Source organism: Ovis canadensis, chromosome 12 (genome assembly GCF_042477335.2).
Source record: "Ovis canadensis isolate MfBH-ARS-UI-01 breed Bighorn chromosome 12, ARS-UI_OviCan_v2, whole genome shotgun sequence".
NCBI classification, from domain to species: domain Eukaryota; kingdom Metazoa; phylum Chordata; class Mammalia; order Artiodactyla; family Bovidae; genus Ovis; species Ovis canadensis.
Genome location: NC_091256.1, coordinates 27,382,709 through 27,454,797, shown reverse-complemented (window position 1 = coordinate 27,454,797; position 72,089 = coordinate 27,382,709). Strand labels below are relative to the sequence as shown.

General features: G+C 36.1%; 2 pseudogenes; both read left to right on the top strand.

The window, feature by feature from the left end:
- Positions 1 to 42,093: 42,093 nt before the first annotated feature.
- LOC138416293 (poly(A) polymerase type 3-like) lies at positions 42,094 to 47,217 on the top strand (annotated as a pseudogene).
- An 11,913-nt stretch (positions 47,218 to 59,130) lies between these two features.
- LOC138416292 (metalloreductase STEAP2-like) lies at positions 59,131 to 62,316 on the top strand (annotated as a pseudogene).
- The last annotated feature ends 9,773 nt before the right edge of the window (positions 62,317 to 72,089 follow it).

The following is a 72,089-nucleotide window of genomic DNA, read 5'->3' as shown; positions in this document are numbered from 1 at the left end:
AATAAATTTTGATTCATTAACCTCACATAGCAGTATATATGTTTTTATAATTGGGAAGCCCACCATTAAGCTTCCCAGTACAAATTATACTTACAATATGTATACTTAATGAATAATGTATACTATGGGTCTAGATGCAAACTCAAGAAGGTCATGCATTTCATCTTTGGGGCAGGTGCCCATATTTGTCCTAGATACATTTTAGTGGTTCTGGTGCCATTTCATTTTCTCCAGATCATTCTGAAGAGAAAGCAATATTTCATTCACATTCTTCTCAGTGCACTCTAACCCCACCTTGGATCTTATTTTCTGGCCCCAGAAGCCTAATTCCCACTCCACCAAGGTCTAAAGTACCATGGAAAGCATAGTAATAGAAGGTAATAATACAAGCTCTGCCTGTCTTTTCCACACAAGTAAACATAGTTTACATCCTGTTCTAAAAGGAAAAGTATATTATTTACTTTTAGGTTTATGACTCAATATCAGCCTTATAAATAAATGTGATGTTTCAGTGGGTTTAGAGAAAAGGTAACATTATCAAAGAAAAATATGAACTCCAGTAGTGGTTAATATTTCACCATAAAGACCACAGAATATGATATTAAAAATGAGTACTTTGAAGTAAATATTAATACATATATATATATTTAAAAATACAGGGATACAATTTACATAGTCTTAAATTTATTTTCTAGCCAGACTTTTTTCAGTGTGTACATATATTTATATGTGCACGCATACATATTATACTGGGTGGCTCAGACAGAAAAGAATCTACCTGCAATGCAGAAAACCCAATTTGATCCCTAGGTTGGAAAGATCTCCTAGAGGAGGAAATGGCAGCCCACTCCAGCGTTCTTGCCTGGAGAATCCCATGAACAAAGGAGCCTGGCAGGTTACAGTTTATAGGGTTGCAAAGAGTTGGATATAACTGAGTGACTAAGTGTGTATACACACATTATATTGAATCAATAAGTATTATTCTTAATGTTAAGAATAGTAAAATAGTAAATTTGTAAAATACATTTATTATCAGGATAAGTATGCTTATGAGAGCATTTGAAAAACACATTCTCATAATTAATCTCATATTAGTCAATCTAAGTTAGAAATAAGAGTCATAGTTTTCCCTATCTTGAAATTTAAAAATGCCCTGCAAATATAATTTTCTTCCAAATGAAGACAGGTCTGCGTTTTCCTGGAGAAAACTCCGTGTGTGTGTGTGTGTGTGTGTGTGTGTGTGTGTGTGTGTGCTTCCTCTTTGCACTCTATTTGAGGGGAGAAAGCATGTGCCCAAACTTTGGCCTCTTTGGAAACCTTAAAACTCTTCTGCCTCACTAAGGGCAAAACATACTGTAAGTAAAGGAAAAATGCTGCCATTAATGAGAGTGAGGCATCATATTAATAAAAGAAAAAAAAAACAATAACCAGATGACAATGTAACTTTTGCTTCTTTTTGTCTTATATGTCAAATTAGATAAGCTGAGTCTGTAGGCATAGCCCACTTCAGTGGTGTCTTTGACACAGAAGAACCAAGTGAAGGCCAGAATATGATCCAAATGAGAAGATATGTTACAGGCTTTTGCTCACACCTAGGTCCGAGGATATTAGGATACCACCAAGATTCGCAGCCAACTCTGTACAGCTGACCAGAATAAAATAGTATTTGGTGTTTCTGAAACACCTGGACTGCATATCTTTTAAAACTAAACCACCAGTGATAGTGACCATGATGGATGCCTTGTAAAGAATTCAGTGATCTTAACATATTACTGAATAATCAAGTAATTTAACTAATTAATATAACATATTGGTTATTCTCTCACACACATGTAAGTAACAGTAGCTTTTATGCCATAATGTTGTGATACTTTAACCTTAATCTCAATACTTGAAAAGGCCATCAAATTCTCTATTTTGAGCTAATTACTTAAAAATTTCAGTAGATCCATTAGCACATGTAACGGTGCATGTGTAGCAGGCCTGTATAGCAGGTATAAGACAAAGGTCATTGAGTCAGACAGAACTCACATCTAAAGCCCAGCTCCACTGCATACTTTGCAGAGACTTGATTTTCTTACACATAAAATTCTGATGAGTGTCTAACTCACAATATTATTGCAAGATAATATATCTAAGTCATTTGATACAACACATGGTCATACAAAACCAGTGATTCTGGAACAGAGGTCATATGTGTGATGTAATGAAAAATATTCAAATATATAGAATTGAAACCAAAGGGGGAAAAGTTTATTATCTTTTTAAAAATATTTTGGCTAAATTTTCTAAGTCCTTTCAGATCAAACATTGAAAATTGGCTACAGAAGTGGAACACCACTATTTTCTCCTGAGATTGTACTGCACATCTAAATGATTAAATGAGATAGTTTATGTAAAGCACTCAAATATTTATCTGGCATACAGTAAATATTTAAAATACATTTATTATCAGGATATGCATATTTAAGAGACCTTCATGGTAAAATGAGGAGAAGGCACTGGCAACCCACTCCATACTCTTGCCTGGAAAATGACATGGACAGAGGGGCCTGGTAGGCTGAGTCCATGGAGTCAATGAGAATCGGACATGACTGAGCGACTTCACTTTCATTTTTCACTTTCATGCATTGGAGAAGGAAATGGCAACCCACTCCAGTGTTCTTGCCTGGAGAATCCCAGGGAAGGGGGAGCGTGGTGGACTGCCGTCTATGGTATCACACGGAGTCGGACACAACTGAAGCGACCTAGCAGCAGCAGCAGCATGGTAAAATGTATTTAGTTCTTATGCTGTAACATGGTTTCACTGTTTATCAATAGACAGTTCATCATGGCAACATCGGCAGTTTAAGAACCATTCTAGTTATATTTATGAAGGTACCCACATTGGCTGAATTGCATCTGATGAAGTTTATTAAGACAGCTGTTTTCAGAGAAGGCAAAAACAAGTAAGAAGCCCATTTGCCTGAATACTATTTTCAAAAGATTTAAGTCCTTCTGAAAATAGAATATAGAGATTGACCAAAGTGGAAATGACAGCTTGTGACTATGACAGAAAACTTGTAATGTTCATATACATGAGTAAATGATAAATCTTTAAAAGGCAATTACTATATTTTAGAAACATGCACATGTAGATTTATCAATTTGCTTGCTTGAATACTTTTCCCTTTTTACATGCCCTCCAATATCTTATGACTTCTATGCCTATGTAATTTTAGCTCTAAAATAATCATCAATATCACTCTTTCCAAAGCATGTATAAACAATAAAACCTATTTTTTAAATGAAGAAAAAATGTATTTACATATTCTGATTCTCATGAGGATCGATTTAGCATCATAAATGAGTAATTATTTCTTAGTATTAAATATCAGTAGCTAATTTTTCCTACAACACATGTGTTCCCTTAGGCCACTAAAGCAGTTATGCTTTTCCTTCTAAGCAAGCACAAATCAGATACATATTTTGATGTTAGAATACTATAAAAATCTCTTCTATAAATTTTTATAATCATATGGTTTGGAGCAGTGTTCAGATTAAAGTATATGAATATATAATTTTACCAATGGCTGTTTTCCAAAGAACATATTTAATAATTTGCTGCTTTAAAATTGATTTTTTCTGCTTTTTCTGCATTTCAAAATTGAAATGATACATGTCATTCGAATTTTAAACTACATCTACATATAGCATATCCAATACTATCAATCAGGACCAGCAATATAAATTGTGAGGACACTTGTTCAAATATTATATTTTCAGTTCAAAATGTAGCACTGAAACGTATACATTACCATGTGTAAACTTATATAGCCAGACACAAGGAGTTCAGATTAGGTGCTCTGTGACAGCCTAGAGGGGTGTGATGAGTGTAGGGTGGGAAGGAAGCTCCAGAGGAGGGAACTTATGTATATTTGTGGCTGACTCATGTTGATATATGGCAGAAATCAACACAATAGTGTAAAGCACTCACTCTCCAATTAAAAATAAATTTAAATTAAAAAATTTTAATCTCAAGACAGTGACAACAAAGCTTTAAACCAAGCATGGGGCCTTTCTGACAGCGGAGTCCCATGCAACTGCCCACGTGTCATGAAGTGGGCTTTGCTGTCAAAGCAACAAGAACTTTGGAAAATAACTTTCTTCTCTTTAATGGTGAAGTCAGCAGTTTCTGTCTTGTGATGATCTGCCACAGGATGTATGTTTCACACAGATAACTCATTACAAATACAATCAATGCAAATATGATGCCATGACAATTCATTTTTCTTCAAAAGCCAGAGAATATACTGAAAAAAAAAGATCTGTCTCCAGTTTTCTAAAGTGAAGTCAGTAATTGAACAGATTCTTTCTTATATGCTTATCTCTTGCAAATTTATTTTATTTAGAATTTGAAAAGTAATTATCCAGTGTTCTTTGCATCTAGCAAGTCTTAATCCTTAGTTGAAATATTTTTATGATGTATTAACATATTTAATGTTCAGATACTGTTGAAAATCTTTGAGTTTTTTTTATAATCAGGTATGTACTTTTACATTAAATATGAGTGAGTTTTAAATTTGATATATATATAATTTTTTTTAAGTTCTTAAAATATTTGACTAATTGTCAAAAGTATTTTCTGAGGCTTTGAGAATTTAAATACATAGTCCAAACCTGGTATAGCACCATATATGTGTATACATATGATATATAAAACATAAAGTTTTTTAAAGTTGTCTTTAAAGTTGTCCTTATCTATGATAAGGACTTCCCTGGTGGCTCAGACGGTAAAGCGTCTTGCTTACAATGCAGGAGACCTGGATTCGATCCCTGGCTCGGGAAGATCCTCTGGAGAAGGAAATGGCAACCCACTCCAGTACTCTTGCCTGGAAAATCCCATGGACAGGGGAGCATGGTGGGCTATAGTCCACAGGGTCCCAAAGAGTAGGACACGACTGAGCGACTTCACTTTCACTTTTATCTATGATACACAAGAACCTAAGGAAAGCCCTCAAACTTTTAAATCCCTAATTTGTTTGTTTTTTCAACATTATTTAAAAATAAAATTGATTCATTAAGAAGAATAAAAGTAACTTTAGTATTTGAGATCACAGATTAACATATATAACTATACTATAATACTAAATCAACTAAATGATAAATTATAAAAAATATAAGAGAATACAACTTCCTTAAGACAAACAGGTAGGCCTCACATTTTGTAAAATATCTGATATGGCAAATTGTGAGAGAGAAACCCAGAATTTATTCTAACAATTTTAATCTATTTTGTTTTTATGATAATAATTATAACAATATTGACTAATGATATAAGATATCTTTATGAGCTGTTTACTATGCTTTATAAGGAAATGGCAACCCACTCCAGTATTCTTGCCTGGAGAATTCCATGGACAGAGGAGCCTGGAGGACTATAGTCAATGGGGTTGCAAAGAGTTGGACACGACTGAACAACTTTCACTTTCATAATTGTTATACCTTTCAGTTTTCACTAACATATCGAGATGTTCATTTCAGTATTAGAGATGAGGACACACAGTGAGAAAGTCAGATAAAGTTCCCCACATTTAAAAGAGTTACTGTCAGGGCACAACCTGTGTTTGTGTAGTTTCAAAGCCCTGCAATGTAGCATGGACAATGATCTCTTTCATTGACACGTGATCTATTTCAGTTCTCTTCATCAATGTCATATGTATAAGAAAGCATGTTTCTTAAAACCTTAACAATTTCACAAGGTGTCATAGGGTATATGACACCATAGGGAACTAGAAAAATGATTTGCTACTTGCCATAGAAGAAAAACATTAGTATTAATTTTAAAATAAAACATTAGTTTGAATCCAATTTGTCTTCTATTTTAAGCATGTTTAGTTCTCTAAGTAAAGTTCAAATAAGGTTTAATAAGTTCATGATCTTGACTACAGGAGTTCATGTTCTGTGACTGTGTGCTAGTTCTTAAGATTACTGACTCAGTGTCATAAAAATATCAAGTTGCCTGACCATGATCCTCTTTTTATCTACTATTAATATGTTTAATTGAAGCTAAGGAGAATATTTACCTTTAGAAGCTATATTTGTATGTTTTTAAATACATGAATTTTTCTTTTAAGGAACACTGGAGGTCATCGTAGCTTATTACCATGATAGTAATAATGACATTATTAGTGAAATTGTGAAATTGCATCTCTGGATTGAGTATCAGAGAACTGCATTTTTATGTTGAATTTTGTGGAAAGATCTTGAAGAAAGGACTTTCTTTACTCATTCTTTTAAAATAGGAGGTAACTCAAGTCATTTAATTTAGATTGAACAGGATTCAAGTGAATCTCATTACTTTCTAGCTGAGTAATCAAAAGAAAATTAACTGCTTTGAATTTAAGATCATCATTTGAAAATGGGCACAGAAATAACCCTGTTTCATAGGATTTTTGTGGAGACTACATGAGAAAATGCATATAAAAAGATTTTGTTATGCTTAGTATATATTTTCCCTGGTGACTCAGATGGTAAAGCATCCACCTGCAATGCAGGAGACCCAGGTTCGATCCCTGGGTCAGGAACCTCCCCTGGAGAAGGAAATGGCAATCCACTCCACTACTCTTGCCTGGAAAATGCCATGGATGGAGGATCCTGGTGGTGGGCTACAGTCCCTCGGGTCACAAAGAGTCGGACACGACTCAGTAACTTCCCTTTCTTTCCCTTTAGTATATATTTAGAATTTTTTAAGTATTAGCTATTATAAATAGTTCTCTATTGTCACCCACCTGTTTTAACTTTCCTAGTTATGAGAGATTTCATTAAATTGTGAAAAATGATACTGTACCATCTGATATTTAAACCCTTAGAAAACAATTTATTATTCTATGTGGAAGTCTGTGTAACTCTGGTAAAATCTTAGTTTTATCAACTTGTAGCTTTAGCTCATTGCACATCAGTTCAGTTCAGTTCAGTCGCTCAGTCGTGTCCGACTCTTTGCGACCCCATGAATTATAGCACGCCAGGCCTCCCTGTCCACCACCAATTCCCAGAGTTCACTCAAACTCATGCCAATCAAGTAGATGATGCCATCCAGCCATCTCATCCTCTGTTGTCCCCTTCTCCTCCTGCCCCCAATCCCTCCCAGCATCAGAATGTGCATACCACGATACTAAATTACTTCACTAAGTCCCCTGCATACAAATGAGTTTCATTCCAAGAGCTGATTCATAAATGTAATTTTTGTAAGTTCAATAAAGTTAGCCTAGGTATCCATCTAATGCAGTTGCATTTAGCTATGTAGTACTGTAGTAGATTTATAACACTTTTCACACAAATAATACATAAATAAAAAAATAAATAAAACATTTTAAGTATTGCAGTACAGTACCTTGAAAAGCACAGTAGTATAGTACAACAGCTAGTATAAAAGAGTATGTTTGCCTCTTTGAACGTTCCCAACTTGAAGGTACATATGTAGGGGACTTACCCTATGGACTGCAGCCTACCAGGCTCCTCCGTCCATGGGATTTTCCAGGCAAGAATACTGGAGTGGGTTGCCATTTCCTTCTCCAGGAGATCTTCCCAACCCAAGGATTGAACCCAGGTCTCCTGCATTGTAGGCAGATGCTTTATTGTCTGAGCCACCAGGAAAGTCCTATAATTTATTACTATATTCTTTATATTTAATATGTGTATTATATTCTTATTTTTGCCTACCCAGAAATCTTTTCTAATTCTTTTTTCTAGGAGTACCCCTAAAGTTGTTGTTGTTGTACACTCACTAAGTAATTTAGACCCCATGGAGCCCACTGTTTGTGACCCCATGGACTGCAGCTCATCAGGCTTCCTTGTCCTTCACTGTCACCTGGAGTTTGCTCAAACTCATATCCATTAAGTTTATAATGCCATCCAACCATCTCATCCTTTGTTGCCCCTTTCTCCTGCTGCCTTCAATCTTTACAACCTTGAGGGTCTTTTCCAGTGAATCACCACTTCATATCAGGTGGTCACAGTATTGGAGCTTCAGCTTCAGTATCAGTCCTTCCAGTGAATATTCAGGATTGATTTCATTTAGGATTGACCGGTTTGATCTCCTTGCTCTCTAAGGGACTCTCAAGAGTCTTCTCTACCACCACAGTTCAAAAGCATCAATTCTTCAATGCTCAGCCTTCTTTATGATTTAACTCTCACATCTGTACCTGACTATTGGTAACACCATTGCTTTGACTATATGGATCCTTTTCAGCAAAGTGACGTCTCAGCTTTTTAATACACTGTCTAGGTTTGTTATTTTTTCTTCCAGAGAGCAAGCATCTTTCAATTTCATGGCTGCAGTAACCATCTGCAGTAATTTTGGAGCCCAAGAAAATAAAATCTGCCACTGTTTCCATTTTTTCCCCATCCATTTGCCAAGAAGTGATGGGACCAGATGCCATGATCTTAGTTTTTTTTTAATGTTGAGTGTTAAGCAAGCTTTTATGCTCTTCTCTTTCACCTTCATTAAGAGGCTTCACTTTCTGCTCTTAGTATGTTGTCATCTGCATATCTGAGGTTATTGATATTTCTCCCAACAATCTTGATTCCAGCTTGTGCTTCATCCAGCCTGACATTTTGCATGACGTATTCTGCCTGTAACTTAAATAAGCAGGTGAGAAAGTCAGTTCTCAGGGAGGTTGATAAAAAGTCTGGGGAACCCGAGGAGGAGAAAGGGGTCTGGGGTTTTGAGGAGGAGATAGGGTCTGGAATTCTCAAGGAGGAGGAAAGGACAAACTTTCTCTTTTTTTCTACATTCCTTAGTCTTAGTTACATAAAATTATGTAGTTTTATGTAGTTATTTTTTTAGTTTTTTTTTTAGTTGTTTTTTTTTTTCTTTAAGCCTTGAACTGAAGATTACACAATAAACAACTCAGTCTAAACTCTGTACTAGGGGTTATGTAACAACAGGGTAATCTGTTTGAAGGCAGTTTCTCCTTCCTGAAACCTTCTGACTAATCCTGATATTTTAGAATCTATAATATGGGAGTGGGTCTGGTAGGATCTTTCTATTGTTAAATTCTAATCCTGTTTTTCTAAAATGTAAACTGTGGAAGTGGGTCTGGTAAAATTTTCATAAATGAGACATTCTTTTGATTTATTGTAATAACTAATTTAAAAAGTATATAACTGCCTTGCTAACACTAGCAAGGGGGGCACTCTCATCCCACTTCTGATGTCTATGTCAGAAGCTTTCTCTGTACCTTTTTATACTTTAATAAAACTCCACTTTTGCATTCCAGCCCCTATAATGAAAAGGACGTATTTTTTGGGTGTCAGTTCTAGAAGGTCTTGTAGGTCTTTATAGAACCATTCAACTTTACCTTCTTTAGCATTACTGGTTGGGACATAGACTTGGATAACTGTGATGTTGAATGCTTTGCCTTGGAAACAAACAAAGATCATTCTATCATTTTTGAGATTGCATCCAAGTACTGCATTTCAGAATTATGATGGCTACTCCATTTCCTCTAAGGGATTCTTGCCCACAGGAGTAGATATAATGGTCATCCGAGTTAAATTCACCCATTCCAGTCCATTTTAGTTCATTGATTCCTAAAATTTTGATGTTAACTCTTGCCACCACCTGTTTGACTGCTACCAATTTGCCTAGATTCATGGACCTAACATGCCAGGTTCCCATGCAATATTGCTCTTTACAGCATCAGACTTTGCTTCTTTCACCAGTCAGATCCACAATGGACCTGATGGGTGCTGTGGGATGGGTATTGTTTTTACTTTGGCTCCATCTCTTCATTCTTTCTGGAGTTATTTCTCCACTGATCTCTAATAGCATATTGGGCACCTACCAACCTGCGGAGTTCATCTTTCAGTGTCCTATCTTTTTGCCTTTTCATACTGTTCATGGAGTTCTCAAGGAAAGGATACTGAAGTGGTTTGCCATTCCCTTCTCCAATCCACCACATATTGTCAGAAATCTCCACCAATGACACATCTGTCTTGGGTGGCCCTACTCAGCATGGCTCATTGTTTCACTGAGTTAGACAAGGCTGTGGTCCACGTGATCAGATTGGTTAGTTTTCTGTGACTGTGGTTTTAGAAAAGGCAGAAGAACCAGAGTTCAAATTGCCAACATACATTGGATTATCAAAAAAGCAGGAGAGTTCCAGAAAAACATCTATTTCTGCTTTCTTGACTATGTCAAAGCCTTTGACTGTGTGAATCACCACAAACTGGAAAACTCTGAAAGAGATGGAAATACCAGACCACCCAACTTGCCTCTTGAGAAATCTGTATGCAGGCCAGGAAACAACAGTTAGAACTAGACATGGAACAACAGACTGGTTCCAAATAGGAAAAGGAGTACATCAAGGCTGCATATTGTCACCCTGCTTATTTAAATTATATGCAGAGTACATCATGCAAAATGCCAGGCTGGATGAAGCACAAGCTGGAATCGGGATTCCCTGGAGAAATATCAATTTCAATATCAATCAACCTCCAATATGCAGATGATACCAAACTTATGGCAGAAAGGGAAGAACTAAAGAGCCTCTTGATGAAAGTGAAAGAGGAAAGTGAGAAAGTTATCTTAAATGCAACATTCAAAAAACTAAGATCATGGCATCTGGTCACGTCACTTCAAGGCAAATAGATGGAGAAACAATGGAAACAGTAACAGACTATTTTATTGGGTTCTAGAATCACTGCAGATGGTGACTGCAGCCATGAAATTAAGATACTCTTACTCCTTAGAAGGAAAGTTATGACCAAACTAGACAGCATATTAAAAAGCAGAGACATTACTTGGCTGACAAAGGTCCGTCTAGTCAAGGCTATGGTTTTTCCAGTAGTCATGTATGGATGTGCGAGTTGGACTATAAAGAATGCTGAGTGCTAAAGAATTGATGCTTTTGCACTGTGGTGTTGAAGAGGACCTTGAGAGTCCCTTGGACTGCATGGAGATCCAACAAGTCAGTCCTAAAGGAAATCAGTCCTGAATAATCATTGGAAAGACTGAAGCTGAAGCTGAAACTCCAGTACTTTGGCCACCTGGTATGAAGAACTGACTCATAAAGACCCAGATGCCAGGAAAGATTGAAGGTGGGAGGAGAAGGGGACGACCAAGAATTAGATGGTTGGATGGCATCACTGACCCAATGGACATGAGTTTGAGTAAACTCTGGGAGTTGGTGATGGACAAGCGAGCCTGGCATGCTGCAGTCCATAGGGTCACAAAAAGTCGGATGCAACTGAGTGACTGAGCTGAACTGAAAACTCTGCTACACAAAAGCTCTTGAGTGATTAAGCCTGATCCTTGTCCCAAAGCTAAATCATCTTCTGAGATCTTGGATCTGATACTATTCATGTAAGTTATTACAGGGTGCCAATATATAACCTTGATGCACTCCTTTCCTAATTTTGAGCCTGTTCATTGTTCCATGTTCATTCTAAATGTTGCTTCTCGGACTGCAAACAGGTTTCTCAGGAGGCAGGTAAAGTGGTCTGGTACTCCCATCTCTTAAATCAACTGTTTTCTTTTGTTGTTGTTGTTTATTTGTTTGCTTTTTGTGATCCACACAGTAAAAGGCATTAGCATAGTCAATAAAGTAGAAGTAGATGTTTTTTATGGAATTCTCTTGCTTTTTCTTTGATCCAACATATGTTGGCGATTTAAGTTTTGGTTCCTCTGCCTCTTCAAATCCAGTTTGAATATCTGGAATTTCTTGCTTCACATACTGTTGAAGCCTAGCTTGAAGGATTTTGAGCATTACTTTGATAGCATGTGAAATGGAAGCAGTTGTATGGTAGTTGGAACATTCTTTGGCATTGCCCTTCTTTGGGATCGGAATGGAAACTGACCTTTTACAATCCCATGGCCATTTCTGAGTTTTCCAAATTTGCTCACATATTGAGTGGAAGACTTTCATAGCACTATCTTCTAGGACTGGAAATACTTCAGCTGGAATTCAATCACCTTTTAGTGTGTTTTTTTTTTTTTTTCACAGTAATGCTTCTTAAGGCCAACTTGACTTCACACTCCAGGATGTCTGGTTCTAGGTGATCACAATTATCACACCATTGTGGTTATCCAGGTCATAAGAAATTTTTTGTACAGCTCTTCTGTGTATTCTTGCTATCTCTTCTTAATCTCTTCTGCTTATATTAGGTCCTTGCTGTTTCTGTCCTTAATTGTATCCATCTTTGTATGAAATGTTCCCTTGGTATCTTCAATTTTCTTAAAGCGATCTCTAGTCTTTCCCATTCTATTGTTTCCCTGTATTTATTTGCATTGTTCACTTGTTTCTTGTCTCTCCTCAATATTCTTTGGAACTCACATTCAGTTGGGTATATCTTTCCCTTTCTCTTTTGCCTTTCACTTCTTTTCTTAGCAGTTTGCAAGGCCTCCTCAGACAACCATTTTGCCTTCTTGCATTCCTGTTTCTTTGGGATGGTTTTGATCACTGTGTCCTGTACAATGTTGCAAACCTCCATCCATAGTTCTTTGGGCTCTCTGTTTATCAGATCTAATCATTTGAATCTATTTGTCACTTCCACTGTATAATCATAGTAGTAGTAGTGTGGTCACTCTGTCATGTCTGATTCATTGTGACCCCATGGACAATAGCCTGCAAGGCTCTCTGTCCATGGGATTCTCCAGGCAAAAATACTAGAGTTGGTTGCCATTCCTTTCTCCAGGGTATCTTCCTGACCAAGGATTTGAACCTGGGTCTCTTACATGCAGGCAGATTCTTTACCATCTGAGCCATCATAAGGGATTTGATTTAGGTCATACCTAAGTGGCCGAGTTCTTTTCCTTACTTTCTTCAATTTAAGTCTGAATTTTGCAGTAAGGATCGCATGATCTGAGCCACAGTAAGCTTCAGGTCTTGTTTTTGCTGACTCTATTAAAATTCTCCATCTTCACTTGCAAAGAATATATAATCAATCTGATTTCAATATTGACCATATGGCAGCATCCATGTTTAGAGTCGTGTCTTGTGTTGTTAGAAAACGGTGTTTTCTATGACAGTGTGTTATCTTGAAAAAAGTCACTTTGTACACCTGCTTTACTTTGTACACCTGCTTCACTTTGTACTCCCAATCCAAACTTGCCTGTTACTCCAAGTATCTCTTGACTTCTTACTTTTGCATTCCAGTCCCCTATGATGAAAAGAACATCTCTTTTTGGTTTTAGTTCTAGAAAGTCATCATAGAACTATTAGACTTCAGCTTCTTTGGCTTAGTCATTGAGACATAGACTTGGATTACTGTGATGTTGAATGGTTTGCCTTGGAAATGAACCAAGATAGTGCAAAAGCTACTTGTTTACAGTCTTGATGGAACTGTCCATCAAAATGACAGCCTGATCTCTTCCCCTCAGACTGTCTCTGGTTTCATGAATCAGCTGAAACATTCAAATACTCTCTCAGGGAAATGGCTATTCTTTGAGTAAAAGAAAAGAAAAGTAAATGACTAAAGTTAAATGGGCCACCTTCTTCTCAAAGGTGGGAGCATATTTTCATTGAAACATTGATACCTTATTTTCACTGATTTTCTAATTTCTCTCTTTTTTTCTCTCTCCACACACATATATATCTTTTATTCCATGAAGAATTAATTCTTAAAATAAATTTATTTTATTTATGCTTTTTTCCAGGTTCATTGAGAAATAATTGATATGCAACATTGTATAAATGCAAGGCATACCATATGATGGTTTGATCTGCAAATATTATGAAATGATTACCACAATAGTTTTAACTAATAGCCATCTTTTCATATAGATACAATAAGAACAAAATAAAGAAAAAAAGAAAACAATTCTCCTTGTGATGAGAACTGATAGGATGTACTCTCTTAGCCACTTTCCTGTGTATCACACAGCAGTGTTAGTTATCATTATGATGGTGTACATTACTCCCTAATATTTATTTATCTTATAACTAGAAGTTTGTACTTTGGACCACCTTTCCTCAATTCACCCTCTCTCTTCCCTCTGCCTTTGAGAACCACAAATCTGACCTCTTTTTCTATGCTTTTTGGTTTTTTTGTTTTTATTATTGCTTTAGATTTCTCATAAGAATGTGATCATACAGTATTTGCCTTTCTATGACTTATTTCTGTTAGTGCAATGCCTTCAAGTTTCATCCATGTTTGTCTCAAATGGTTGGCTTTCCTCATTTTTTGAGGCAGATAATAGACATATATACCACAATATTTTTGTTTTTCTTTCAACTAATAGTGGACACTTAGGATGTTTCCATGTTTTGGCCATTATAAATAATGCTGTGAACATGGGGACACAGATATTTTTTCAAGTTGGTGTTTTCCTTTTCTTTAGGTACGTACAAGATAAGAAGTGAAATTGTGGGCTCATGTGGTTGTTCTACCTTATATTTTTTGAGTATATTCCATAATATTTTCCACAGCAGCTATACTAATTTACAATCTTACCCATAGTGCACAAGGGTTCGCTTTTCTACATCCAGGCCAGTATTTGTTTTTGCTCTTTTTTCTTTCTTAATTAGAGTATAATTGCTTTACAACGTTGTCTCAGTTTCTGCTGTGTAACAGTGAATCAGCTATATGTATACATACATCACCCCCTCACTGCTGACCTTCCCTTCTATATTACACCCTGTCTCACCCATCTAGGTTACTACTGAGCCCTGAGATTTGTGTCACCCTCCCTTCCCTATCCTGCTGTGTCCACTGCAGGTATGAACTCTCTCAGCCAGGATTCCCATGTTGGTTGCAGAGGTCCATCCCCTCCACCTTTTCTCACATTCATGTCCCCAGCATTTGAGCCCTGCAGATTTCCTTGAAATCTCCATGATGTGAGGTCAGAGAAGGGGATCCTATAAAGCCACCCACAGTGCTAGGGTGCTAGTTGTCTCCTTGGTTTTGATTTTCACTGGAGGAACCCCAGGCTCAGGGAACACCTCTCTGCATGGTGCTGTGCTGGGCTGGGAACAGCCATTAATGTGTAGCTACTTCTCTTACCTTTTTCATTTTCATGCAGTCTGCCTTTGCCTCTGTGCTACCAGGAGGTGCTGCAATCACCTCTATCTTCCGGGACTCTCTCAGCTGTGTCTTGCTCTTGAATAGTTGTTGTCAGTTATTTTTCCTATGATGGGAAGCAATCAAGAATGGCATATGTTGTGACTTTGGTGATGACACTCCCTGCTTAGGATTTTCAGAGGACACTTTTTTTGTTGTTGTTCTTTTCTACAAACATATGCAATAACTATGTAACAATTGTTTACTTTATATTTCTCTCATTTTTAATCCAAAATTTTAGATTTCATCCAACTTTTCACTCATAAAAATAATGTAATACAAATATTATTATTTAGAAACTTTTCTCTATTTTCTATAGTTTACAGTTATATATATCTGTAAGAGGATATATATAGTTATAATTTATATGTCAACAATCATATTGTTATGTAGGGTAAAGACACTAGATAATGAGATGGGTAAAGCATGGTTTTCCTTTTATTCAAATTCTGTTTCCAAGAGTAGTTTATGTTACCCATATGCACTAAGAAGACATTTTAATTCTGATTCAAACCACCTTTCACATTTGCTTTCTGTCAGAAAAATACATGCCCTGTCATCATAAATTCTTCCTGGCAAACCTTTTTCTTCACTCTACTCCTTTTCAGAACCAGGCTACTCATCTCTTGACAGGATGCAAAATGTAATGGTTACAAAGTAAAGTCTGCTAACTTTCACTCCTGATGAATTGTCCAAAGGCACATTATAAAATAATTGGGGAGAAACTGCACAGATTTTTTAAATATATTGAGTCATTTTTCTGCATTTCTTGACTGGTCAGCTTGCAAGATACCATTCTTTCCAATATTAACAAGCTAGGACTACTGTTTTAACAAAAGGAACAGCACTGTGTAGCACTCAGCTTGCTCTTGTGGTTTGTTTCCATAGGCCTTTGATTTATCTAGAAAGTCAGCAAGTAAAACAGTCTTTTAGTACATGACTAGTTTGTGTTTCCAATTTACCTTCTATTAAGACTCATTTTTTTTCACCAAGCTTGCAAAGTATATCATAAATACCACCTGAAATAGAAATAATAAACCCTTCTACATTGTTTTATTAACAGTTAATGTCTTTAAAAATTTTTAGAAAATTCACCTGTTAATATGTTCCATTCTTAGCCTGTCTTACACAAACTATTTCAACCATAGTCAGTTTCAGTGACGTAGTCCATGATCAAACGCTTCTCCTGAGAGCCTAAACAAAATAAAACAAATGACCCACAATGATATACTTCATTAAGAGGTATATTTAATATCTTTGGAATCTCGAGTGATAAAAAAGCAAAGCTTCTACTGTAGGATGGGGAGGATCTAGAAATAGGAACTAAGGAGCAAAAAGAACAGGAAATTCAACTTGAGTTAAGGTGCTGGCTGAAAAAGTGGAATCTGAACCACATGTTCTCTTTAAAAAAGTATCATTAATATAGACTGGAAATAACTTCTGTATACAGTGTTTCAACTATATCTGGATAAAATACAAGTTGCTAATAACATGATTTTTAATGATAAGCAGGGTTACTAGTTTTTCACAGATTTCTGTAATTGCAAAATAATGTTAATTAAACTACAGCAGTAATTCCTACAAAGCCATATTCATTGTTACCAAACTGATCATACCATATCTGTTTTTTTAAACAAAATAAGAAAGTAAGAATTTACAAGGTTATAAATTAAATTCTGAGGAGCTTCCTGATCAAAAATTTGCTTATAGAAATGTCTGCTCTATTTCTGAATGAAACTAATATAAATATTGTTAGGAAAAGTTGATGAGTTTTCACCAATAATTTTGAGATAAAATATTCTAGAGTTAAAAATTAACTCTAGTGACATGTGTCATTGATGAATAGGTACTATTTCCTACATAATACTGATATTCATGAGAAAATCATTTAATGACATTTTTGACTTTTGTTTCATGAATCCTTCCTACTCTAATTCACTAAGTAAATTAAATCTACATATTTCTAAAATGCTTTTTTGGCAAATCCAATCTTTATTTACTATATATATATATATATATATATATATATATATATATATACATACATACTTTTTTTAAAAATTTTAAAATCTTTAATTCTTACATGCATTCCCAGACATGAACCCCCCTCCCACCTCCCTCCGCATAACATCTCTCTGGGTCATCCCCATACACCAGCCCCAAGCATGCTGTATCCTGCGTCAGACATAGACTGGCGATTCAATTCTTACATGATAGTATACATGTTAGAATGCCATTCTCCCAAATCATCCCACCCTCTCCTTCTCCCTCTGAGTCCAAAAGTCTATTGTACACATCTGTGTCTTTTTTCCTGTCTTGCATACAGGGTCGTCATTGCCATCTTCCTAAATTCCACATATATGTGTTAGTATACTGTATTGGTGTTTTTCTTTCTGGCTTACTTCACTCTGTATAATCGGCTCCAGTTTCATCCATCTCATCAGAACTGATTCAAATGAATTCTTTTTACGGCTGAGTAATACTCCATTGTGTGTATGTACCACAGCTTTCTTATCCATTCATCTGCTGATGGACACCTAGGTTGTTTCCATGTCCTGGCTATTATAAACAGTGCTGCGATGAACATTGGGGTACATGTGTCTCTTTCAATTCTGGTTTCCTCGGTGTGTATGCCCAGCAGTGGGACTGCTGGGTCATAAGGTAGTTCTATTTGCAAATTTTTAAGGAATCTCCACACTGTTCTCCATAGTGGCTGTACTAGTTTGCATTCCCACCAACAGTGTAGGAGGGTTTCCTTTTCTCCACACCCTCTCCAGCATTTATTGCTTGCAGATTTTTGGATCACAGCCATTCTGACTGGTGTGAAGTGGTACCTCATTGTGGTTTTGATTTGCATTTCTCTGATAATGAGTGATGTTGAGCATCTTTTCATGTGTTTGTTAGCCATCCGTATGTCTTCTTTGGAGAAATGTCTATTTAGTTCTTTGGCCCATTTTTTGATTGGGTCGTTTATGTTTCTGGAATTGAGCTGCAGAAGTTGTTGGTATATTTTTGAGATTAGTTGTTTGTCAGTTGCTTCATTTGCTATTATTTTCTCCCATTCCGAAGGCTGTCTGTTCACCTTGCTTATAGTTTCCTTTGTTGTGCAGAAGCTTTTAATTTTAATTAGATCCCATTTGTTTATTTTTGCTTTTATTTCCAGAATTCTGGGAGGTGGATCATAGAGGATCCTGCTGTGATTTATGTCTGAGAGTGTTTTGCCTATGTTCTTCTCTAGGAGTTTTATAGTTTCTGGTCTTACATTTAGATCTTTAATCCATTTTGAGTTTATTTTTGTGTGTGGTGTTAGAAAGTGATCTAGTCTCATTCTTTTACAAGTGGTTGACCAGTTTTCCCAGCACCACTTGTTAAAGAGATTGTCTTTACTCCATTGTATATTCTTGCCTCCTTTGTCAAAGATAAGCTGTCCATATGTGTGTGGATTTATCTCTGGGCTTTCTATTTTGTTCCATTGATCTATATGTCTGTCTTTGTGCCAGTACCATACTGTCTTGATGACTGTGGCTTTGTAGTAGAGCCTGAAGTCAGGCAAGTTGATTCCTCCAGTTCCATTCTTATTTCTCAATATTGCTTTGGCTATTCGAGGTTTTTTGTATTTCCATACAAATCTTGAAATTCTTTGTTCTAGTTCTGAGAAAAATGTGGCTGGTAGCTTGATAGGGATTGCATTGAATTTGTAAATTGCTTTGGGTAGTATACTCATTTTCACTATATTGATTCTTCCGATCCATTAACATGGTATATTCCTCCATCTATTAGTGTCCTCTTTGATTTCTTTCATCAGTGTTTTATAGTTTTCTATATATAGATCTTTAGTTTCTTTAGGTAGATATATTCCTAAGTATTTTATTCTTTTCGTTGCAATGGTGAATGGAATTGTTTCCTTAATTTTTTTTTCTACTTTCTCATTATTCGTGTATAGGAATGCAAGGGATTTCTGTGTGTTGATTTTATATCCTGCAACTTTACTATATTCATTGATTAGCTCTAGTAATTTTCTGGTGGAGTCTTTAGGGTTTTCCATGTAGAGGATCATGTCATCTGCAAACAGTGAGAGTTTTACTTCTTTTCCAATTTGCATTCCTTTTATTTCTTTTTCTGCTCTGATTGCTGTGGCCAGCTCTTCCAGAACTATGTTGAATAGTAGCGGTGAAAGTGGACACCCTTGTCTTGTTCCTGACTTTAGGGGAAATGCTTTCAATTTTTCACCATTGAGGATAATGTTTGCTGTGGGTTTGTCATAGATAGCTTTTATTATGTTGAGGTATGTTCCTTCTATTCCTGCTTTCTGGAGAGTTTTTATCATAAATGGATGTTGAATTTTGTCAAAGGCCTTCTCTGCATCTATTGAGATAATCATATGGTTTTTATTTTTCAATTTGTTAATGTGGTGAATTACATTGATTGATTTGCGGATATTGAAGAATCCTTGCATCCCTGGGATAAAGCCCACTTGGTCATGGTGTATGATCTTTTTAATGTGTTGTTGGATTCCGATTGCTAGAATTTTGTTGAGGATTTTTGCATCTATGTTCATCAGTGATATTGGCCTGTAGTTTTCTTTTTTGTGGCCTCTTTTTCCGGTTTTGGTATTAGGGTGATGGTGGCCTCATAGAATGAGTTTGGAAGTTTACCTTCCTCTGCAATTTTCTGGAAGAGTTTGAGGAGGATAGGTGTTAGCTCTTCTCGAAATTTTTGGTAGAATTCAGCTGTGAAGCCATCTGGACCTGGGCTTTTGTTTGCTGGAAGATTTCTGATTACAGTTTCAATTTCCGTGCTTGTGATGGGTCTGTTAAGATTTTCTATTTCTTCCTGATTCAGTTTTGGAAAATTGTACTTTTCTAAGAATTTGTCCATTTCTTCTACATTGTCCATTTTATTGGCATACAACTGCTAATAGTAGTCTCTTATGATCCTTTGTATTTCTCTGTTGTCTGTTGTGATCTCTCCATTTTCATTTCTAATTTTATTGATTTGATTTTTCTCTCTTTGCTTCTTGATGAGTCTGGCTAATGGTTTGTCAATTTTATTTATCCTTTCAAAGAACCAGCTTTTGGCTTTGTTGATTTTTGCTATGGTCTCTTTTGTTTCTTTTGCATTTATTTCTGCCCTAATTTTTAAGATTTCTTTCCTTCTACTAACTCTGGGGTTCTCCAACTCTTCCTTTTCTAGTTGCTTTAGGTGTAGAGTTAGGTTATTTATTTGACTTTTTTCTTGTTTCTTGAGGTATGCCTGTATTGCTATGAACTTTCCACTTAGCACTGCTTTTATAGTGTCCCACAGGTTTTGCATTGTTGTGTTTTCATTTTCATTAGTTTCTATGCATATTTAGATTTCTTTTTTGATTTCTTCTGTGATTTGTTGGTTATTCAGAAGTGTGTTTTTCAAACTCCATATGTTGGAATTTTTAATAGTTTTTCTCCTGTAATTGAGATCTAATCTTAATGCATTATGGTCAGAAAAGATGCTTGGAATGATTTCAATTATTTTTAAATTTATCAAGTTTAGATTTATGGCCCAGGATGTGATCTATCCTGGAGAAAGTTCTATGAGCGCTTGAAAAAAAGGTGAAATTCATTGTTTTGGGGTGAAATGTCCTATAGATATCAGTTAGGTCTAACTGATCTAATGTACCATTTAAAGTTTGTGTTTCTTTGTTAATTTTCTGTTTAGTTGATCTGTCCATAGGTGTGAGTGGGGTATTAAAGTCTCCCACTATTATTGTGTTATTGTTGATTTCCCCTTTCATATTTGTTAGCATTTGTCTTACATATTGCGGTGCTCCTATATTGGGTGCATATATATTTATAATTGTTATAACTTCTTCGTGGATTGTTCCTTTGATCATTATGTAGTGGCCTTCTTTGTCTCTTTTCACAGCCTTTGTTTTAAAGTCTATTTTATCGGATATGAGTATTGCCACTCCTGCTTTCTTTTGGTCTCTATTTGCGTGGTATATCTTTTCCCAGCCCTTCACTTTCAGTCTGTATGTGTCCCTTGTTTTGAGGTGGGTCTCTTGTAAGCAGTATATAGAGGGGTCTTGTTTTTGTATCCATTCGGCCAGTCTTTGCCTTTTGCTTGGGGCGTTCAACCCATTTACATTTAAGGTAATTATTGATAAGTATGATCCCGTTACCATTTACTTTATTGTTTTGGGTTTGGGTTTATACACCCTTTTCGTGTTTCCTGTCTAGAGAATATCCTTTAGAATCTGTTGGAGATCTGGTTTGGTGCTGCTGAATTCTCTCAGCTTTTGCTTGTCTGTAAAGCTTTTGATTTCTCCTTCGTATTTGAATGAGATCCTTGCTGGGTACAGTAATCTGGACTGTCGGTTATTGTCTTTCATCACTTTTTTTTTTTGGAGAACAGTTCAGAGATTCTTTTTTTCGTTTTAATTTTAAAATCTTTAATTCTTACATGTGTTCCCAAACATGAACCCCCCTCCCACCTCCCTCCCCATAACATCTCTCTGGGTCATCCCCATGCACCAGCCCCAAACATCTTTCATCACTGTAAGTATGTCTTGCCATTCCCTCCTGGCCTGAAGAGTTTCTATTGAAAGATCAGCTGTTATCCTTATGGGAATCCCCTTGTGTGTTATTTGTTGTTTTTCCCTTGCTGCTTTTAATATTTGTTCTTTGTGTTTGATCTTTGTTAATTTAATTAATATGTGTCTTTGGGTGTTTCGCCTTGGGTTTATCCTGTTTGGAACTCTCTGTGTTTCTTGGACTTTGGTGATTATTTCCTTCCCCATTTTAGGGAAGTTTTCAACTATTATCTCCTCAAGGATTTTCTCATGATCTTTCTTTCTTTCTGTCTTCTTCTTCTGGGACTCCTATAATTCGAATGTTGGAGCGTTTCATATTGTCCTGGAGGTCTCTGAGATTGTCCTCATTTCTTTTAATTCGTTTTTCTTGTTTCCTCTCTGATTCATTTGTTTCTACCATTCTATCTTCTATTTCACTAGTCCTATCTTCTGCCTCCGTTATTCTACTATTTGTTGCCTCCAGAGTGTTTCTGATCTCATTTATTGCGTTATTCATTACATTTTGACTCTTTTTCATTTCTTCTAGGTCCTTGTTAAACCTTTCTTGCATCTTCTCAATCCTTGTCTCTAGGCTATTTATCTGTGATTCCATTTTGATTTCAAGATTTTGGATCATTTTCACTATCAATATTCGGAATTCCTTCTCAGGTAGATTCCCTACTTCTTCCTCTTTTGTTTGGTTTGGTGGGCAACTCTCCTGTTCCTTTGCCTGCTGAGTATTCCTCTGTCTCTTCATCTTGGTTATATTGCTGCATTTGGGGTGGCCTTTTTATATTCTGGTAATTTGTGGAGTTCTCTTTATTATGGAGCTTCCTCACTGTGGGTGGGGTTCTATCAGTGTCTTGTCAAGGTTTCCTGGTTAGGGAGGCTTGTGTTGGAGTTCTGGTGGGTGGAGCTGGGTTTCTTCTCTCTGGAGTGCAGGGGAGTGACCCGTAATGGGTTATGAGACATCAAAGGTTTTGGAATAATTTTGAGCTGCCTGTATATTGAAGCTCAGGGGAGTGTTCCTGTGTTGCTGGAGAATTTGCGTGGTATGTGTTGTTTTGGAACTTGTTGGCCCTTGGGTGGAGCTTGGTTTCGGTGTAGGTATGAAGGCATTTGATGAGCTCCTATTGCTTAATGTTCCCTGAATTCAAGAGTTCTCTAATGTTTTCAGGCTTTGGATTTAAGCCTCCTGCTTCTGGTTTTCAGTTTTATTTTTACAGTAGCCTCTAGACTTCTCCATCTATACAGCACCGATGATAAAACATCTAGGTTAAAGATGAAAAGTTTCTCCACATTGAGGGACACTCGGAGAGGTTCACTGAGTTACAAGGAGAAGAGAAGATGGAGGGGGTAGTTAGAGGTAACTGGAATAAGATGCGGTGAGATCAAAAGAGGAGAGAGCAAGCTAGCCAGTAGTCACTTCCTTATGTGCGCTCTATAGTCTGGACCGCTCAGAGGTATTTATGGAGTTATACAGGGAAGAGAGGGAGGAAGTAGACAGAGGTGGCCAGGAGGATAAGAGAGAGGAATGAGAAGGAGAGAGACAAATCTTGCCAGTAACCAGTTCCTTAGGTGTTCTCCACCGTCTGGAACACACAGAGATTCACAGAGTTGGATAGAGAAGAGATGGGGGAGAAAAGAGACAGAGGCCACCTGGTGGAGAAAAAGGATAGTCCAGAGGAGGAGAGAGTGGTCAAGCCAGTAATGTCACTCTCAGGTAAACTTGGGTAGTGAAGTTTGGGTTTTTAAATGTACAAATTGACAACAAAAACCTAAGAGCAAAGATTAAAAATCTAGAGTAGAGGTTGGATTTTCAAAAATACAATATTAAAGAAAAGAAGCAGAAGGAAAAAGGAAGGAAGAAAAAAAAAAAAAACAAGAATTATTAAAAAAAAAAAAACCACCAACAACCATCCAAAGACTATATATGGTGTTTGCCTTAAAAAAAAAAGTCTTTTAAAAAAAAATAGTAATAGTAGGTTATAGAAATAAAAATTAGAGGAGAAATAGAAGACTTAACAATTTAAAAAAGTTAGAAAAGAAAGAAAAATGAAAAAAGAAAGAAAAAACAACAACAACAAGAACAACAACAACAAAAAAGGAATGATTTTAAAAATAGTAAAAATATTTTGGCCCTTCTCTGATGTTGTGGGCCATGTGGGATCACTTCCAAGGTGGTTCCCTCTGTTTAACTTCTTCTGTTTGCTGGTTTTTTAGGCTCACTAGTTCAGTCGCGCTGTGGGGAGGGGGGATGCTGCAAACAAATAGCACTGTCGTGTGCACACAGTGTCTCAGCCCCGCTTGACCTGTCCCTTCTCAAGGCGAACAAACCGCTCCTGCTCTACGATGCTCAGCCAGGAACCGTCTGGGGCTGGCCCTAGGCTGCGTGCATTTCCCCGGTCCAAGCTGTCCAGGTTTGGCACTCAGGCAGCCCTCAGAGGCACAGATTCGGCTGGGACTGTGCTTTGTGCCCTTCCTGGTCCGAGTAGCTCAGGAGTTTGGCGAGCGCGATCGCCGCGGCTTGTCACCTTTTCTGCCCTTGCTGCTCAGCTTTCTGGGTGGACCACTGGTGCCCCCCGTGAGGCAGATGGTGACTGTCCAGCACCCCCAGAAATCTTAGCAAAGAAGCCTGCTTGCAGTTAGGTAAGTAAAGTCTCTCCGGGTCTGCAATTGCCCCTTTCCAGCCCTTACGGCTCTGGCTGCCTGTCCCCCGCGGGGGATGGTCTGCAGCTGGCTTTTTCCGTTCCGTCCTTTGTTCTGTGCTCGGTCCTGGTGCTGTCTTATGTTCGAGCTTTTCGTGCGGTAGCTATCCCACAGTCTGGTTTGCTAGCCCAAGTTAGATCATTCTGGTTGCGCGTGGGGCGTTCCTGCCCGATTCTTACAAAGCACTGCAGCCCGCGCCTCCCGCACATCCCTGCCCTGCCCCCACTTCCCAGTGGTGGATGCAGGTGTCTGTGCTGCTTTTCTGCTGGGGGAGTTACTGTTGGGCTTGTACTCTCTTGGTTTTAATTATTTCTTTATTTTTTCTTCCTGTTATGTTGCCCTCTGTGTTTCCAAGGCTCACCACGGACTCGGCAGGGAGAGTGTTTCCTGGTGTTTGGAAACCTCTCTTCTTAAAATTCCCTTCCCGGAACGGGCTTCCCTTCCCAGGACAGAGCTCCCTCCCCACCTCCTTTGTCTCCTTTTTCGTCTTTTATATTTTTTCCTACCTGTTTTTGAAGACAATGGTCTGCTTTTCTGGTTGCCTGATGTCCTCTGCCAGCCTACAGAAGTTGTTTTGTGGAGTTTGCTCGGCGTTGAAATGTTCTTTTGAGGAATTTGTGAGGGAGAAAGTGGTCTTCCAGCCCTATTCCTCCGCCATCTTTACAGTTCCCAATCTTTCTTTAAAAGGCCATTTTAGGAAAACAACTCATTCTCAATTGAAACTATTGTTATGGGTTAAAGGCTTTTGTTAAGAGAATATTGGACATTTATGAAGAAGATTCCATTTTCTTTTCCATCCTCAAATTAATTATTAATTTATAAAATAATAAATAAGACAAAATCAAAACTTCCAGAATCAAGTATTTTTCAGAAAGCCTTTTCCAAAAAATTGCTTTTCTTTTCAAGAAACATTTAGGTAATGACCAGTTATTAAACACATTGCTTTCATAAGCTGTTTATACACACAGAAAAGGAAGCATCATCACATGATAAATGCCACATATTGCCTAGTCCACCTCAGGCAGGGTTGTTCAAAGTCCCCTGACATTACACTTCATTTGTTGGTGTATTAACAATTTAAATGTTGCTTCAGTTTTACTCAACTCACCACAATTGCCTCAAAATTGTAGTAAAAATACATTGAAAAAGAAATAAAGAAAAATTGTTGGTGTTCATTACAAATCTATGCATATTCTTACCATGTGATCCAGCAGCCACACTTTTTGGTACTCACCCAAAGAAATTAAAAGTTTAGTTCCACAGAAAGCCCTGCACACGGATATTTATAGTAACTTTATTTCTACTAGCCCAAACTTGCAAACAACTAAGTAGTCCTTCAGTAGGTGAATGAATAAATAAACTGTGGTGTATCCGGACCATGACATATTATTCAGCACTAAAAATAACATGCATTATCAAGCCATGAAAAAGCAGGGAGGAAGTTTAAATGCACTAAGTGCATTTAAATGAAATATAATAAATTATTAGTGATGAGAATGAGTGACTGTTTGACTCCTTGTGGCCCCATGGACTATACAATCCATGGAATTCTCCAGGGCCGAATACTGGAGTGGGTATCTGTTCCCTTCTCCAGAGGATCTTCCCAACTCAGATCTGACCCAGGTTTCCCACATTGCAGGTGTATTATTTACCAGCTGAGCCACCAGGGAGGCCCAAGAATACTGGAGTGGGTAGCCTATCCCTTCTCCAGCAGATCTTCCAGACCCAGGAGTTGAACCAGGGTCTCCTGCATTGCAGGTGGATTCTTTACCAGCTGAGCTACCAGGGAATCCCATAAATGAAATATAATAAATTATCAATGATGAGAAAGAGTTCAAATAAATAATTCATAGACTCCTAAACAATTATTGTTTTTATCCATTTTCAACAGAAATACTTTTATTTTCTAATATTTTGAAATGATAGCTTCTAGGGCTTATCAGAAACTCAGAAAAGTTTACTGAGAACTCTTGCCCTAGTGTCTCATAAGTCATGTTCATACTATAACTAGATTGTAAAATAGTGGCAGCTATAATATGACACTTTAGGAAAAATATGTCTTCCATGTTAGGAAAGTAACAGACGTGTGTTTCTAAAGATTTTAGATATTTCATTAGGAAATTGTACACACATTTGAGAGTAGATCTAATGTTCTTTTCCTAGTGGTAGTGTTATGAAAAATCACTCTGTAAATACTTTTGTCATCTTAGCTTGAAACATAAAATGTAAGTAAATCTTATAAACGGGGCTTATGAGAGTGGCAGAATGGAAAGATTTGATTGAGAAAGTCAGTTTGGATATATCAATAGAAAGAAATATATTTCTTAAATCTGTGGTACATTGCAGAGTTTCTTTTCTGCTGATTTGAATTCTCTTTCTGACACTCACTGGTCTCTTGCACCTGTCACTGTGGGATAATGATTCCTCATGGGAAACTACTCAAAGTTCTCAAAGAGAGCAATGACAGGAATTCACTGAGTATATCTGCATTATATAACACATAGACAATTATATTTTAATTATATTTTTATCTTAATGATTTAATCTAATTTAATACTTTTAGGATTTGGATATGATCATTGATCTTTTTTGCCTACTGCCTCTTATTTCTCTTTCATATTAAACAGAGATAGTATTTGTCATGTGCCAAATTGAATAAAAAACAAACAAAAAATATGAAATATTGCCTAATACCATACAGATTCTTAGTCATTTTTTACTGTCACTGAAAATTGGTGTTTGTGTTTTATGAAATACTCTTAATTACAGGAAAGCCTATACTTGTTTTTTGTTAGTGTGTATTTCTTGATATGATTCATCAGTTCAGTTCAGTTCAGTTCAGTCCCTCAGTTGTGTCCGACTCTTTGCGACCCCATGAATCGCAGCACACCAAGCCTCCCTGTCCATCACCAACTCCTGGAGTTCACTCAGAATCGTGTTCATCGAGTCAGTGATGCCATCCAGCCATCTCATCCTCTGTCGTCCCCTTCTTCTCCTGCCGCCAATCCCTCCCAGCATCAAAGTCTTTTCCAATGAGTCAACTCTTCTCATGAGGTGGCCAAAGTACTGGAGTTTCAGCTTCAGCATCATTCCTTCCAAAGAAATCCCAGGGCTGATCTCCTTCAGAATGGACTGGTTGGATCTCCTTGCAGTCCAAGGGACTCTCAAGAGTCTTCTCCAACACCGCAGTTCAAAAGCGTCAATTCTTCGGCGCTCAACCTTCTTCACAGTCCAACTCTCACATCCATACATGACTACTGGAAAAACCATAGCCTTGCGCGTGCACACACACACACACACACACACACACACACACATACTGACGCATTTCATACATAATTCATATTATGTATAATATAATCATACAAAAATTCATACATAATAAAACAGGAAGAAGCCTTTTGAAGCAAAGTGTCAGCCCCATCAAACATGAAATAAAGCCTTGACTGGAGACTGACTCCATGCCTTATAGGTTTCACTTTTAGCTATTGCTGTCACCCAGCCAAGATTGATCTGAGCATGTGATAAGAAGAGACACACATTTTGGGAGAGTCTCCTGAAAAACGGACTGAGATGACTAAAAACCTTTCCTTCCAAATTTCAACTTGAGGACATTAGAAATCCCCCCCTCCTCCCAAGCTGATCATCTGGTCTTGGGGTAAGAGGCTCCAGGGACCATCCATCTGGGTGAGCTGGGACTGTCAGCTCACATCTGACACATCTGGCTGTGACTCCATCTCCTTGTGAGGATCTGCCAGAGGCTCAACCCAAATGGGTGGTACTCACCTCCTCTTTGTGACTCCACAGTAGTCTGGACCTACTTGAGTGCTTACTTGAGGAACTGGTTTCCGACAACTGGATTTTTTTCTATCCCTGGACGCATGGACTTGGTTTGTTATAGTCACTTTATGCTCCAGTGGTTTACTTTTCATTCTGTTTTGTTGCTATTGTTCTGTCGCTAAGTCCTGTCTGACTCTTTGTGACCCAACGGATTGCAGCATGCCATGCTTCCCTATCCTTTGCTCTCTTCTGAACTTTGCTTGAACTCATGTCCATTGAGTTGGTGATGCCATCTAACCATCTCATCCTCCGCTGTCCCTTTCTCTTTTTGCTTGCATGCTTTCCTGGCATCAAGGTCTTTTCCACTGAGTTGGCTCTTTGCATCCAGTGGCCAAAGTATAGGAGCTTCAGCTTCAGAATCAGTCCTTCCAATGAATATTCATGGTTGATTTTCTTTAGGATTGACTGGTTTGATCTCCTTGCAGTCCAGGGGACTCTCAAGTCTTCTCCAGCACCACAATTTGAAGGCATCAATTCTTCATTTGGTGTGTAGCCATTCTTTTACCAGTTAGTACTTTGTGCTCTCATATAATTTCTTTAGCTAGTGGGCTGCCGTGTATAGGGTCGCACAGAGTCAGACAAGACTGAAGCGACTTAGCAGCAGCAGCAGCAGCAGCAGCAGCAGGTACACAATTTGGATCTGTTCCATAAGTAATTGCATATTATACTAATCTCTGAACTAGTTACAGTTACTTGTATTATGTTACACAGTAAAAGATGGACTTGACTCCAACAACTTTCTCCTTTAGCATTAAAAAAAAGGGGGGGGGAATCTTCCAGACATTAGGAAAAAAATAATTTGCTAACGAAAAAGGTAGGAAAGCAAGTTAGTTTGAGCACACATCTAATACACTACAAAAGTTTCACATTAGCTGGTGTCTCAAAATATTTGGGGTAGAATTTTCAATATTAAAACATTTCCTGTGAAAGCAAACACTGTTTATTCTCGTATCTATATACATGGCTTTTTATTCCATACTGAACTACAGAAAATTTGATAAAAGACAAAAGAATCTTTGCAACTCAAGAAATCAATCCCATTCCTACTTGTATCTATGTCCTCACTTAGATCCAGACCAGTTTCTTACAATAATGCTCTGTGAAGCTGTTCATTGATTTACTGTGATTTCTTTAGCATTTACATTGGATTATGTAATTTCAAATGCCTTGGTTTTCCAAAATATCTTCATATTGTGCTGACATTTCAACACCGTTTTCTCTGAATATATGATTCTTGGATCATAGATCTTTCCTTTTGATATATAATACATATTGTTCCATTGTCTTCCATCTTTTAGTGTTGCAGTTAAGTCTAAACTCCTTTGATTTTCATTCTTCTTAAGAACTTTATATTGTCTAAATACTTATAATAATCCGACTTGAGAAGCATTTTAAAACTGCAGGCTAAAGGCCAACCATTTTTGTTACTTTTGCTAAATTTTGTATGCTCTTTTATGTGTACATTTAAATTAGCCTTAACACAGAGAAATTTGCTCTTTTATTACGTTTGTAAATCTCCATTTTCTCTTCTCAAAAGATGTTAAGATTCTCAATGCTATCTACATAATATTATTAAAATTTTAAATACTCTCTGTCACCAAAGAATCATATCTCAGCTTACAAGGTGGTTTTTATGATCACACATTTTGAAAACCATTGGAATATTTTGGATGAGGAAGAAGAAATGAAGTTGCTCAGTTGTGCCTGACTCATTGTAACCCCATGGACAGTAGCCTGTACCAGGCTCCTCCATCCATGGGATTTTCTAGGCAAGAGTACTGGAGTGGGTTGTCATTTCCTTCACCAAGGAATCTTCCCTACCCAGGGATCGAACCCAGGTCTCCCACATTGTAGACAAACGCTTTACCATCTGAGCTACCAGGGAAGTCCATTTTGGATGATACCATTTCCTAAATAAGTAGCTACCATGATATTTGATATTTTGCTAATGTTAGATTTGACATGGTATTTATCCAAATAAATCTAAATGAGTTCCACTGAAGATTATGCATGACCAGAAATGGAGATAGTAGAAAATATTATTTACTTGTAATGAACTGAAGGACTGATGCTAAAGCTGAAACTCCAGTACTTTGGCCAGCTCATGCGAAGAGTTGACTCATTGGAAAAGACTCTGATGCTGGGAGAGATTGGCGGCAGGAGGAGACGGGGACGACAGAGGATGAGATGGCTGGATGGAATCACCAACTCGATGGACATGAGTTTGAGTGAACTCCGGGAATTTGTGATGGACAGGGAGGCCTGGCGTGCTGCGATTCATGGGGTCACAAAGAGCCGGACACTACTGAGCGACTGAACTGAACTGAACTGTACTGTTACTCCTAGAACATGCGTGTCCTTCAATGAACCAATTGTAGTTTATAGTGTGATGCCTTTGTGCTTTGGCTATATGACTTTGTCCAAAGAATATGATTGAACATAATGAATGAAAAGGAGATTCATTCATATTGTTTACTTTAGTTACTGCATACTCAAGATTGTTATTTACCACCCTCCTCTCTCCTTTGGTTTTACCATAAACAGATGTTTAGAATTAGAGATTTGACCAGATTTTGATTCAGTTTTTCAGCAAGACCACTTCCTAGGTGATTGTGTATGTTTCCTGTTTTTGTTTTATTGCTTGTGTGAAAGTAACTTTTGTGAAGTTAGCAGTTAGTGATGATCATTGTCCAGATCCATTATTTCATTTGTTGTTGCAAATGGTGCTTTTTTTTTACCCCATGACTTCTTTCTTATTTTTCAGCTGGCATGCTTTCAGAATGAGAAATTTCATGTCATCAAATGTTTATCTTATGAGAGCACAGTTTACACATGAAATATATGTTAAGTATTCAATTATTTTTTGAATTTACTGAAAAGACTTCAAAAGAATCAATTTGTTCTCTACTATGAAGTGCAACAGGATTTGTATTTTTTTTAATTTTTAAATTTTATTTTTATATCATTAAGAACATATGTGATGTTTTTCAATAGATGTCAGTTATATTGTTCATTGGTGCTCAAATTATACAATTATGGCTGTAGAACCTTCTTCAGATTGGCTCATATTAGCCCTTATTTAACTTGCAACTTGCCTGGTGACTCAGACAGTAAAGAATCTGCCTGCAATGCAGGAGACCTGGGTTCAACCCCAGGGTCGGGATAACTACCTGGAGAAGGGAATGGCTACCCACTAAGTATTCTTGCCTGGAGAAGTCCATGAACAGAGGAACCCCATGGGCTACAGTCCATGGGGTCACAAAGAACCAGACTCAACTGAATGACTAACAGTTTCCTTTCATTGTTTTATACATGTCTTTACTTATTTTCCCCATAATAATATTAATCTTTGATACCTTCCTTTTACTTTAATATGACACTGCATTCCAGTATCATTTTGTACTTTTTCTGCTTCAGTTCTGAAATTAGTAATTATAAAAAAAAAAAAAAAGCTCTTAGTGGAAAATCATCTTTAGAGTCCAGTATATGAGCTGCTCATTCTAAATTATTGATCATTGTTTCTACATATTTCAATGGATAAAATCAGAAAGTATATATGTGTCTAGTACTATACTATATAAATTTAAATAATACTTGAAATTCAAGTAAGAATTTAGGATTTTTTAAAAACTTGTTATTTATTTTATATTTCCATTTATTTTATCTTAAAGTAAAAATCTTGGTTCCTAATAACATCATCACAATGAATTACTTGCTTCATCCTATTGGTATATACATGTATGTATTATCAATAGTTTCAGAAGAAAATATTAGTAAAACACTAATTACTTGAAATCAGATTTCATTGTTTCACTTTTTTTCAGGGTCTTTTGATCCTTAGAGAAGTATCTCACTAGGAAAATGCTATAACATTTTTGAACTTAAAGTCAATGTATATAATTCCTCATTGTAAGGAGTGACAGCAGAAATAGCTAAAAAATGTTGGGATTATTTCTTTCATTTAGCTTTCTATTTTTACAAATGACTTAAATTTTGACATTCAGTGATTATTACGTAAAGCATTCACCTGCTATAAAGTTATTTCTGCAAAATGTGGTACATTCAGAGCAGTCTAATTTCTATTCATGTCCTCCCCATCCTGTTTCTTCCTGTCCATTATACATAACTAAGTTTAATTTTATTTTCCACTTTTGTAAGTCACATGTATTTATGTGGATTTTAAAGTTTCTTAAATTTGTACTCTTTGAATATGAAAATTTATAAGTACACAGTTGTAAGTTACAGGGTAATAATAACAAAATTAAGAACTGTACTAGTTATATTTAAATAATTAGTGTCTTTAAACAAATGTGTTAATATTCACAAACCAAATGAAACTCAGACTTTAAGAGAACTGGCATTTCATTATATCAGCTTTATACAAATACAGTATATTTAGCTAATTCATTTTTTGCCAGTATTCTCTTTTGTTGATTTCAGTTATAAAATTTAGTCGTTGCAGTAATTGTGGTTTGCAATATTCAGTCTGCTCATTTGACATTTCTTACAATCATAAATAATTTAATACTACATATTTACATAAAATAATGTGTTTAAAACCATAAAATTAAACATATTTTTTAGTTATATTTATACAGCATTAGACATTTTGGAAAGCATACGGAATATGCAAAAACAGAATACCATTTTTCTTGAATGATACCCTGACTTGTGTTACTTGGCAATTATGTTACTTGGCAATTATGTTCCTTGAGATACCCCAAACTCAGCAATTCTAAGTCTTTATGGTTGCTGCATTTGTTTGAAGATACATAAATTTTTAATTATTATTCTATTGTAACAAATAATGTTGTGAACATTGCTTTCTTAATTTTAACAAAACTTGAAAAATATTTAAATTATTTCAATTGTTTTCAATATAGAAATATCTTTCAGGAAAATACAAATGCCAGAGCCCTCCCACAGTTAATTACCTCTTCTTTGTTCCTTTGGAGCCATAAATGCCTATTTATAAAAGAGGAACAGATCATACTGGCATTTCTCTCTTTCCTTTTTGCTCATCCTCCATTTATATCTCCATTGCATTCACTTACCTATGTAATCACAACTAAATTCAGTTAACTTAATCATATTTATTTAGTTAAGAAATAGTTTATCTTAGAAAAACCTTCAAAAACTCATGGACTGAAACTCAGGAAAAGACATTATTTTGCTAATACTTCATGATAATAACACTAGTTGTCTCTAACTAAAGCACTTGAGATCTTTATGTTCAATTCTTGTATGAAATTCAGTGAAGACATTTGATAGCTTTATCATCATCTCTTTTATTATTTATCATCCTGAGTTTAAATAATTAAGCATTTTCCTAATAAGGATAATTTCAGTAATGAAATGAAATATGTGAGTGTATCTACATTCAACAAGAAAACATAGCCTAAACAAAATAAAGCATTAGATGGATGGTAGTCTACAGAAATGCTTTTTTTTTTCCCATACTTCCTTGATTTTTATGCAGGTAAACACGTTTTGTGTTCTGTTTAGTTCATTATATTTTAAAAAATTATTTTAGAATTATATGTAAGAAAGAATGTAAAATCTGATTCATCTTTGTAATCCTATAATCAATATGTTTTACTGGAGAAAGCTTCCTGATTGGAACTCAGCCAATAGCCAACTTAGAGGTGAGGATTAAAGCATGAGTTCCTATTCTGATAGAAATGAAGGTAAATTTGGACTAAATGGAAGATACGACAATATCTAGGAGAGGAAGACGGTACATCTTATGATGCATCATTTCCAGACTGTCTACCAGTGCTTTAGCTAGAGTATTTATTGAATTCATCACTAATTTGCCTGCTAAAAATACAGACCTCTAGTCTTTCCAGTGTAACAGTAACAAAATCAAATGTAGACATTTTGAAGAGTGAAAATAAGAAACCAATGCCAAATTGGTCAACAATTATTCACTGTGTATATCACACTTATCTTGCTGAGTGGAGATCTTTCAACGCTTACAAGTTGGTGAGGCTGAGGAAGAAGTTCTACTATTATGAATAGCAATGGTGTTAGTATTTTATACAAATAATATAGTAGAATTACTTGCTTAGTAATTTATTTCTCAATCTTGGACAATAAGATAAGTTAAATGCAAATTTATAAGGTAAATTTGTTGCAGATCTTAAGATCAAGATCACCATTGAAATATTTTTCATTATGGTTCTTTCACCCATTGTTTTTCAAGTTGTATAAATCTATCAAGTAGGAATAAACATAAAAGTATACCACATAAAAATATGGCAGAGAAATAATTTTCAAATTTTGTATCAAAACTTTAAATATAGTATAGCTTAAAATAAAAGCATTACAGAGTCAACTTTCAATAACAATAGGATGAGGTTTGAGATTGTTTTCGCTTCCCTGGTGGCTCAGATGGTAAAGCGTCTGCCTGCAATGCGGGAGACCCGGGTTCGATTCCTGGGTCGGGAAGATCCCCTGGAGAAGGAAATGGCAATCCACTCCAGCACTCTTGCCTGGAAAATCCCATGGACGGAGGAGCCTGATAGGCTACAGTCCATGGGGTCGCAAAGAGTTGGACACACCAAGCGACTTCACTTCACTTCACTTCACTTCAATAACAGAAGCCAAGAGCGATAAAGTTATTCACTTAAAAACACTGAAATGGAAAAACCAGAATGTTTTAAGTTTAGGTCCAGTTTGTGTCTGAAACAAGAAAAGGAATCACTAGGGAATTTTTGGCATAGTTTTGATATTGTAAATTTTCCTCAGGTAATTTCACATCGTTCAGTCAGCAATTATCTCCAAGTTCCACATGTAGTGACTCTTTTTGCAAGTTAATATAAGCCCTCATGCAGTTCCTAAAATTTAGCTACGTTTTTAATACTATATCTGCATGTATTATGTGTTGTATAGTTATGCATCTTATATTCTATAAGGCCTAGGTTATATTCAAATAACTTTTGATATCATACAAAAATTTACATATTTTGTTTCCTGTATAGACAATTTTACCCATGACAAAAGAAGTTCCATATTAGCTTATTCAAGAAATATTCCTGATATGTCTTAGCATTTTATTGGTCACAGGGTGAATGGCAAATCCAGAATATTAACAAGAAAACGTGTTCTCAGGATAAAGATGAGTGTCCAATAAACAAAGCCCTTTTTAAGACCTTGTAAAGATTTCAGGTGATGTTTCAAAACTATTGTTAAATAGACAAAAGTTATTGTAATGCTGTTAAAATCTACTTTGCTAAACAAGAGAGCATTTGCAAATCGTAAGGGTTGTTTTGCAAAGAAGCTTCAAAGGATATCAAAATGGAGAAGGAACTACCTCCAAAAGTTTGTATGTGACTTTTGTCAAGTGGAGTCTAAGCAATATATAAGAAATCCAAAACATATTTATAAGAAGTTTATCAGCTTGGGCTGAAAAAAAAAAAGACATTTTACAAAAAGTCTTCATGCTTGCAGAAACTAAGATTGTACATTTCAATCCCTTTTTTTTCTCCCCCGAGGCTTCATCTGATATTATTAGACAAAGAAGTACGACTATTTGAGCTCTGGAGACGGGAGAGTGCATTTTTCATTTGAGAAGACTAGGGGGTTCCAAAGTGGCACAGTGGTAAAGAATCCATCTGCTAATGCAAGAGATGCGGGTTCAGTCCCTGGGTTGGAAAGATCCCCTGGAGTAGGAACTGGCAACCCCCTCCAGTTGCCAGGAAATTTCCTGCCTGGAAATTTCCATGGACAGAGGAGGCTAAGGGCCTATACTTCATGGAGTGGCAGAGTCTGACACAACTGAACAGACACACACATAAATGATTTTAGTCAGGAAGGTGTACTTTGATAGTTTTAAAAGTTGATATTCTTTGACAATCCTCTGATGATGAGGTAAGATTTAACAGGAGTGGCTGTTAAGTTGAGATTCCTTTTATCAACATAGAAGAAGTAATTCTATGAGACTTGTGCAGTGCCTGCCTTGGGCATGTGGAACATTTTCTCTTGGAGCTTTTGGTTAGGTGTCAGAAGTCTGAACACCCTGACACCATCTTTCTGTTTAGTCCTTCCACTCTCCTCGCTCAGACGTATGAGTGCTGTAACTACCACAAAACGGGATACTGCAGAGCCAATTGTTCTAGACTCCAAAGACATGGACAACTTGTAGCTGTTTCAGTCACCCCAAATGGAGGCCTAGATACCATTAAAAAAATTATAATATATAGGCATATTTATTTTACATGCTTTTTGAGTTTCCAAACCAAGAATCTCTGACCATAGTGCAATGGTTGTTTTGCATCACTACATTGTTAGATGATTTGTGAGGCAGAAACAGATGACTAGAACAGAAGTATGTGGGAATTTCTGAAGTATTTAATCAAGGGATAGCATGACATTTTGGTTTCAGAAAAGATCACTCAGGCTACCTGACAGAGAAATGTTTCAAGATATGATAAGTGAAAATGATATCACTAAATAGTTTTCATTGAATTAACTCAAGTAGTGTAGGATGACAATTTTTCAAAGAAAGTTCTGGCATGGTAAATGGAGAGAAACAAATGTGTTCTGCAGGTAGAGCTATAATCACTTCATTATTTGGTTGCCAAATATATAGAACTGCAAGTTAACCTACGTCCATATTCTGTAATTTCATTATGTAGACAAAACTGGCTATCTGTTTAAATATAGATTCTAATTTAACATGTCTAGCTGAGGCCTGAGATTCTGCATTTTTAGCAGATTCTCTAATGATGTTGATGTTGCTCATCTGCAGTTTACGTGTTGAGTGGTACATTTCTGAGTTACTGTTGCCATGGATAAGATGTAGTTGTTCTTCCTAGGTTTTGAAATAAGCTAGTGTATCACAGATTTGTTATGTATAAAAGGGATAGTTGCAATATCTAGAAATAAAAAGTCTCAAAACACATATAGTATATTCCAGTAGTCAAATCTTACATAGTTTTTTGAGCAAATCAGAATTTGCTATAATTATAACTGCTCTTTATATCACTCTTATTATATTTAAATTGAAAAATGCCAAAGCAACAGATTGATTAGGTTTAATTATCTCTGTACACCAACGCATATGTCTGTGCATACACACAACACATGCAAGCATTTTAATATTGAGCATGTAACAATTTGACTTCATAAATTTTCAATAGTATTTGCCTCAAATATCATGATTCTGTCAATTTCATATTTTTCACTGATTTTTAGATTATTTTTGCTTCTACTTATTGGCATAAAAATAAGTGACCTAAAAAAAAGAAATTAAGTGACCTAAATAAAAGTAAATATAACCAAGAACTTATACTGTACTGTACTACTATTTGATTATTTCAATTATTCTATATCATAAAGTTATAATTTCCAGTGTACAATTCATAGAACTTAACAGATGCATTGATCTGCATAGCTAATGCCATAATCAGAATACAGAACAGTTCCCATCACTACAAGACTCTGTTATATAGACCCTTTGCAGTCACACCTTCTCTCCAAACATAACCACTGGCAACCACTGATATAACTTCCTTCAGTATAGCTTTGTCACTTTGAGAATGTACTATGAAAGGAATCATATATTATGTCATATTTTAATTCAATGTAATAGTGATTTAATTAATGTTCATTGTATAAAATATATATGAATACCATTAAAAAAAGTTTTAGTAATAATTATTTTAGGACTTTACAGAAAGTTTTTTTTCGATCTTTGGCCAATTTTGTTCACTTTTATTATTTAGATGTGTGTTCATAGTAGATTTTAGGACTATTTTATAAATATGAGATAAAAATCTATCAACATTAGGAAACAAAACTGAAGGTTTAATAATCAAAAGAAAAATATCTAAAATAATTTTAAAAGGGCTTCAGCGGACTCTAGCCCCTATCAGTTTAATAGTTATCAGAGAAAATATTTTGAATACATAAGAACCACATTGAAATGTACACTTGCATGGTGATATATTCATCTGATTTTATGTTTCTTTGTGTACAGTAGTCATAATTATTTTGAAATTGTTTCCTCAAATTTTTGTTTTTATCCATTCTAAGTGATTTAGTTCTGGGACTTTCCCTCACTATTGGAAATATCAAATAGACGATGCTTCCAGGAAGAGAACATTCTAATGACTAGAGTCACTATCTTATTGTTGTGCTTTGAAATTCAAATCATGATTTGTTTGTATGAAATAATAATTTTGAAATTAGTCTTTGAAATGATTGCAGAAGGTAATTCTACATATTTAGACTTTCTTTTTTCTAGTAAACTCAGATAATAGAATTTTTCTGACTCATGGAGGAAGAGAAGTAAGGATGTATCATAAGAATACCCCTACTATATGGGTTCATGAGGTCGCAAAGAGTCAGACACAACTGAGCGACTGAACTGAACGGAACTGAACTGAACTATATGGTTGCAGTAGCACTCACATTTGGAGGGCATAGTAATTTTAGTCAGGCCTAAAGCATAAGAAAGGAGAAGAGGGGATTTTTTGGGTGGTGGAGGAAAAGATTCTACTTCATGTAAAGAGTTAGTCATAATTTGTCAGTTCTTCCCCTTTATTTACGTCTAAATCTTGATTTTGAAAATACAGAGTTGGTAAAACTGAGCATTGCTTTCAGGTCTTTACTTTAAGGCATGTTATTTTGAATTTATTGGAGAAACAAATCACCAACCAGTGATACAAAGAAGGAACAAGAAATCATTAATGAACAATTATATCAACTGGTGCAGGAAATAAGCAATTAGAACTCACATGAAGAAAAATCAATACCCACATGTAACTTTTTCCAGCAACAAATTTCAAAGCAATAAAAGTAGGGCTAACTCTACTAATGAAAGCTAGATAACCAAAATTGAAATGCTAAATAGAACAAGATAAGGACAATTCCTGGCTATTAAACAATGACTAGAAAATTTAGGTAGAAATATCCAGACTTTAAAATATTCAAAACTGAATTTATTTTTACTAGATCTGTATAAAAGATACTATCAATTGGAGGTTTTATCATTCTTTCACATAATACTTTTCTATAAAATAGCTAAACAAATTTACAGTCTTCAAAAAGCTTGAAATCAAGTTAGAAAAACAAAGCACTTATAAAGATGAGAAATATACATAATAATCTACTTGTATATGTTATTCAGATAGGTGGTTAAAATCTTTACTCTTTCAGTTCCAACATTTAAAAAAATTGATTTTTAATTTAATTTCATAATAATTTAATTGCTAATAACTACATTGTAATAAATGTATGTATGATATTTTAAGTCAATCTAATTTGCTCTGCTTTGATCATTTGTTAGCATTATTTCTTTTAGCTCTTTATATTTGCATTACATTTTCATTATAATTTACCTTTAAGAGAAGAATGGAAAACTCAGACTTTTTACAAGGTAACATCCATAACATCTGGAATACAATTGAGACAGTTACTAGATTTGTGAAGAACCAAGAAAATGTATGAAAAATGTAAAATTAAATAAATAAATAGGAATAAATATAGACTCCAAAACAACTTTATGTTGGAGCTTGTAATATAAATATGTCTAAGGATTTAATGTAAATAATAGGCATAGTAAGGTAACCAATGTAGATTTTCTACTGATAAAGATATATCTACTGATATAGCTATGGGGAAGTTGGTAAAGAATCTGCCTGCAATGCAGGAGACTAGGGTTCAATTCCTGGGTCAGGAAGATCCCCTGGAGAAGGAAATGGCAACCCACTCCAGTAATCTTGCTTGGAGAATCCCATGGACAGAGGAGCCTGGTGGGCAAGAGTCCTGCACAACTTAGTGAGTAAACCGCCAACCACCAAAGGTATAAAAAGCCAGATGTAAAATCTAGAACTGAAACACATATAAAAGCATAACAGATGAATTTAAAGTCAGATTAAATACTACAGAAGATAAGATTAGTTAAAATTTGAAGATAGGTCAAGTGAAGCTGCCTAAGATAAAGCACATAGGAAAGCAGCAGGGGGAGTTAAAAGAAAAAAAAAAAAAACGGAGAGAGAAAAATTTGAACATAAAAATTATTAGAATAATTAATTCAGACATTTTTCAAAATTTTTGAAATAATATTAGCTGATTTATCAACAAAATAACAAACTCAAAGCAAGATAAACAAGAAGAAAACCTTAGGTAAAGAATCCCCCTGAAATGCAGGAGGCCTCAGTTCCATCCCTGGGTTGGGAGGATCAGATCGCCTGGAGAAGGAAATGGCAACTGACTTCATTGTTCTTGCCTGTAAAATTCCCCGGACAAAGAAGCTTGGTGAGCTATAGTCCATATAGTCGCAAGAGTTGGACACACCTTGGCAATTAACCACCACAAGATAAGAAATGGTAATAGAGATATACATTATTCTAAATAACAAAAGAATTTAAGAAAGGGGTATAGGAGATGCAAACTATTAGCTGTGAGATAAGCTGCAAGTATATGTTGTGCATAGTGCTGAACAGTCAATATTTTATGATGACTATTAACAAAGAATAACCTTTAAAAATCGTGAGCCACTGTGTTGCTCACCTGTAACTTATATAACATTATATAGCAACTATTATTTTAAAATATTTACTCAGCACTTTTTTACATGCCAAGCAGTTGTGTACTTTACTTAAGCTACTGTATTTCATGCAATTAAAAAAAAAAGGTTAACATATTCACTTAATAACACATTAATAGAAAGTGCCAATTTATGCATTAATTTAATACAGAACAAAAATAGCTGAAGGAAAAAAAATGTATAAAATCAACGTAGACAAAAACAAAATCTCAGTTGGAGATTATAGTCTTCTCTCAATAGCTGATTGAAAAATAAACAAAATGGTATCAATTGTTTAGAAAATCACAATAACAACAAATTTAATGGATATCTGTGCAATATTATACTTCAACAGGGGCTTCTCTGGTAGCTCACCTGGTAAAGAATCTACCTGCAATGCAGGAGACCCTGGTTCAATTCCTGGGAGGAGAAGATCCCCTGGAAAGGGATAGTGAAAAACAAATATATTTAAATTAGACAGTTCATATCCATTGTTAATAAAAATATATATTAAGATATTTTTTAGCAAATGGTACTAGAAAACAGTGTCATAAATTGTTGGATAGTGTTAAAACGGTGTTAGAGGCAAATTTATAACTCTAAATACTTATATTAAAAGGAAGAAAATTATTAAATTGTCTATATTCCCCTTAAGGCAGAAAACAAAGACCAAATTAAACTCAAATTATTTAGAAGATCATACATAATGAAGATAAAAGAGGAAACCAGTGAGTAGAAAAGAGAAGAGCCACAGAGAAAATCAAAGAAAAAATTTTATTATTTGAAAATATGGATGCAAAAATAAAATCCTAGCTAAACTGCTGGATCATAAAAAAATTCAAGGGAATTCCAAAAATACAACTACTTCTGCGTCATTGACTACACTAAAGCCTTTGACTATGTGAATCTCAACAAACTGTGGGAAATTCTTCAAGAAATGGGAATACCAGACCACTTAACCTGCCCCCTGAGAAACTTGTTTGTAGGTCAAGAAACAACGGTTAGAACCGGACATGGAACAAATGACTGGTTCCAAATTGGGAAAGGATTACATCAAGGCTGTATATTGTCACCCTTTTTATTTAACTTATATGCAGAGTACAACCACACGAAATGTGGAGCTGGATGAAGCACAAGCTGGAATCAAGATTGCCAGAAGAAATATCAAGAACCTCAGATACACAGATGATCTCAAACTAATGGCAGAAAGCGAAGAGGAACTAAAAGCCTCATGATGAAGGTGAAAGAGGGGAGTGAAAAAGCTGGCTTAAAACTCAACATTCAAAAAAACTATGATCATGACATCCAGTCCCATCACTTCATGGCAAATAGATGGGGAAACAATGGAAACAGTGGCAGACATCACTTTGCCAATAAAGATCTGAATAGTCATAGCTGTGTTTTTTTTCAGGAGTCATGTATGGAGGTGAGAGTTAAACCCTAAAGACTGAGCACTGAGGAATTGATGCTTTGGAATTGTTTTTCTGAAGAAGACTCTTGAGAGCCCCTTGGACCACAAGATCAAACCAATCAATCCTAAATGAAATCAACCCTGAATATTCATTGGAAGGATTGACTATTCATTGGAAGGACTGAAACTGAAGCTCCAATACTTTGGCCACCTAATGTGAAGAGTGGACTCATTGGGAAAGACCCTGATGTTGGGAAAGATTGAGGGCAGGAGCAGAAGCGGGAGACAGAGAATGAGATGGTTGAATGACTCAATGGACATGAGTTTGAGCAAACTCAGGGAGATATGAAGTACAGGGAAGCCTGGTGTGCTGCAGTTCACCTGAAGTTCATGGGGTCGCAAATAGACACAACTTAGCGACTGAACAACAGAGACTACTCAAAGAAAAGAGTGGGGAAATATAAATTTCCAGTATCAGATATCAAAGATAAGATATCCTGCACATCACACAATAAAATAAATATCAGAGACTTTCACAAAATGTTGCATGACAATAAACTGAGCATCTTAAATGAAAAGGAATAATTCCTTTAAAGATAAAAATGACCAAATATTCCTCAGGAATAACATAAAATCTGAATAGTTCTATAGCTACAAAAAGAAAAAAAAAATAAGACTGTCACTATAGAAAACTGTCTCCAAGAGTATCATAAGTATATGCTTCTCTCACAAAATCTTTAGAAAACAGAGGGTAAAAGAACAGTTTTGTATTAATTTTACAAAGTGAACAAATCATGGAAGTGAAAATCTTAATAATATTACTGAAAAGAGAAAATTACACTATATGAAATTATAATTCAAATTCTGAATGAACTGTTATCAAATTCTCTCTAGCAGTTCATAAAAAAGAATGAAAAGACAGCTATAACTGTTGAGGAGTATGTGAAGAAAGGAGAATGCTCAGGCATTGCTGGTGTTAACATAAAAGAATGCACTTTGGAAAACATTTTGGAAATTTCTTAGAATATTAAGCATATATATATATATATATAAATAAATTTATGACCTAGCAATTCAACCCCAGTAGTGGTTGTCTGTTCAAGAGAAATCATATATATTTCCACATAGAAACTTACAGGTGGATGGTTTTTGCAAGATTATTCATCATATTAATAATAAAAATTGGAAACCACATAAATGATTTCCACCTAGTGACTGGGTAGACAAAATATGGTATATCCATAGAATGGAATAGTACAGATCAATAAAAAGGAATTACTAAAGATAGATGCTATGATGTGGCTGAACCTCAAAATATTATGTTCACTTCAAAATAACATATCTGACATAAGTGACTGTGTATTATATTGTTTTTATATGAAATGTTAAGGAAATGCATAGCTATAGAAGCAGATTAGTAATTGTCTGAGAATGGGCAGAGTTTTAACAAAAAATATGTATGAAGAATCCTATTAAAATGATGAAATGTTTTAAAATTTTTTGTAATTATTGCATAACTTGATAAACTTACTGAAATGTCATTGATTTGCACACGTGAAATGGGTAACCTATATATGTGAGCTATGCTTCAATAAATTTTTACAAAAGAAGAAAAGGTTTGTCTCATATTAAAAAGTCAATTAGTATAATTCACCATATTAACAGAATGAAGAAAATAATACATATCAATATTTGAATAAAATGTCTTTAACAGAATTCAGCACACATTTAAGATAAAAAATAAAAATTAGAAGTGAATCTCTCAATCAGATAATTAGTAACTAAGGAAAGAAGCCTCATATAAGATAGTTTTTAATTTTCAGGGTCTCTGTATTTTCAACTTAAACCTGAGAATGAGATACTACTTCTTCAGAATGGAGACTTTATATAGTGAAAAAAATAAATAATTTGATAAGAATTTGAAAGTAAAAGTATTTATATTTGCAGTGATAGGATAATAGAAAATTCTGTTATAATTTTAAAAAACCTACAAAACCCAAAGTATTGCATTAAGGTTTTTGCATATGAGGTCAATATAATACCTAATTTATTTTTGTATAACTACAATTTTTGTTTTACAACAATGATAAAGTAGCATTCCAATTTTAAGCAAAATAAGGAAACAGAATACTTGGGTTTAAATTGAAATTTGTCAAAAGTTGTATAAACTATTTAAACCTTCTCAAAAAAGGGAAAAAAGGAAGAAAAAAAAGACAAATGAAAAGATGAATCAATCTTCATAAATAAGAAGCCTCAAACTGGTAAGATGTCCTTTCTTTCCAAAATATTTACCTCCAAATTCTAGCGGTCTTTTGTAAGAAATTGATAAGATACACTTAAAGATGTGTCTTTTATTTAGGCAATTGTACTCAGGGTGGAGGCAGGACTCCTCCCTCAATCTATCTCAGGTCCTTGGTGACAACTGTTATCCTGGGGAAGTGACTACGAGATGCCTGTGTAGGAGGTGATGTTCTTTCTATTAACAACTCAGGGATCACAACAAAGGAAGCAACCACACAAGCATTATAGCATCCTATGCGATCTGTTTCAATTCAGTTCAGTCGCTCAGTAGTGTCCGACTCTTTGCGACCCCATGAATCGCAGCACGCCAGGCCTCCCTGTCCATCACCATCTCCCGGAGTTCACTCAGACGTCCATCGAGTCCGTGATGCCATTCAGCCATCTCATCCTCTGTCGTCCCCTTCTCCTCCTGCCCCCAATCCCTCCCAGCATCAGAGTCTTTTCCAATGAGTCAACTCTTCGCATGAGGTGGCCAAGTACTGGAGCTTCAGCTTTAGCATCATGCCTTCCAAAGAAATCCCAGGGCTGATCTCCTTCAGAATGGACTGGTTGGATCTCCTTGCAGTCTAAGGGACTCTCCAGAGTCTTCTCCAACACCACAGTGCAAAAGCATCAATTCTTCGTTGCTCGGCCTTCTTCACAGTCCAACTTTCACATCCATACATGACCGCTAGAAAAACCATAGCCATGACTAGACGGACCTTAGTTGGCAAAGTAATGTTTCTGCTTCTGAATATACCATCTAGATTGGTCATAACTTTTCTTCCAAGGAGTTTTTTTTAATTTCATGGCTGCAGTCACCATGTGCAGTGATTTTGGAGCCCAGAAAAAAAAGTCTGACACTGTTTCTACTGTTTCCCCATCTATTTCCCATGAAGTGATGGGATCAGATGCCATGATCTTCATTTTCTGAATGTTGAGTTTTAAGCCAACTTTTTCACTCTCCTCTTTCACTTCCATCAAGAGACTTTTTAGTTCCTCTTCACTTTCTGCCAGAAGGGTGGTGTCATCTGCATATCTGAGGTTCTTGATATTTCTCCCGGCAATCTTGATTCCAGCTTGTGTTTCTTCCAACCCAGCGTTTCTCATGATGTACTCTGCATATAAGTTAAATAAGCAGGGTGACAATATACAGCCTTGACGTACTCCTTTTCCTATTTGGAACCAGTCTATTGTTCCATGTCCAGTTCTAACTGCTGCTTCCTGACCTGCATACAGATTTCTCAAGAGGCAGGTTAGGTGGTCTGGTATTCCCATCTCTTTCAGAATTTTCTGCAGTTTATTATGATCCACACAGTCAAAGGCTTTGGCATAGTCAATAAAGCAGAAATAGATGTTTTTCTGGGACTCTCTTGCTTTTTCCATGATCCAGCGGATGTTGGCAATTTGATCTCTGGTTCCTCTGCCTTTTCTAAAACCAGCTTGAACATCAGGGAGTTCGCGGTTCACATATTGCTGAAGCCTGGCTTGGAGAATTTTGAGCATTACTTTACTAGCATGTGAGATGAGTGCAATTGTGCGGTAGTTTGAGCATTCTTTGGCAGTGTCTTTCTTTGGGATTGGAATGAAAACTGACCTTTTCCAGTCCTGTGGCCACTGCTGAGTTTTCCAAATGTGCTGGCATATTGAGTGCAGCACTTTCACAGCATCATCTTTCAGGATTTGAAACAGCTCAACTGGAATTCCATCACCTCCACTAGCTTTGTTCATAGTGATGCTTTCTAAGGCCCACTTGACTTCACATTCCAAAATATCTGGCTCTAGGTTAGTGATCACATCATCATGATTATCTGAGTCATGAAGATCTTTTTTGTATAGTTCTTCCGTGTATTCTTGCCATCTCTTCTTAATAGTGTCTGCTTCTGTTAGTTCCAGACCATTTCTGTCCTTTATCGAGCCCATCTTTGTATGAAATGTTCCCTTGGTATCTTTAATTTTATTGAAGAGATCTCTAGCCTTTCCCATTCTGTTTTTATTTCCTCTATTTCTTTGCATTAATTACTGAAGAAGGCTTTCTTATCTCTTCTTGCTATTCTTTGGAACTCTGCATCCAGATGCTTATATCTTACCTTTTCTCCTTTGCTTTTCACCTCTCTTCTTTTCACAGCTATTTGTAAGGCCTCCCCAGACAGCCATTTTGCTTTTTTGCATTTCTTTTCCACGGGGATGGTCTTGATCCCTGTCTCCTGTACAATGTCACGAATGTCATTCCATAGTTCATCAGGCACTCTATCTATCAGATCTAGACCCTTAAATCTATTTCTTACTTCCACTGTGCAGACCCAAGAGGAGACTGATTTAAACTGACTGAGATTTCGAAGCCCTTTTTGGTTTCTGAAGAGTAACTGCAATGCAAGACTCTAACTTTGGGAAATTTAGCCTAATGGAAAAGTGGATACAAGAAATTGGCAAAAGCAAGAATTTTCCACAATCTATAATTGAAAATGTTTTAGGAAAAATTTTTATGCTTGGATCTTGCCCATTAGGAATGCCTATAAAAGGTGCCAATACTGATGTGTGTTGCACCAAGATATATTGATCAAAGTTACTTTTTCACCTCATTCTATAAATTGAATTTACAGGAAGAAGTGAAGATTTAGGAGCCATTGAAGCAATTGTGCCAGTTATCAAACTGTGTTTTGATGGCTTAGGGATTGATTTTTTTTTTTTTTGCAAGATTAGTACTGCAGACTATTTCAGAATATTTGGACCTAGGAAAGATAGTCTGCTTAAAAAGTATTAATAGATAGAATTTGTGTAAGGAGTCTAAATGGTTCCAGGGGAACCAATAAAATTTCACATCTGTTTCTAATTAGTGACAACTTCAGGTAAACGGGGGGCCAAACTTCACACATCTATTGCAATATATTTCCTTGATGCTATTTCCTGGACTAAAAGTAAGTAACAGAACTTGCCAACTTTATCCAAATATAATAGCATCAACTTTTGTACATTGATTCCTCAGTGTTTTCTATATGGTATGTGTTAGATTATATTAAAATTAATTTAAAAATAAATAACTAACAATAAAATATCTCACATTAAAAAAAATGGATAGCCAGGGTGATCATTAAAAAGAAGAACCAATAAAAAGACATATACTAATTTACTTAGAGTTATCAAAAGATTGAGGGCAGGAAGAGAAGGGGACGACAGAGGATGAAATGGTTGGATGGCATCACTGACTCAATGGACATGAGTTTGAGTAAGCTCCAGGAGTTGGTGATGGACAGGGAGGCCTGGCATGCTGCAGTCCACAGGGTTGCAAAGAATGGGACACGACTGAACGACTGAACTGAACTGACTCTATTTCCACATTAACCAAAAGACTGTGGCATGGATCTGAGAATAGAAAGGTACAAAGACATTTGGAGAACAGAGCTCTATCCCTGGGTTGGGAAAATCCCCTGGAGGAAGAAATAGCAACCCACTCCAGTATTCTTAGCTGGAGAATTCCATGAACAGAGGAGCCTGGTGGGCTCTACAGTCCATGGGGTTGTAAAGAGTTGGACATGGCTGAGCAACTAATACTTTCCTCACACACTTAAATCATGTCAAAGATGTTCCAAGGAAAATGGAAAATCTTTGAAACAAATGGCTGGGACAGCTTATAAATACTTTAAAATGTTGAAACTCGTCATTTATCTCACACCAAACATCAAAAATTAATTTGAGATGAATCATTGAGATAAATAAAAACACAAGTATTAAAAAGTTTCTAGAAGAAAACGTAGGTACATATTTTCTCAGATTTTGAGTGAGCAAGTATTTCTTAAATTGGACCCAGAAAGTGTAACATTTTTAGAAAAGCATAACCTGGTTCCTTCAAAATTAAAATCTGCCCATCAAAAAATATGTTTCACAAAATGATGGCAGAACAGGATGGGGAAATATTTTATACTTACATAAAATAATTATATGTTTATATATATTTGTCTTTCCAAAACTCATATATTGAAGCCAAAATTCATATGGCTCTCCAATATGACTGTATTCAGAGATGGGGCTTTTAAGAAGTTAATAAAAGTTAAAGAAGGATATAAGCATGGGGCCCTAATTCAATATGACTGGTATGTTCATAAGAAGAGAGAGAGAGAGAGACCAGGGTTATATGTACTTGGAGAAAAGGTGACATGAGAACACAGTAATACTGCAGCAGTCTTTCAGGGAAAGGGGAATGGTCTAAGGAGAAATCAAACCTGTTGACCCACTGATGTTGAACATCTAACTCTAGAATTGTGAGAAATAAATTTCTGTTGTTTAAGCCACCCAGACTGTGATATTTTGTTATGGAATCCTTAAAAGTATAATAATAATAGTTATTACTACTACTACTACTATTATATATACAAGAACTTCTTTCCAAAATAAATGAATTATTCAGATAGCCTATAAAACAATAATAGAAGAAAGACAAAAATTCAATAAAATGGTATAAACAGTGACAACAAATATTTTTGTTAAGGATATTTTGTTAAGGATATTTTGATAAGGATGTGGAATAGCAGAAATTCTCCATACATTGCTAAAAGGAGCTTAAAACAGTACAGTCACTTTGGAAAGTAACTTTGGCAGCTCCTTCTTTAATTAAAATTATAATAACTCTATGACATAGCAATTCCACTCCTAAGTACTTAGACAAGAAAAATAGAAGCAGAAATCCAAAAGCAGGTACAAGGATATTTGCATGTAATAGTCAGTAATTGGGAACTATCCTAATGTCAACTAATGAATAATGGATTAACAAATTATGGCATCATCCTGCAATGTAATACCATGGAGGAATAACAACAACAACAACAACAAAAAACTGATGATATATGAAAGCAATGTGAATGAATGTCTTAATCATTATAAGGAGTGGAAGAAGCAAATGCAAATGAGAACACAATGCAAGATTCCATTTTTATGAAACATTGGAGCTCCATCAAACCAATCTGTTTTGAAATGCTCACGGTAGAAATCTCATGTGGAGGAGATGAAAAAAGAAGTTCTATGAAGGGCCTTTCTAAGCCAACAACAATTTTCTGTATTTTGATAGTGGTATGGTTTACACAGTTGATGAATATGTTGAAAGTCATCACAGTGGAAATCAATATATGTACACATTTACCCTATGTAAAATAGATTTCAACAAAAAGGTTAAAAATTCAAGGTCATGTGTCATCAGCAATGATGAAAAGACAAGTATCATTTTTGAATTTAGAGGTATAAAAGAAAATAACCAGCTTAGAATTTACAGTACAATAGCAATTATTAGTTCACTTAAAAACTACCTTCATCACTGAACAGTGCTAATTAAGAAATTTTCACAACTTCTGTAAATTTGCTCTGCGGTAACACTTATAATCTCCACACATTCTGACAGTCTTCTCTCATTTTGCTTATCTATTATATCCTGCTTTCTCTTCCAAAACATAGCCAGTATTTAAGCTCCCATATTTTCATAGAAAATTCTAAAAATATTGTTTCTTTTGTTTTCAATTTTCTCCCATTAAATATCCAAACTTACAGTAGTTGAAGTTATTCTTTCCTACTTCTTATTGCTTGTGGTGGAATAATATTCTCTTTTCCTAATGCCAGTGTAACCCTCATTCCAGTCCCTTTTAAAATACCTAAATTTTCAGTTATCTTCTTTTCTAATTTTGTTCCACCTTTTTCCCTTTATTGGTACTTTCCTCAGCATCCCCACGGGCTCTAGCCTTTCCCATTCTCTTTTTACAGCTATGTCTTCAAAAAATATTTACATTTACTTTTTTCCTCTCTCCCTAAACTCTTTCTAATCAGCTTCTAACATTCTGTTTTTATTTTTTTGTTTGTTTGAAAAAATAAAAAGAGTTTTATAAATTGTGTGCCAGTGGATCCAGTGGAAACTTTTTATTTCATACATGTTTGACACCCAGAGTATTAGACTTGTTGACCTCTTCCTCAATATGTTCTTTGGTTCTTGGACATTTTATTCACTTGGCTTTCTGTCTCTGGCTCATGTCAGATTCTTTTACAGGCTTCTTTGCTTTTTGGTTAATGTTGAGGGAATGTCAGAGCCACAGCCAAGGACTTAAATTTTTCTCTCTTTAAACCTGCCATAGATGATGGCACATACTCCTGTGTAGCCTATAATCTTCTCATACTACAGTCTCACACATACATGTCTAAGGTCCACATCTAATTCTTTGGCCTCACGTTCTTAGCGTTGACTATTTCTTAGAACTAACTACTTGGGTATTTCACAAGCATCTCAAAACACCACCTGTCCCAAATGAAAGACTTTGCTTTAGTGCTCCCCACTCCAACGATGCTTTTCTCTTATCCCATCAGTCTGTAATTTCATTTTATCCAGTTATTCATTCAGGTTTCTAAGCTCCTGATCTTGCTTATTTAAATGATAGTCTTCATTGTCCACTGACCTCCTCAGCTTTATGATTTTCTACTTCCCTCTTACCTTCTAGACTAGTTTGTCTTATTTTATGCTCTCCAAAGCATCCTGTTCTTTCCTGTTTCTAAGATGTATTTTTTTAATTATTTGACCTATATCCACATATTCTAACTGTAATCCAATTTTAATGGGGATTCAGGAACGACTTTACCCACTTTTCTAGCTTCAACTCATTGAAATTCTTATCCCATAGCATGATTTCAAAAGTATGTATTGAATTAATTAGTTAATTAATAACAATCTTTTTGTGACTAGGAGCCTAGAAGGAAATAAAACACAATATGTGCACTACCTCAATGTTTGTTGAATGTCCATTTATTCTACTTTCTGCTTATTAACAATAAATAATAGAAGAAATTGTTAGTTAATAGTAACATTACATTAACAGTTTCTGTGAGAACAAGTTCATTATGATGATAGGTACAAAAATCCATGGCCTATGTTTGCTAATGGTGTGTGGTTGATTAATCAGTGGAACCATTGGATAATTATGGTGTTCTGATAAATGTGATAGAAAAAACACTGAAAAACACAAGATGGCAATCTAAATAGCAGATCAAGGGGGTTGTTTACTGAAAATTGTATTTTGCTTATCATATGTTTTACACATTTTACAATGAGCTAGTAATACAGTGTTGAAGAAGATAATCCTGTTTTTAATGAATTTACTGTCTAGATGTATAACAAGACAACTGAATTGACAATTGCAATACTGTGTCATAAGTCATAAGTCATAAGTCATACTGTCATACACACAGTAACAAGCAAAGTTGCTAAGAGAATATGATTTCAGAGAGGGAAAATGCCAGAGACAAGGAAAATTGTCCTGAAAGATTCACAGTAATTCAAGAATGGCATAATAATGACTTGAAATAGAGAGTAAAAACCTGAACAGAAACAATTCTTCACTTGGATTGAAGAACAGGGACCAGTAAAGACTATCGCTGAGTTAGCACGAGCATCAGAGTCATTTTGTGCCATTGGCCAAAGGAAGAGAGCACTAGGGACGGGTAGGAGTCATCAATAGAAGTCGATCTTGTAGACAAATAAAATGAAGATTCAAATTGTATGCCTTATTTCATAGCAATCTTATATTTGGAACCCATTTAATATATAAATATATAAAAATGCTTTTTACCCCTTTTAAAAAATGATCTTATTGGCATATTAGGCTTTGGATATGAGTATGAGAATGAAAGGCTTCTCTAGCGGCTCAGATGATTAAAAAACCCACCTGCAATGCAGGAAACCTGGGTTCGACCCCTGGGGTCAGGAAGATCCCCTGGAAAAGGAAATAGTAACTCACTCAATATACTTGCCTGGAGAATTCCATGGACAGAGGAGAGTGACAGGCAGCCCCATGGGGTCACAAAGAGTTGGACATGACTGAAAAACTAACTCTTTCACTTCTATTTCATGCGAATGAAAATGTAACAAGGAGTTGTAGAGTAAATCTTACTAGTAGGAGGAGACAAGATGAGGAACCCAAGTGTACTGAAATTGGGGAATATTGACCAGTGATAGACCATTATATAATGGATAAATCCCAGACTAGTTACTTTAGACATAAATTAGCTGGCATGGAGAACATTAATTTCTTCCAACAGTACTTTAAGATGTGTGCAAAGATTTTCCAAGTAGACACTTAAAAATTTTCGACCTGAGCAAGTGATTTCTGTTACCTCATTGATCTTTATTGAAGACTAAACAGAAACCAGACGAGTGTTTGAAAAGAGTAGAGAATGAAGTCTAAGTCTTAGATCAGTGTCAAGACCAGAATTACAATGGCAATGCTGTATCCATATATGAGAAAAACTTTATCATAGAACGAACATTTTTTAAGTTCAAACAGGCAGATTTTATATTAAAGTAGGATTTCAAAATTTATTTTATTTAAGTCATTTAATTCTTACTTTCACACTCATTACCAACACAACAATATATAAACTAATATGAACTGACAAGTTGGTTCTGTCTCATAAATGATTATTGATAATTTCTACATATTTCTGTTACTAATATGATGCTTTCACTAAGGAAGAACATATGCATCAAATAATTCAGTAAATTTTAAATTTGTTAAAGCTGCCTTTAAAAGAAATTTTCAAAATAGATGCTAACATTCAGAAATTTAATTGCTATATAGTAGTGTGGCTTTAGGGAATTTTGGTTTTTACATTTATTAAGCAAATTTGCTAAATATTAAAACTTATTTGTAATTATGATGCAAAAACACAGCTGAGGAACTAAACACATAAATTGGGTTCTGTCATATGTATAAGTATATGCAGCTTTAAATATACAGAGCGTACACAGGATGCTCATGTGATGTAAACAAAAAAGTAATGAATCTAGTTGAAGCTACTGTAAATATTGTGATACTAAATTTTATTTATAATTCAACTAGAATATAGAGAGGATAAGTTCCATCCTTCAGGGTTGTTTATACTATGTATAGAAGGGAAATTTTTCTTCCATAGTTTGTTTTCTAGTTCTTTCTTTTGTTCCTAGCTTTTTCTAGTTTTCCCGTGAATTCTGATTATCATTCTTTGTTTAGCCACTCAGTCATGTCCAGCTTTTTTCAGCTCCATGGACTGCAGCACTCCAGGCTTCCCTGTCCAACACCAAGTCCTAGACCTTGCTCAAATTCATGTCCATTGAGTCGCTGATACCATCCAACCATCTCATCCTTTGTCGTCCTCTTCCCCTCCTGCCTTCAGTCTTCCACAGCATCAGGATCTTTTTCAGTGAGTCAGCTCGTCACATCAGGTGGCCAAAGTATTGGAGCTTCAGCTTCAACGTCAGTCCTTCCAGTGAACACCCAGGACTGATCTTTAGGATTGACTGATTTGATCCCCTTGCAGTCCAAGGGGCTCTCTAGAATCTTATCCAACACCACAGTTCAAAAACATCAGTTCTTGGGTGCTTAGTCTTCTTCATAGTCCAACTCTCACATCCATACATGACTACTGAAAAAACTATAGCACTGATTATGTAGAAATTTCTTGGCAAAGTAATGTCTCTGCATTTTAATATGCTGTCTAGTTTTGTCATAGTTTTTTTTTTTTTTCCCCAAGCAGCAAGCTACTTTTAATTTCATGACTGTACTCACCATCTGCAGTGATTTTGGAGCCCAAGAAAATAAAGTTTGTCACTGTTTCCATTGTTTCCCCCATCTATTTGCCATGAAGTGATGGGACCAGATGCCATGATCTTCGTTTTTTGAAAGTTTTGTTTTAAACCAGCTTTTTCTCTCTCCTCTTTCATTTTCATCAAGAGGGTCTTTAGTTCCTCTTCACTTTCTGCCATATGGGTGGTGTCATCTTCATATCTGAGGTTATCGATATATCTCCTAGAAATCTTGATTCCAACTTGTGCTTCATCCAGCCTGGCACTTCACATGATGTGCTCTGAATATAAGTTAAATATGCAGGATAACACTATACAGCCTTGACATACTGATTTCCCAATTTGACACCAGTCTGTTGTTCCATGTCCGGTTCTAATTGTTACTTCTTAACCTGCATATAGGTTTCCTGGAGGCAGGTCTGGTATTCCCATCTCCTGAAGAATTTTCCAGTGTGTTGTGATCCACACAGTCAAAAGCTTTAGTGTAGTCAATGAAGCAGAAGTAGAGGTTTCTCTGGAATTTTCTTGAGTTTTCATGACCCAATGGATGTTGGCAATTTAATCTCTGGTTCCTCTGCCTTTTCTAAATCCAGCTTGAACATCTGGAAGTTCTCGGTTCATGTACTGTTGAAGCCTAGCTTGGAGAATTTGAGCATTGCTTTGTTAGCTTGTGAAATGTGTACAATTGTGCCATAGTTTGAACATTCTTGGCACATTATCATTCATATAAATCTATTTATATATTGTCATTCTTATAATACTAATAATTTCATGATTCTAATGCAAAACTATTAATTCAATAATGACTTTAACTTAGCCTATGTATTCATTGACATTTTATTTTCAAAATCAAGAAGAATTCAATTATAAACATGCTTGGCTCTTGAAAGTAAGAAGCTCCCTGACAAACTAGAGTTACATTTTTGGTGTAATAATTGAACAATCTAACATAAGACATTTAATCAGGACCTCTTTTAAAACAGATTGTAGTATGATAAATTTGGAATGTAATAGAAAATGCTCTATTATCTTCCAGTATGTTTTTAGAGAATACTGAAGCTTATTTTTGATGCCCTGTCAATAAGTATATATCATAAATAACATGTAATAATATGAAATTAACATATAATATAATCTTACTTGATCAAAGCAGTACATTTGCACTGCATTCTTTAAGCTGATGTGTTCATCCAAATGGATTATGCTCCAAATTTACAGGTATAAATAACAAAAGTTTGATATATAATTTAAGCATTTTACATGCAAATATAGGATAAAGAGAAATAAAGGATTCATTTTGAAAGTAAAGCACCAATAAATACATAGGCTAAGTTAAAATTATTATGGACTTAATATTTCACATTAGGATCATGAGATTATTAGAATTATAAGAATGGTAATAATTTATTAACAACAAAAACCATATTAATATTTAAATAAACAAGTGTAACTCAATGTCATAGCAATTTAGGATAAATTTAGATAGATACAAAAAAAGAGAAAACTTGATATAAATACATTTGATATTAAAGAAAAAAAGCATGCCTACATTTGTTCCTTAAAAATAAACAAAAAAATTCATGTGATAACTGTAATCTTTTATTATAGAGACTTAGTTATAAGAAAAATACCTTTAAGATAATAATTTATTCTAATTTTTCTTAGATCTTGATAGTATAAACTTATTTAACTTAGGAAGTGGTTTTCCTACTTTTGTCTAATCACATAGTATTAATTTGGTAATTTTTCTGTGAAAAGCCCAAGAGAAATCTTTATAAAGTTTTTGTCATAGATCATTTCTAACCATTTGTAGTATTTTTAAACATTTATCAGTTTTAACATTGAATATACTTTTTATTCAGATAATCAAGGATCAGTGCTGTGCTGTAGATTTTGCAGTAATATAATTTCTTGTGACAATAACTGTAAGAAATTTTAAAGAGATTATATGCAGGTCAGGAAGCAACAGTTATAACTGAACATGGAATAACAGACTCGTTCCAAATAGGAAAAGGAGTATGTCAAGGCTGTATATTGTCACCCTGCTTACGTAACTTCTATGCAGAGTACATCATGAGAAACGCTGGGCTGGCAGAAGCACAAGCTGGAATCAAGACTGCTGGGAGAAATATCAATAACTTCAGAAATGCAGATGACACCACCCTTATGGAAGAAAGTGAAGAGGAGCTAAAAAGCCTCTTGATGAAAGTGAAAGAGGAGAGTGAAAAGTTGGCTTAAAGATCAATATTCAGAAAACTAAGATTGTGGCATCTGATCCCATCACTTCATGGGAAATAGATGGGGAAATAGTGGAAACAGTGTCAGATTTTATTTGGGGGGGGGCTCCAAAATCAGAGCAGACAGTGATTGCAGCCATGAAATTAAAAGACGCTTACTCCTTGCAAGGAAAGTTATGACCAACCTAGATAACATATTCAAAAGCAGAGACATTACTTTGTCAAAAAAGTTCCATCCAGTCAAGGCTATGGTTTTTCCAGTAGACATGCATGGATATGAGAGTTGGATTGTGAAGAAAGCTGAGCACCGAAGAATTTATGCTTTTGAACTGTGGTGTTGGAGAAGACTCTTGAGAGTCCCTTGGACTGCAAGGAGATCCAACCAGTCCATTCTGAAGGAGATCAGCCCTGGGATTTCTTTGGAAGGAATGATGCTGAAGCTGAAACTCCAGTACTTTGGCCACCTCATATGAACAGTTGACTCATTGGAAAAGACTTTGATGCTGGGAGGGATTGGGGGCAGGAGGAGAAGGGGACGACAGAGGATGAGATGGCTGGATGGCATCACTGACTTGATGGACGTGAATTTGAGTGAACTCTGGGAGTTGATGATGGACAGGTAGGCCTGGTGTGCTGCAATTCATGGGGTCGCAAAGAGTCGGACACGACTGAGTGACTGAACTGAACTGAGGTGAGTCTTTATTGATTTCTCGTTTCTGAAGATTTGAAATTATTCTGAGAACAGTGTGAAAAACCCTAATACTGTGCTAAATAATGGAGATAGAACATGCATAATATATAATACTCTAATATTACCCAATCTTTTATCTGTGAAAGAGAAAGATTTTTAACTAAAATATATTACAAAATTACTATACCTTGGTATACCTGATGCTTGAAAAGAATTTTTGGAAAAATTAAAAAGACTTAATTCAACCTAAAAAGATATAAGAATACTTAGTACAGCCAAAAAGGATTTGAATTCAGAGAAAAGGTACAGCTTGAATAAATACAACTTTATCTGGAGAAGATTATGAGATATCAGGTTTTGCCCATAGTGAATTTCAGGCAAAGTCAAATTTTCTAGCTCATCCATTTCACAGCGAGTATCACTTGTCATTAAATTTAATGGTAATATAAATCATATAAGATTGTAGTCATTCTCAGGTTTATCTTTTCCACAAATTGTGTACTTCTTTTCACTTTTACCTTTGTATCCAATTCATGTTTATACTCCATTACTGGTTTTATCCTAAAACCCTTGTTGGCATATTACTGATTTAAACTAAGGCATCTTACATCTGTTATAATAAAATTTCAGCCTGTGGGTTGTATTTTCCATTTTAAATCCAAGTTTAGTCTTCTGTTTTCACTTAATGAGAAATAGATAACTAATCATAGAGTGTTTTAGGAGTCAAACTCAGTCACAAGAATAGGATAATCAGCCTATTCACAGGCATAGCATTCCCTGTGATATGTATTCAGTTCAATTAAGTTCAGTCACTCAGTCATGTCCGACTCTTTGCGACCCCATGAACTGCAGCACACCAAGCCTCCCTGTCCATCACCAACTCCCAAAGTTACCCAAACTCATGCCCATCGAGTTGGTGATGCCATCCAGCCATCTCATCCTCTGTTGTCCCCTTCTCCTCCTGCCCCCAATCTCTCTCAGCATCAGAGTCTTTTCCAATGAGTCAACTCCTCACATGAAGTGGCCAAAGTACTGGAGTTTCAGCTTTAGCATCATTCCTTCCAAAGAAATCCCAGGGCTGATCTCCTTCAGAATGGACTGGTTGGATCTCCTTGCAGTCAAAGGGACTCTCAAGAGTCTTCTCTAACACCACAGTTCGAAAGCATCAGTTCTTCAGTGCTCAGCTTTCTTCACAGTCCAACTCTCACATCCATACATGACCACTGGAAAAACCATAGCCTTGACTAGACGGACCTTTGTTGGCAAAGTAATGTCTCTGTTTTGAATATGTTATCTAGGTTGGTCACAACTTTCCTTGCAAGGAGTAAGCGTCTTTTAATTTCATGGCTGCAATTACCATCTGCAGTGATTTTGGAGATATGTATTAGTATATATTATATTGTGTTCTTTATTACTGTAGTATATAAATACACATTTCAGAACATTATGTGCATGATAAGATAAGCTTAAAATAATTTCAATGAAATCATTACAGTCATTCTTGTACTATGAATAAATACTTGCAATAAGTAAAATATAATCCATTTAGAGTTTGACTAGTCTTATGAAAGCAAATATACTTGAAATATGTTTTGAGCAGCTTCAACAGTTCTTAAAATGAATTTCACCTAATCTTTGCATTTTCTGAGATCAAGTGCTTCTAAGTTACTAGAGAATATGTCTTTCAGAGATGTACCTAACACATTCAGGTCTTGGACATTTGACTAAAATCAGGGTTTAGAAGCAGACTGCAAAGAATTGATATTCATAACCGCAGGATTGTGTTGGTCATAGTGAAGAACAGGGCACTTAATGCTGGGGGTCACAGTGGACCTGGGTCAGAAGAGTGAAGCAAAGTCTAGGTGATGGGACCTGGAGTGTCAGAGTCCAGGAAACAGTGAAACAGGCACTATAGAGTGAGAAACAGGGGTAGAACTTCTCTGTGCAGATGGTTGATAACTTTTTGTGTGAAATTGTATGAGTGTGTGGTGACAGAAACCATTTAATCCCTGGTCTAGAAAAGTTTAATTCGCATAGGGAATCTCAGTGCTATTTCCTGGAGCCCTGATGCCGATGAAGGGGTACACTGTCAGCCAAATGTTCGCTAGTTCCTGCAGCTCAAGAATCTTTTTCCTTAAATTTTTATATATTTATTTTTGGATGTGCAGAGTCTTCTTTGCTGGGTGGGTTTTTCTCTATTTTCAGCAAGCAGGGTCTTCTCTCTAGTTGCTGTGCATGGGCTTCTCATTGCAATGTCTTCTCTTGTTGGGGAGCATGGCTCTAGGTGTGTGGTCTCAGCAGTTGTGTCTTCTGGGCTGTTAATCACAGACTTACCAGTTATGGTTCACTGGCTTAGTTGTTCTGAGCCAGGTAAGATTTTCCCAACTCAGGGATCAAACCCATGTCTCCTGCGTTGGCATATGGATTCTTTACCACTGAGCCACCAGGGAAATCTGTAAGAATCTTAATATTGTGTGATTTAGAACTTGTAGAAGACAGTCTATGGGGCCCAACCTCCCCTGGTTGAAAGAAAGTCCTTCACTTTGAGTAGCAAAAAAGCAAAACAAAATAAAATAAATGTTTTCTGGGGAGAGTATTAGGAAGGTACCTAGATTTTTAGTGTCCTAGAATCTGAGCAAACGTCTCCAGGTCAGATGAGTCTAATCCCCATAGTCTGTTTGGAACAATATACAACATAGAACCTCTGAACAATCATCCTTTAATCAAGCTTGCCAGTGCTCTTGGGTCAGAAAGCCTGGGCCTTAAAGAAATATAAAAATATTCACAATGGATTGTTTTCTAAAGCTGGTGACCACAGCAGCAAGAGAGGAGAACACAGTTACAGAGCAAAACTTCTAGGGATGGGACTTCCCAGGTATTTCTTGAATGGCTTGTCAAGCTTTTCAGCCACAGAAATTGCCTTTGTGCTTCATCCCATTGCTTTAATAATGTTTTCTTCTCTCTCTTATTTTATCTCTCTCCCTTAAATATTTCTGGGCTTCCCTGCGGGCTCAGACAGTAAAGAATCTGCCTGCAATGCAGGAAACCTGGATTCAGTCCTTGGGTTGAGAAGATCCCTTGGAGAAGGGGATGGCTACTCACTCCAGTATCCTTGCCTAAGAATCCTTGGGAAATCCCATGGTAAGAGGAGCCTAGCAGGCTACAGTCCATGGGGTTGCAATGAGTCAGACATGACTGAACCACTAATACTTAAATATTTCTCTTTTCCATTGCATGTCCATAAAATACTCATTTCATCTGCTGTCGAGTTTGTTTTTACTTCATCACTACACAGAAAATGTACACTTTGCCTTACACTGCTTGAGCGAAACTACTGTCTCTACATTTTCACATTCTCTGAGGGGGATCATCAGCCATGGACAGCTTCTGAAATGCCATGATCTAATTTTCTGATGTGACTCAGAGAGAAGGGAGAAACTGACAAGGGGCATCATAGATAGAAAAGGGCAAGTCAGAGGGTACAGAGGGCCTTGCTGTTCAAAGAGGAGCCTGCATACAAGCAGCATTGGCATCACCTTATTAAAAATGCTGATTCTTTGGCCTCACTGCAGACTCACTCAAACAGAATCTTTGTTTTAACCAGATTCTGGAGATATCCCTGGTGATCTTGGAGGAGTCTGTATTAAGGAATGAAACACTGATGGGAAACCACAAGAGCCTTAGAAAAACTCTTTGGCATCAGGGGAAAAAATGGTATCAAAGATGCAAGGAAGGGACTTTGCTGGTGGTCCAGTTGAGACTCTATGCTTCCAATGCAGGAAACACTGGTTTGATCCCTGGTCAAGGAACTAAGATCCCACATGCCACAGGGCATGGCAAAAAAGAAAAAAAAGGATGCAAGGAAGGCCACTATAGGTGTAATTGGCAATAGAAATTTAGCTAAGTCCCTGACTATTTCACTTATTAGATATGGCTATCATGATGTAGTCATAGGAAGCAGTCCTAAATTTTCTGCTGAATTTTATCCTCATATAGTAGATACCACTCACAGAGAAGTTGATCAAATCAAATCATATCAAATAGAATGTTGTTGTTATATATAGGAACATTACACCTTACTGTGGGACCTAGACAGCTGCTATGGGTGAATTTTGATTGATATGAGCAATAACATGAGGATACACCAATACCCAACATCCAATGTGGAATATTTGGCTTCATTATTCCTGGACTCTTTGATTGTGAAAGGATTTAATGTTGTCTCAGCTTGGGCATCTGGTCCTATCACTTTGTGGCAAATAGAAGGGGAAACAATGGAAACAGTGACAGAATTTATTTTCTTGGACCCCAGAATCACTGTGGAGAGTGTCTACAGCCCTGAAATTAAAAAATGATTGCTCCTTGGAAGACAAGCTATAACAAACCTAGACAGAATATTAAAAAGCAGAGACATCAATTTACAAAAATGTGTATCTAGTCAGAGCTGTGATTTTTCAAGTAGTCGTGTATGGATATGACAGTTGGACCATAAAGAAGGCTCAGTGCCAAAGAATTGATGCTTCAAACTGTGGTGCTGGAGAAGACTCTTGAGATTCCCTTGGACAGCAAGGAAATCAAACCAGTCAATCCTAAAGGAAATTAACCCTGAATGTTCATTGGAAGGACTGATGCTTAAGCTGCAATATTTAGCCTCCTGATGAAAAGAGACAACACATTGATTGGAAAAGACCCTGATGCGGGGAAAGATTGAGGGCAAGAGGAGAAGGGGGCTACAGAGGATGAGATAGTTGGATAGCATCACTGGTTCAGTGGACATGAGTTTGAGCAAACTCCAGGAGATGCTGAAAGACAGGGAAGACTGGCATGCTGCAATCCGTGAGGTGGTAAAGATTCGGACATGATTTAGAAACTGAGCAACAGCTTGGGCCCTTCCTTTAAGATCTAAGGATGCTATCTGGCATGTTTATATATGCAGCAACAATAATCAAGCTCCACAGAAGGTTATTGAACTTGCCAGTCAGTTGAATTTTGTTCCTGTTTATTTGAAATCAGAGCAATTGCAAATCTACCCCTGTGACTATTTACCTTCTGGAGAGGATCAGTGGTGGTAGCCTTAAGCCTGGCCATGTTTTTCTTCCTTTATTCTTGGGTCCTAAATGTGATTCATCCATGTGCTAGAAACCGGTAGAGTGACTTTTACAACATTTCTGATGAGACTGTGAATAAAACTTTGCCCATAGGTGCAATTACTTTGTGGTCTCTGGTCTACTCAGAGACCTGGCAGCTGTTTATCAGCTTTATTATGTCACCAATATAGAAGCTTTCCACTTTGGTTGGAGACCTGCTTACAGTGTAGAGAACAGCTTGAATTACTAAGCTTTTATTTTACTTTGGTTCATGTTGCCTACAGCCTCTGCTTACCAGTGAGAAGGTTATAGAGATACTTCTTTTTCAACATAGCTTATCAGCAGGCATGAGATGTACTTGATATTCATCTGATGCTTCCCTGGTAGCTCACATGGTAAAGAATCTGCCTGCAATGTGGGAGGTCCGGGTTCAATTCTTGGGTCCGGAAGATCCCCTGGGGTGGGAAAGGTCAACCTATTCCAGTGTTCTTGCCTGGAGAATTTCATGGACAGAGGAGCCTTGAGGGCTATAGTCCATGGGGTCACAAAGAGTTGGACACATTGAGCAATTAACACACACAGTAAAATACTTGATTAGTATAGTTAATAAAATAGAAGTTTTAAAGAATCCATCTGCCAATGCAGGAGACACAGATGTGGATTTGATCCCTGGGTGGTGAAGATCTTCTAAAGCAGGAAATGGCAACTCTGGATTTGCCTGGAAAATCTCCTGGACAGAGGAGCCTGCCTGGCTACAGTCCTTAGGGTTGCAAAAGAGTCAGACATGACTGAACAACTGAACACACACACACACAAGATTTAAAATAGTGTAAAACTTCACATACCTTATAATAGAAATTTTGGTATGTTTAGGGAGGGAAAAGAATTGTTCTTTGAGTAATGTTTCTACTTAAGAATTATGTAGCTAATTCAAAACCATATAGAGTAAAAGCTGCTCCTATCCATTTGTTTGCAGATTTATAGCAGAGAAGTGAACAAGAAAAACGAAAGAGGCCAGTCACCATAAGGTGGGTATATTTTGTAACGTTGCATTTCATCAAAAGAATGTCTTTTCTTTCCCTTTAAAGAAGTTTTGATCAATTGCTTAGAATATCGTGGGCATCTCTATACCTCCCAAACGTAATAACCGTTCAATGAATATGATGAATTAGTCATAAAGCCAAGACCACAAAGTCATTACTATTTAAAAATTGACAAAGTGCATCATGTTTTGAAATAAAAGGCTATTATAAAGTATTGTTAATAAAAGTACTCTTACTTATCAAAGTTGAGTGGTAGTTTTAACAAGTTATTTTCCACGAAAGCTTTAACAGGATGAATGAATTTATAACACTGTCAGATACAAGTAAGAAAAACTTGGAAATAACTGATGAAAAAAAATCCCAAGAGACTTTTATCCATTTATCCTCACCACCACAGATATTGTCTGACAGCACATCTAGTCTCTCCGATCTTCACTACAATAGATTACACATCTGACACTGGATTTTTATAGGTAAATACAAGAGTTACTTGTTATAAAATGGCCTCTTGAGAAATTTATAATATTTTGGCATCACTTTCAAGAAGAAACAAGACTTCAAAAATATAAGTAACTACGACTATACACATTCTTCCACTCTCCTGCCTCTTGCTGTAGAATTTATAAAAACTAAAATACAGGATACTTTTTATCCTGTTGTGCTGTTTACAGCTTTATGTGTATGATAACACTGGGAAAAAATGTTAAATGACCTTATAATAATATGAAAATATATTTCATTTATGATTCCTCCAAAAAAGCTTTAGATTGACTTTTAATATTTGAATGCACTCAAATAAACCTCAATTAATGCATTCTTTTTATCAAATACAGCTTTGGAAATATTGTGGTTCCTTGGACCCATCATATTTCCAAAGCTGTATTTGACAAAAAGAATGTATTAAGTGAAGATTTTTTGAGTGTATTCAAATATTAAAAATCAATCTAAAGCCTTTGGTGGGGGGGGAATCATAAATGAAATATATTTTGATAGCTCAGTTGGTAAAGAATTCTTCTGCAATGCAGGAGACCCCAGTTCAATTCCTGGCTCAGGAAGATCTGCTGGAGAAGGGACATGCTACCCACTCCAGTATTCTTGGACTTCCCTGATGGCTCAGCTAGTAAAGAATCCATCTGCAATGTGGGAAACCTGGGTTTGATCCCTGAGCTGGGAAGATCCCCTGGAGAAGGGAAAGAGGGCAACCCACTCCAGTATTCTGGTCTGGAGAATTCCATGAAATGTAAAGTCCATAGGGATGCAAAGAATTGGACACAACTGAGAAACTTTCACTTTCACTTTCAAAGCTGTTTGTTGGTTTTATTAGTTCTTTACCTAATTATTTATTAATTTTGTACAATATAAAGAGGTTTCATTGAATGTCTTAATGATTTTCTGCTTGCCTATACAGTGTTAAGCATATGTAAACTTTTCAGTAAATTCTAGTTATTGTCACCCTAATTATACTAATCTATTTCTACCACTCGAGCTTTGCATCTTTTGAACCTCTCCATTTTCAGAGAATATTTAGTATTGATATTCTGTATCATATATTCCCATCCTCTTCTCCTCTGCCTTTGCCATTTCATCGCCATAGGTATTTAATATTCACAATGAAGCAATTGACATTTCCAACTCAAGTGTTTGTGACTCTCCACTAGTCTTCCATCTCTGCCTCCCTAGTCATGTAGTCTTCTCTCCTTATGAGTCAGTGTCTTCTCTTCTTATAGGGAGCTAAGTCCCATGGGTTAAGGACCACCCTAATTGGTATAAGTTTAGACTAATTTATTTACATGCAATGGCAACCCACTCCAGTACTCTTGCCTAGAAAATCCAATGGAGGAGGAGCCTCATGGCCTGCAGTCCATGGGGTCGCTAAGAGTCGGACACGACTGAGCGTCTTCACTTTCACTTTTCACTTTCATGCACTGGAGAAGGAAATGGCAACCCACTCCAGTCTTCTTGGCCTGGGGAATCCCAGGGACAGAGGAGCCTAGTGGGCTGCCGACTATGGGATCACACAGAGTCTCACATGACTAAAGCGACTGAGCAGCAGCAGCAGCGTTTACATCCACAAAGACCCTGATTCCAAATTAGGTCACCTTCAAAGGTACCAAGAGTTAGGACTTCAACATATCTTTTGTGGGATGCAATGCAAGCTGTAATATTCATGTTTCTATGTCAGTGTTATTCTGCCTTCACAAAATGAGTCAGCAAGTTTGCTTCTTTTCTGATTTATAAAAGATATCATATAGGGTTGCTATCAACTCTTCCAAACACATTTGAGCAAAGTCATCTCTGAAAGCATAGGGGCTTTGAGAGCTTCTTTAATTTGCAGAGGGAAATTCTGTGACAAGTGTGGCAAGTTGTGGTTTTTCAAGACTGTTCCATTTCTTGGCATAGAGTTGGGCACGAAACCCTTTAATTACCTTTTATTGTCTATGCAAAGATCATTATTTATATTCTATTTTCAATTTCTGATGTAGGTAATTTATACTCTTACTTGTTTCCTCTCTTACTTGGTCTTGCTAATGTGCCTATTTGAGAATTATTATTATTATTTTTTTGCTGTTTCTCCTATTACTGTTGTGCTTTTTTTTTTTTGTGCTCTTATGACTACTATTTCCTTATTACTAATTGCATCAGATTTAAATTACTCAACTTCCATTAATTTTTATGAGATTATTTATTTTTACATTTTTATATGTGATCATTTATTCTATAAGTTTCTCTCTAATCACTATTATAGTTCCACAAATGCAGATATATTGAGATTTTAATATAATTAATTTCAAAATATTTTATAATTATCTCTGTGATTACATTTTTGGTCCATGCATGCATGCTAAGTTGCTTCATTCATGTCTGACTCTTTGCAACCCAATTGACTGTAGCTCAACAGACTCCTCTGTCCATGGGATTCTCTAGGCAATAACACTGGAGTGGCATGCCATGCCCTCCTCCAGGGGATCTTCCCGACCTGGGGACTGAACCTGGATCTCTTACCTCTCCTGCATTGGCGAGTGGGTTCCTTATCACCAGCACCTCCTGATAAGCCCATTTGATCCATGAATATTTACAAATGATTTTTAAATGTCCAAATATATAGTATATTTCTAAATGCCTTTAATAATTAATTTTTATTTTAAAATTAATATTTTCAGAGAAAATACTTTCTAGTATTTATATACTTGAGACTGGTGTATATAGTCTATTCTGATGAGAAGTATGGGTACAGAATAAATATTCTATAATTACTGGATATGAGTTCTGTACTTAGTTGCTCAGTTCACTTCAGTCACTCAGTCATGTCCTAATCTTTGTGACTCTATGGACAGCAGCACACCAGTATTCCCTGTCCATCACGAAATACTGGAGACTACTGAAACTCATGTCCATCGCATCAGTGATGCCGTACAACCATCTCATCTTCTTTCATTCATTTGTCCTCCAGCTGTCAGTCTTTCCCATCATCTGGGTCTTTTCAAGTGAGCCAACTCTTCACATCAGGTGGCCAAAGTATTGAAGTTTCAGCTTCAGCATCAGTCCTTCCAATGAATATTCAGAACTGATTTCTTCAGGACTGACAGGTTGAATCTCCTTGCATTCCAAGGGACTCTCAAGAGTCTTCTCCAACACCACAGTTTAAAGGCATCAATTCTTTGGCACTCAGCTTTCTTTATAGTCCAACTTTTACATCCATACGTGACTACTAAAAAGAGCAAAACTTTAATTAGACAGACCTTTGTTGGCTAAGTAATGTCTCTGCTTTTTAATATGCTATCTATATTTGTTATAATTTGTCTTTCAAGGAGCAAGCGTCCTTCAATTTCATGGCTGCAGGAACCATCTGCAGTGATTTTGGAGCCCCCCCCATAATAAAGTCTGTCACTGTTTCCATTGTTTCCCCATCTATTTGCCATGAAGTGATGGGACTTGATGCCATGATCTTACTTTTCTGAATATTGAGTTTTAAGCCAACTTTTTCACTCTCCTCTTTCACTCTCATCAAGAGGCTTTTTAGTTCTTCTTCACTTTCTGTCATAAGGATGGTTGTCATCTGCATATTTGAGGTTGTTGATATTTGTCTAGGCAATCTTGATTCCAGATTGTGCTTCATCCAGCCAGGCATTTCACATGAAGTGCTCTGCATATAAGTTAAAAGCAGGGTAACAATGGGATGACACCACCACTTGGAATATTTAGATCATTAATTATAAACAAAATTAATATAAATGGTTGGGTTGAGGTCTGTTTTACTATTTCCTGCTTGCCCAATCCTGTCTCCTTATCCTTCTGTCCTACTATTGGGTTCTTTCTTGAGTTATCCACTGTTTTCCTTTTTTTTTTTTTAACTACTGTAGTTTATTCACTCTATTGACTTAAGGAGTACATCAAGGCTGTATATTGTCACCCTGCTTATTTAACTTATATGCAGAGTACATCATGATAAACTCTGGGCTGGAAGAAACACAAGCTGGAATCAAGATTGCCAGGAGAAATATCAAGAACCTCAGATATGCAGATGACATCACCCTTATGGCAGAAAGTGAAGAGGAACTAAATAGACTCTTGATGAAAGTGAAAAAGGAGAGCAAAAAAGTTGGCTTAAAGCTCAACATTCAGAAAACGAAGATCATGGCATCTGGTCCCATCTCTTCATGGGAAATAGATGGGGAAATAGTGTCACACTTTATTTTGGGGGGCTCCAAAATCACTGCAGATGGTGACTGCAGCCATGAAATTAAAAGACGTTTACTCCTTGGAAGAAAAGTTATGACCAACCTAGATAGCATATTCAAAAGCAGAGATATTACTTTGCCAACAAAGGTCCATCTAGTCAAGGCTATGGTTTTTCCAGTAGTCATGCATGGATGTGAGAGTTGGACTATGAAGAAGGCTGATCACCGAAGAATTGATGCATTTGAACTGTGGTGTTGGAGAAGACTCTTGAGAGTCCCTTGGACTGCAAGGAGATCCAACCAATCCATTCTGAAGGAGATCAGCCCTGGGTGTTCTTTGGAAGGAATGATGCTGAAGCTGAAACTCCAGTACTTTGGCCACCTCATGTGAAGAGTTGACTCATTGGAAAAGACTCTGCTGCTGGGAGGAATTGGGGGCAGGAGGAGAAGGTGACGACAGAGGATGAGATGGCTGGATGGCATCACTGACTCAATGGGCATGAGTCTGAGTGAACTCCAGGAGTTGGTGATGGACAGGAAGGCCTGGCGTGCTGCAATTTATGGGGTCGCAAAGAGTCGGACACGACTCAGTGACTGAACTGAACTGAACTGAATACACTTTTTAGTGATTTCTTTAGAGGTAATTCTTGGAATATAGCTGACATTTTGTAATAAATTTAAATGGAATAAATTTATAAAATATTGAATCACTATATTATACCTGAAATGAATATAATAATCTAAATAAAGAATGCTTTAATATAAAAAATAAATTTTTAAACGTGTCTTTAATGTATCACAGTACATTTAATCTAGTACCTAAAATGGAGAAATCTTGCTGCAGATACATACAATTAATTGTCCTTATCCTTTGTGCAATGATTTTCATGTATATTACATCTACATACATTAAAGACAACACAAGAAGGGTAATCTTTAGAGTTTTGCTTGCCCTTCATTTCTTCCTACACCTAACATTCTATTTGGTGTCATTTCCCTTTATTTTAGGGTCTTTCCTGTGGCTTAGATTGTAAAGAATCCACCTGCAAAGCAGGAGGCTTGAGTTTGATCTCCAGTTTTGGAAGATCCTGTGGAAAAGGGAATGGCAACCCACTGCAGTGTTCCTACCTGGAGAACCCCATGGACAGAGGAGCCTAGCAGGCTACAGTCCATGAGATCATGAAGAGTCAGACAGAACTGAAAGACTAAGCACACACACATCTATTTACTGTTATTTGCAGTTCAGTTCTGATGCCTGGAAACTTTTTCATGTTTTATCTATCCACAGAAGGTTTTATTTTGTCTATATATGAAGGGTGGTTTTATTCGATATGGAATTCTAGGTTTTGAGTTTGGGTTTTGTTGTTACTGTTGCTTTGAGAAATTGGACTTCATCAACAAAATAGTGTAATATTCTGTTAAATGGATGACAAGACAAGTTACATCCTGGGAAAAACATTGCAAGCTACAATTCTACAGCAAATTGTTTATAGGATATATTAAAAACTGAAACCTCTAGAGTTGAATAATTAGGAAACAAGCAGAATAGATATTTCACTGAGGAGAACTGTATTACTCAGTGTTCTTCAGAAAAATAGAAACAGTAGCATATTTCTACAGTAGTATATTTCAGAGGGAGAGAGGGAGGGGTGAAGAGAGTGAGAAATTGAGAGACTTATCGTAGGAAGAGTTGATGTTGCAGTTCAAGTCTGGAGTCATCCTGGAAACAGAATCTGTCTTTGTCAAGAAAGCTTAATTTTTTAAGAGAACTTCAACTTAATAGAAGAGGTTGATCCACATTATGAAGGGTAATTTGCTCTTTATGAAGTCTTTTGATTTAAATTTTAATCTCATCTAAAAGTACCTTTAATGTGATCTGGACTGGTACCATGGCTTATTAAAGTTGATATATAAAATTAACAGTCACAACTCTGTGCACATGGCAAACCCATGGAAGATACTCAACATTAGCCATTCAAGAAATACAAATTAAAAGCACAATTAAATATAACTATATTCCTCTCTTATCAGAATGGCTAATTTTTTAAAACAGTGATACAAAATGTGGTCAGGATGCAAAAATCAGGTCATTTTTACGTTATACATGAGAATGTAAAGTGGCATAGCCACCATTATAAGTAATTGGACAGTTTCTTAAAACTGAACACAAAACTAACATGTGATCTGCCATTGTGCATTTATCCCAGATAAATGAAAACTTACATTTCATACAAAATTGTTTCATAAATATTTATAGCATGTTTATTTGTAATGGCCAAAGTCTGGAATCACCTCAGCAAACTAGCAGGTAAAAAACTGGTCCTTCAACAAGTGAATGGGTAAACAAACATAAATACATACTTTCAACAATTTGATACATAAAAACTCATAATACATCTTCATAGAATTATGCTACATTAAAATAATTCTAAATAAATACTATATTATTCCATTTATACATAACATTTACCAAAAGGATGAAATTATAGTATGGAGAGATTACATTTTTCCAAGGCCTAAGGGAGGAGTAGGGGCAGATGGGAAGTGAGGTGGACATAGGGATCCTTGTGGAGATAGAAGTGTTCTCTACATTTTTAAAGCACTGTCAGTATCCTGGTTGTAGTGTTGTACTGGGTTGGCCAAAAAATCCATTCAGGTTTTTCCATTACATCTGATAGAAAAACCCAAATGACTTTTTGACAAACTCAGTATTGTAGTCTTCCAAGATGATACCATCTTGTAAAGTGGTAGGAAATATCTCTTTCTTATTACAACTGAATGTGAATCACATTTAATGTTTAATTAAAAAATCAGGAAGACTAATGAAGGTCTGCCTTAACAGGAATTAAAAGTAATTGCAAAAGTAATTTGTGAGACATATCTATATTTACTGATATAGAAACCATGTGTTACAACCTATTAACAAGTCATTTGTGTAGAATAAAAAGCAGAAACTCCTGACTCTCTCCATATGCACTATACTTTTCATTTTAGAAAAGTAAAATCTATGATTATATATATATTTTAATTTTTATTTTTACTTTGTTTTACTCTACAATACTGTATTGGTTTTGCCATACATTGACATGAATCCACCACGGGTGTACATGAAGTTCACTACAAGTTTACACCCAAAACTGTAGGAGGTGATAACTTTAGTGAAAAGAGTTTTTTTTTTTTTTTTTTTTTTGAGTAGCTTTATGTTCTGTGGGTTTGTTTTTGTTTTTTTTTGCAAGCAGGTCTATGTTTTGCATAAAACATGGTCCAAGTCATGCTACATATCTATGGTTCTTTCATTTGTATGTGTCTTTGGTTGGTTGGTTGATTGTTGTTGTTGTTTATTCGCTAAGTCATGTCTGATTCTTTGAGACCTTATGGATTGCAGCATGCCAGGCTTTCCAGTCCTTCCCTATCTCCTGGCATTAGCTCAAACACATGTCCATTGAGTCAGTGATGTCATCCAACCATCTCATCCTTTGTCAGACCTTTCTACTCCTGCCCTCAATCTTTCCCAGCCTCAGAGTCTTTTCCAGTGGGTTAGCTCTTTGCATCAGGCGGCCAAGGTACTGGAGTTTCATCTTCAGCATCAGTCTTTCTAATGAATATTCAAGGTTGACTTCCTTTAGTTGATTGGTAGTTTGGGTTTTGATGTTGTACATCTTTGTAAGCTATCAAATGGTGATCTTCTCAGTCTCTCTTTCTGGAGCAGCCAGTTTGGTGACCTGAGCCAGAAAGCAAGGAGTCAGATTATTTTCTTTTCTTTCTTGGCTCTTATTTGCATAGTGCCACCCTTATTCCTAATTTATTTACCATTGAGTATTGATGAGAACAAATGTATGTCTTGTTCCTTGAGTTCACATTACCTGATGCAGGCCAGATTTCCCAGGCTGCTAAGAAATCCTTAAGACACAGACTAAACTAATAACTAAGTAGTAGTTTGGTCTCATTGTTAGCAGATTTCCTTGAATGGCAGAAGTTGTGCCTTTTAACTTAAACATAGACCCTAAGAAATCTATCATTCCCAGAAGCAAATTATGATTCGAATTTTGACTTCATTTTTTATATTTTAAACTGCTGGCATCTTTGCAGCCTCATCTCTCCTCCTTTTGCTTTCATCCTATTATCTGAGAAGGCCAATAAGAAAGCTAGAGAGCTCTCTTTTGGTGGTGATGGGAACTTCAAACCATGAAATTCCAGGAACCCTAACCACAGTAACCCCTCCATTCGTTTGCTTCTCAGCTTTGCTAACTAATTTTATGATCAGTTTAGGAGCACTTTACTTTGTCCATTATGTAAGGAAGAAACCTTTCATGTGTCCCCTTAGTGAGAGTGCAGGATCATAAGTTTTGATATCCAAACCATTATTTCAGTGGGGAGTTTATCTTGCTTCCAAGGGGAAACC